The sequence below is a fragment of the Bufo gargarizans genome, chromosome 5 (assembly GCF_014858855.1).
Source record: "Bufo gargarizans isolate SCDJY-AF-19 chromosome 5, ASM1485885v1, whole genome shotgun sequence".
Lineage (NCBI taxonomy): Eukaryota > Metazoa > Chordata > Amphibia > Anura > Bufonidae > Bufo > Bufo gargarizans.
The window spans coordinates 3940231-4012319 of NC_058084.1; positions in this window are offsets into that span (position 1 = coordinate 3940231).

Consider the following 72089-nt stretch of genomic DNA (forward strand, 5'->3'; position numbering starts at 1 on the left):
GGATGACGCTGTTATGTGGGGGATCTGTGGAGGACACTGTTATGGGGGATCTGTGGAGGACACTGTTAGGGGGGGATCTGTGGAGGACACTGTTAGGGGGGGATCTGTGGAGGACACTGTTATGGAGGACCAGTGGATGATGCTGTTATGGGGTGGACCTGTGGATGGCACTGTTATAGGCAGGGGATGTGTGCTATGACACATAGGGCCATGAGGGGGGCCAGCATAGGACACACATATAGCATCTTATGCTGGTCCCCCTCATGGCCCTATGTGTCCCCTCATGTGTCCTAAACTGCGCACATAACTGGCTTTGTGTGTAAAGTATTTTACTACTGTCTGAACTCTGAAACAAGCTCTCTCCTATTGATAATATGGCCAGCCTCTGTACTCACTGTCACTATGAATGCACTGCAGCGAGCGGGCCGGTGTTCTGCCACTTTTCTATACCCGGACAAAAGTCTATACCCGACAGTGATGTAGCTGCACCGGAAGCCGCTCGCTGCAGTGCATTCATAGTGACAGTGAGTACAGAGGCTGGCCATATTATCAATAGGAGAGAGATTGTTTCAGAGTTCAGACAGTATCAAAAAAACTTCACACATAAAGACAGTTATGTGCCCCTTCATATATAATGTTCGGGTCTGCAAAATCGCATTTATCGATTATTCGCGATTCGATTATTGCGCACCAAAGAGCCGCATAGAAGTGTCTAAAGAGCCGCTTGTGGCTCGCGAGCCGCACTTTGCCGACCACTGGTCTAGGGCAGTGATGGATTTTGTCTGATATTCCCTTCTGGTCAAGGCCAAGGAAAGTACTTAGTTTTGACTTCCCAGTGGTCTAAGCCAGTCAATAGGTTGGTTTTATATTTCATGGTGGTCTAGGGCTGTGAAGTGGTTGGGATGCTTTTACACAAACCAAGGATCAGGACAAATATCAGAGTCAAACATTTGCACGAACGCTCATTCCTGATATTTGCCCAGTGTTCACACCCAAGAAAACGCTTGTTTGTTGGGTGATCTCATCTTTCATATGGCACCTACAATCATTGTTTGGGGTATAATAGGGGCGTGATTCCGACAAACAATGAATCTATACTGGGATGAATGATCGCCATAGTTATTGTTCATCCCTATACAGAGGCGATGATTTCTGCACGTAAATGTTGTTGTACTGTGGGTCAAAGATCAGGCAACAATACCCTGAGCATTGGCCCAAGAAGAAGGCCCCTTAGTTTTATCTTCTCTGGTGGTCTAGGATAGTGAAGGGGCTGGTTTTATATCCCCAGTAGTCTATGGCAGTGGTTAGTGGTTAGTTTTACCTTCTCTGGTGGTCTAGGATAGTGAAGGGGCTGGTTTTATATCCCCAGTAGTCTATGGCAGTGATTAGTGGTTAGTTTTACCTTCTCTGGTGGTCTAGGATAGTGAAGGGGCTGGTTTGATATCCCCAGTAGTCTATGGCTGTGGTTAGTTTTACCTTCTCTGGTGGTCTAGGATAGTAAAGGGGCTGGTTTGCTATCCCCAGTAGTCTATGGCTGTGGTTAGTTTTACCTTCCTGGTGGCCTAGGGCAGTGAAAGGGATGGTTTTACATTCCTTGGTGGTGGTGGTGAATGGTCACCCCTTACGCCAGCCTTCGTCTCCTTTAGTATCTCAGCTGGGCTGTGTCAGCGCATTCACCCTGTGTCCATCCAGATGTGGAGCGTGCACGGTCTGTCATACCCCAGTGACCCAGCCCTTAGCATCCTGTGTGAGCTGACTGCTTGGTACCGTGGGAGTTCTCTGTGTCCAGATTTCCATCTTGTCCCCATTCAGATGGATTTCTTGGCCGGGGTGTCTGCACAGGAGGAGCCGGCTGACAGGTTCTCTATGAAGCATGCATTTACAGAAGGTAAGTAAAGAAATTGCTGCTAATGAAAATATACAGCTGAGAGATCAGGAACTTGTCACTCATTTGACATGGGAAAGTGATTCTGCAGCGCGTCTTGAGTACGGAGCAGAGATTTCGGCATGGCAGGTTTAATACTTGAATCTGGGGAGGACAAACTTAAGAAGATAGTATTTCTCAAGACATGGAGGAGGGGGGCAAATATAACGGGAAATCTATAAGAAACCCTATCTAGGTTTATCTGCGGACCTACAGAAAAGCTTGCATTTCACCTTTAATTGTGCCAGATGACAAACTCGGCTTTGCTACATCTGTGTGTCTTAATAGAAAACGTCTGAACGTTGCAAGAAGAACTATTACTACTCCCACCGTGGCTTCTTACTGCTCAGAATAGAACACAAGTGTGAGGTGCAGATGTTTCGCTTTTGATCTTACTGTCCGATAACACGTGCTCTGAATAAGATTGCAGAATGGTAAAGGTATAGTGGAGAGACATGGTGCAAGCAGGGGAGTAGCCCCAGTGCTGGTACTGGTGGATGCCCCTAAAATCACTTGATGGTTGGCGTAACAAGCGGTATAGTCGGTGACCATAGACATACTATAAAGCAGAAAATGCAATGGGCTACTCACCATAAGTCACGTTTAATGGCCGCTGTGCTGAGTGAGCATGGGTTAATCCTGTACCATAGACAGCATCAATTATATGGTTTTCTGGGAATTTAATTGGTGAAATGGTTAAATTCTGATTGGTGTTGTTCCGACTCCGAGCTGTTTAAGGGGTGCTTTATGCTTGTGTCACCGCTATAATATGTCTTTCAAGTGTCCGGATACAGCATTCTTCGTGAACTGCAAAGTTCTTGCTCTTATGTAACGAGAACTCTGGTTAATTGAAATCTTGTAGGGTTGATTGTTACACCTTAATTAAAAGCTTTTTAATATATATGGTAGAAAAATTTGAACTATTTTTTTTCCGGTAAGAAATATATGCCCAATTACATATCCCCTGGCTGAGAACACTCTATAAACTGCTATTGGTACACTAATATAAGATTATGTGCATGCATAAACAGTAGACAAATTGCAGGTTTTTGGAAAGAAAAAGGAGCAATTGCACAGCCTGCGCCGTGAAATATATGCTGCTGGTGGTGCTGGGAATATACCTATAAAACATTTATGAACTGTGGAAGCTTTGTAACAGGTTATTGGGAAAAAAAAGCTGGCTTATGCACAATATAGAAAGAATACTGTCTCTTTATTATCTTTGTGCAGTGCAACGCATGAACAGCTCCAGCAGCTGCCCTGACTGTAAGACACAAGGTACACGAACTGCCCCTATCCTGTCCCTATCCTGTCCCTACTGATAAAACCTGACTTTCTACCTTCTAATTAAATCTACCTAAGTAAACATATCCCTACTGACATGTTCTTGGGTGACAAGAACCCCTGAACATTTTCACAAGCGAATAATCTCCAGCGTTCACAGAAAATACAAACAACAAAGAAAGCCAAAACTAATACTTTATTAAACAATTACCAACCAAAAACAACCGGAATAATCCTGGACAAACAGATAGGAAACAGTTGCAGATGTAGAACCACTGGGACAAGTGACCAGTTTGACTAAGGGCATTATTCCAGTGCTCCCCTGGTTTTCTCCCTTTAACCTCTATACAGGGATCTGGTCTTCGTCTCAGTGGAGCGACCGGACCGCTACCTCCTGGGATGGTCTCAGTACACTGGTGCATAGCACCAGCGGTCCAGGCAAGTAACAAAACTAGGAGCACAGGCAGGCAAACAGGAACCCCAAGAAACATGCAACTTAGGACACTGTTCAGACACAAGCAAAGGATCAGGGAAACATTAACCCTACGTGAACACAGAGAGCACACAAGTCACAGGACAAAGTTTGCACACTAGAAGACCGCCACCAGCAAGCACCACACAAGCAACCAGCATACAACGAACTGCAGCCAGCGCGCAAGAGCGCAGGACGCCAAGTGTCACAGCAAACCGCACTGTGATACAGACACAGGAAGTGCCCAAATTCACAGGACACAGTTCACACACTAGAAGGCTGCAGCCAACACGCAACGCCCAAGCAACCAACACACACCGGTAGCGGCAGCAGCCAGTACGCAACAGCGCATGCAGCCAGCCTCCACGGCAACAAGTGCCACAATGAACCACACTGTGACACCTACACTGTCCCTGAAACACCCTGCGATGGCTTGTGTCTGCAATTGGTGTCTGTCAGAGACATAGCAGACACGTCCTCCTATATGAGTAACTGAGCTCAGAATGGGGTCCCTGCTTCCCAGCTAGCGCAGAGCCTGATAGGCCGCCAATATCCTCCCTCCTGATTGGCTTTCAGGCCGCCTGCACAGCATTGTGGGTGAGCCTGGCGGCTAGGACTCCTCCCAGGGTCACAGGATCCTCCGTCTTCATGTTCCCTGCCCTGTATCCCTGGCTCCTGTGCTGAGTTTTATAAGTAGAATGGCAGCAGGCACCGTTTTGCTCCATTCATCCAGAGCTAATCGTCAAAACTTCTGATTTATTTAGATGACATTTTTTTCGGAAATTCGTGACAGATTGTATAGAAGGAGCCAGAAAGAGAGAGGTGGAGCAGGGAGGATCCAGCAGAGACTATGCATGTCTCTGTGACAAACCTCAAGATCTCTAGATGTGTCAGATTGCTCCATCTTGTCTACCTTTATGAGGTGGATACATATTTTCCATGAACATACATTACATTTTGTTCTTTACTTATCTTAAATCTCGTCTTGTCCTTTTAGATCCTCTAGGCACAGCGTGAAGCATCTCTCTAAATTGAATCCTGTTGACCTGCACACCAGAAGATATTTTGCTACAGATGAGCCATCAAGAAATAAGACGTCATCATCACTAGTGAGTCAGCAAAGCAAGCGTCAGAATTCATTGAGAGGAGAACTTATACAAAATGAAATGTGAAGGACACAACAAGGACGGCCTGACCTGAACTAGAACCTCCCATGTTCCTGTTTCTGAAGAGGTGGCCAAACTGGACTACAGCGACCATGCTGCTGGCAAGAGTAGAAAGATGGATTTTCATCTCAGTATCAGAACATTTTTGTGTTGGATAATTCCTTGGAAATCCATTGTATAGGAGAAAAATAGCATAGCCCCTATGAGTACATGACATGGGGACAACATAGATTGGGTAGGACTATGGTCCTGGTATAGATAAACAGGAGGCAAGACCTCATAGTTTATTTTCCACTAGCTCTAAACTGTTCCGGCAGAGGAACAGCCTGCCAGAGCTCATTGAATCCGGCTTAGCCGGATACTAGGTTTCTTTACTGGAGTCCATTGACTTTAATGGGACCCGACGAAGACCCGGCCTGTTTGCGGCATTAGGGCCAGGATTTGGCCAGACAAAAACTGGTGCGAAGAACTCCTGCAGGCTGTGCCTCTACCTCTTTAGTTGATCCATTGCTCCATTCTGGAGTTATGATACTTTTTCTTACTACGCAAATTAGGCGTTTGGTGCAATGAGGGTGTCACTATTGCTCTATCTACACCCAAGCTCGGCTCCTTTCTCCCCTCTCTTGCTGCTTTGCCACTGCCTGGCCCTGTCACTCAAAGTAGCCAGAGAGGTGCTGGCCACAGAAATGAATGGAGCTTGGGTGCAACAAAAACAATGGTGACGCCCTCATTGCACCCAAGGCCTAATTGCATATTGAGAAAAAGTATCATAACTCATAAATGGAGCCTTGGATCAACAAAATAAAAACTGCTTTTTACTCAGGCGAACCACAGCTCTGTGTTTATGCAAACAGCTGGATAGGGAGGTCACTGGTGACAGATTTCGTTCCGGTGTAGATCAGCAACTCAATTCTAAAATTCGGAAATTTGAAAACAAATTATCCAAAAAGTTGAAACAGAAACCCAAATCAAGTTGGCTGAGCAATTCTACTTAGGCTACTTTCACACTTGCGTTCAGAGCGTATCCGTCTGGTGTCTGCACAGACGGATCCGCACCTTTAATGCAGACGATGGGATCCGTTCAGAACGGATCCGTCTGCATTATAGTTTAGAAAAAATTCTAAGTGTGAAAGTAGCCGCAGACGGATCCGTCCAGACTTTACATTGAAAGTCAATTGGGAACGGATCCGTTTGAAATTGAGCCATATTGTGTCAACTTCAAACGGATCCGTCCCCATTGACTTACATTGTAAGTCTGGACGGATCCGTTTGCCTCCGCACGGCCAGGCGGACACCCGAACGCTGCAAGCAGCGTTCCGGTGTCCGCCTGCTGAGCGGAGCGGAGGCCAAACGCTGCCAGACTGAGGCATTCTGAGCGGATCCGCATCCACTCAGAATGCATTAGGGCAGTATGGATGCGTTCGGGGCCGCTTGTGAGAGCCTTCAAACGGAACTCACAAGCGGAGCCCCGAACGCTAGTGTGAAAGTAGCCTAAACTGGAACACAACTGAGTGTTTACAAATTGACTGATCTCTATTTTTAAAGCGTACCTCCAGTTATAAAACAACTTGCCATAAATGAATAGTACATGTGAATATAAGAAACTTTGTAATATATCTAGTTAAAAAATGCTTCTATCTGCTTTTATCAGGCTGCTTTTCTCTATCCTGCTTTTACCACTGATGTGTACGAAAAGAGCAGACTGCTGGGTGACAGACCCGCAAACTGCAGTTTCTTAGCTTTGCTAGCACTTTTGACTCCATTATATCTAGTAGGATAAGGTTCTACCTACTTTTCAGAGTGAGGTAACAAGTCGCTTACTAACTGGCAGTAGCCTTCTCATCCCTCCTCCTCTCTTCATAGACTTTTGTGTGTGAGACTGGGAATGGAGATGATAGCTATTAGAGGCTGAGTAAAGGTAAAGAGGAGGAAAGCAGCACAGGGAAGCATAATAATTTAGTAAGAAATATTACAAACTTTTTTATATTCACTTGTACTATGAAAACTTTTTTATAACTAAGGGTACACTTTTAGCAATCAGCCATCAAGGTGTCCTCAAACATTACCAGGACCACACTTAGGCTACTTTCACACTCGCGTTTTGGCTTTCCGTTTGTGATATCCGTTCAGGGCTCTCACACGCGGTCCAAAACGGATCAGTTTTGCCCTAATGCATTCTGAATGGATAAGGATCCGCTCAGAATGCATCAGTTTGCCTCCGTTCAGTTACCATTCCGCTCTGGAGGTGGACACCAAAACACTGCCTGCAGCGTTTTTTCTGTCCGCCATGTGGTGCGGACAGAAAAACACAATGTACGTCAATGGGGACGGATCCGTTTTCTCTGACACAATAGAAAATGGATCCGTCCCCCATTGACTTTCAATGGTGTTCATGACGGATCCGTCATGGCTATAGAAGACATAATACAACCGGATCCGTTCATGACGGATGCAGGCGGTTGTATTATTGTAACGGAATCGTTTTTGCAGATCCATGACGGATCCGCAAAAAACGCTAATGTGAAAGTAGCCTAAGACGAAGTCAACAACATGTATTAAGAAAAAACTGATAGTCTTAATCAAAATATGTGAGGTTTTAGAGATTTCGGTTGATAAAGGACCAGTTCATCAAAGAGCTTGTCTATCTGAAAGCCTAACCCCATAATATACAGTACAAGCACAAAGATGAAGTCCCTCCTCCTCTTTCCTTGAAGGGCTTGTCTGGGATCAGCAAATGTATTTATCCTGTAGACAAAGTTACAACAAGGCCCTTACTAATGTACTGTATATGAAACATCGCTGACCTGTGCTCCCTTTCGCAATCCTGGCGCCTTTTCCTATAGTGTGCAATCACGACCACTGCTGCTGAATTGCAGGGTGGTCGTAACCATGGAAACTAACAGTCTATATTGCAATAGAAAAAATGAATCAAGCCAGCAAAGGAGGCAATATGGACAATCACAGTACATTAGTAACTTTCTCTACATGATAAATGTAATTTGCTGAACTGAAACAACCCCTTTAATACCTACCTTTAATTTTACGCAAAATTACTAAATATTAATTTCCCACTATTATAGCTCCAGCATATTCTGTGCAATGTTTAACAAAGCCTCACAGCAATATTTTTTTGCACATACAATGCTGGCTCAACCCCAATATTTTAGCAATGTCTTTTGTTTCCATACATGTTAAACCCATTCATTTTAGGACCTTGACCTGGACTTGTGACCTCCACTCTGACCCCTCAGTTCAGTTCATGCTTTCCTGAGTAAACAAGAGTCTCTCCTGTGTGGGTGACTTCCTGTGAACTACAACATTACATCATCACCTAGCAAATCCCTCCTGGAAGCTCACAGACCCTTCCCATCCCCCATTAAGCCCCTCCTTTTTTATCTGTATATCCCATATGCATGTTATGCTGCTGAAGATATTTCTGCCCTATCTAAGAGACAATGGGCACAGTGATATGGTAGGTGAGTCCATACATTGGTTAGCTGACAAGTTATAAACCTCTCCTGTCTGCACTATCTGCAGATAGCATTCCCAGCTTCACACTGCTCTCCCTGCCTTCTGCTTGCAAGAACTGACAGGGAGAAACCTATCACAAGCAGGAAGCAGGAAAAACAGGGAGAAGTTGCATGATGTAGGACATCACATAGAAGTACACTAAGACTCTGTAGTCAGTTAGTAGATAGAAGACAGTGGTTTTATGTCACTGATCTATCTCTGATGCCCTTAGTGTGATGAAACATCTCCCATTTGCCTCTGCAAAGCCACAGGCATAATGGGAAATGTAGGCTGCATTAGGGGAACCTTATATGAGGAGAAAAAGGAGTCAAGATGGCAGACAAACCACTTCAACCAAAAGTGTTATGCAGAAGGGGAACATAAGATCCTCTACATTACTCTTTAATACTGTAAAAGTCTATACCACACCACATAAGCAAAAAAGTTATAATAATAAAAATACCGGAGTGCTTCTTTAAATCCATCATTCACATCAGTCTGTGTCCACTATGGGATGCAAAACCAAAAATATATCCCAAATCTATAGGAAACCAATTCATCCAAAAGGACATTTTTGGAACCTGGGAGGTTTAGAGGCCTCCATAGCCATGAGAAGATCTCACAGATTCCCTGTAGATATAGCCTTGGACTCAAGGTAAAAATTGTTTTTAACCTCCTTAAAGAGAAAGCATCAGCTATACTTTTTTTTTATGAATTAGGGAAGAAACAGATACATAGACCATAGGAAGCAGTAGTCTGGAGCTGACTTACTGACTTCTTCGGGCATGCTCTGTAACCTGTGAAAAAGGTCATTGTGCAGGAAAAAGGTAAGCTGTGACCTGACATTTTAGTCCTGCCGGTGAAGATAATGAGATGACTGCTGCGAAGTGATCTCCACAAAAACAGAATTTGCCAGCCTATTATAAGGATTGTTTTAATCCGAGGTGTAACTAGTAATGACTGGGCCCCACAGCAAATTTTTGAACAGGGCCCCCCCAACCCAGCAACTACGGTACTTTGCACCCTCCTCCTCGCGTGTAACCCCCACTCCTGTGGCTAGTCAAGGTTGCACTCTCAGACGAGGCGCGGCGGCCGCTCCGTCCGTTACCTACAGTTTCATTGTATACAATGTCAGTTTATAATACTGTTGAGGTGGCCCTGACAACAAAATCTTTTAGTCCTCCTCCTGGGTGGGCCCCTTCTGAGCTTGGGCCCAAAGCAGCCGCTTCCTCTGCTTCCCCTATAGCTACGCCCCTGGTTTTAGTATAGATAATGGCATGGAACATTAGAAAAAAGACGTGATTGTAAACAATAGGTCGTTCTCTGGTGATACATTCCATTTACTCACATGGCCAATTTTTGTCTTAAAGGGCTATTCCATTATACTATACTTGACTCCTATTAAAAGGATGAGGTCCAAAGTAAAAATCCTCAATATATAGTCACTAAGGGGCACATTTATTAGGACCAGTATTTTAGACGCCGGTCTTAATAAGCCCTATATCTGGCGGTGGATCCACCAGAGTTATAATGAGGCGCCGGCCTCTACATGACTTTGGCATATCCATCGCCGCTTCTAAATGTAAGACAGCTTCTTAGCTTTCTTACATTTAGAACTTTTTCTATGCCTAAAACAGATGCAGAAAATGCTAAATGAGATGGGTCCGCTGGCCTGTCACCTCCCCCCCCCATGCCCACTTTTGTAGACCTGGTGTGAGCGGGGGTGAAGTCAAAGATTGCGGCGGAAAGGGCCTGGCCGATAATTCTTTTATTTTTTTAATAAGAGTCATATGGCTTAGAAAAAAATAATACTCACCTTGGCAATCTCCCCTTAGCTCCCATTATGGCGCTTTCTGGGTCTCTAACTTTTTAGCCAATCATTGCCCGTAGTGGAGACCCTCCGCAGCCAATTTTTGGGTTGAGAAGTCACATTTCGAGAACTAGGAAGCAGAGACCGGTAGCAAGAGGCATCAGAATGGGAGCATCAGGTGAATATTACTTTATATTGTTTTTTTTAAGTCATTTTTCTGACTTTTAAAGTTATACTCACCTTACTGTTATTTTTTTATTATTATTTTTTTAAAGGAAAATGAATCCTTTTTGACACTTCAAAAAAAAATGTAATACAAAAATACTGACTGGAAAACCCCTTTAATGATGGCTGTTGAAAAGTGCATAGGTGGTCATTAAGGGATTAAATGTGTTATTTTATCAATTACAAAGACTTTTTTTTTTTAAATTCTCAAACGCCGAGAGTACATTTTAGTTCAAACATGTCAAGAGCAGTCGAGTGTGGCCGTTATCAAAATGGCACTGAACAAGTCCAATTTACACAAGTTTTAGGATCCCATTCTCCTAATCCCGAGGTCTAAGTCAGCAGTGGGAATAAAAGCAAAAACAAACGAAAAAGCAAACACATTAGTGCTGGAGTTCATTCATTAGATATTTGGCCGGTTTCAGCGTCTGGCATGGCATTGACACTAATGTTTGGACAGGTTTTAAGTGCTGCTCAGCACTGTTTCCGCAGCAATTCTTTGGTCAAACAGGCTGAAAAAAGACTCCGTCTGTTTACACGAGCGACAGAGAATAATAATAATAATAATATATTGTTTTTTAAATTGCATCACATATTTGAAGTTCCCATCCTGCTGCTTTATAACAGTTGCACAGACAAAGCCAAAAAGTTTGGCAAATGTTTACATGAAAATCAGGCTTTAAGTCAAGGCCAGGCTGGGTATTCACAACAGCTGTGAGTGACTGATACTAGCCTGTACTCTTATCAGGTTACCACGGTCACAAAGGAGGCAAATCCTCCAAATTGGGCCAATCTGTAAAAAAATTGGAAAAAAACAAAACTGTTATATACTTACATAACTACAATTTTGTTCTGGTCCCTGTTCACCACTCAACCTCCAAGTTGGTCCTGTGTAGACATTTTGGGGAGAATGTATCATTCCCTGCACTCTTGAATTCTGGATTCAAAAAGTCTAAAGAAATGTTGAGATGTCTTAGGCTTATTTGCTCAAAATTTTTGGGACATTTTGGTCCTGAAACGCTTGCCTTGATAGGTCCTGTGCTGCCGGAGGAGGACTATAATTAATGATGAGGAGCAGGTCATAAATTACCTACCTCCGGGCGTCGAAAGAAAATCTACGGCATAGATTTCACTTTTTATTTACCCCAGGTTCTAGCACAAATAATGAATTAGCCGGGCCGATAACCTCACCCTTCTCAATGCCCTCACCATTCTACCTTTTGTATACTTGGCCAGGGTGGCTTAAAATGTAAATTGCAACTAGAAAAGTCACGAAAGCATTGAAAAGTCAAAATCCACAGACTCTTGTAAGCCAAAAAGAGGTGTAAGGGGAATGATAAATTCTCTACTTTGTGTTTTTACTCTAAATCAGTTTTAAAAAGTGGATGGGAAAGTGTCATGATTAGCCCGTCTAGCTGATTTAAGCCAGATTTACCAACTAACATTTTTCAAAAAGGTGAACAATTGTTTCACTATTACTCCAGTTACTTAAGAGGTGGCGTAGAAAGTGGAGTAAAAGCTCAACACTCAAATGTTAAACTGGCCATACACATTCAACAGCTGTAGACGAAACTATCCCTCCTGACGTCCTCCCGACTGAACCCATACACGTACACAAAAGTATCGGCAAAAATAGACACTTCACCTGTTCACCTGACGACAGATGGGTCGGGAGCTCCCCATACACATTAGACCGTTCTCGGTGTCTCGGTGGGTTTAGTTGACAATACATTTGGTGGCCTTTTAAGCTTACAGATAGACCAAAATTTTGAACCATTGTGAGACATGACAAAGACAAAACTGACTTCAAAACCTCCCCTCATGACAACCCCCCCCCCCCCCGCACCCTCCACTTTGTCCCTAGTGAGGGTCAATAGTTATCATGGTATCGAATCATGTAAGACGGGTATAGTGTTACTTTATCCACCAGTGATTGGTCAATGTAGTCACTTGACATCACAGGACTGGAGAAGAAAGTTTAATGATTTGCAAATTGCAATAAAAATAAAATCCCTATTTTTTTAGATTGGGTCCATGTGGCAGTTTTTAAGCTTAAAGGGGTTGTCCAAATTATATTTATTGATGACCTATCCTCAGGATAGGTCATCAATATCAGATTGGCGGGGGTCCGACACCCGGCACCCCCTCCGATCAGCTGTTTGAAGAGAAGGCGTGCGCGGTGTCAGCGCTGCCTCCTCTTCACTGTTTACCTTCTAGCCGTTGCATCTGCAGTGGTGAGCAGGTGTAATTACACCCAAGCCGTCCCATTCATTTCAATAGGAAGGCTTGGGTGTAATTGCACCTGCTCACCACTGCAGATCTGATCGGAGGGGGTGCCGGGTGTCGGACCCCCGCCGATCTGATATTGATGACCTATCCTGAGGATAAGTCATCAATAAATATAACTTGGACAACCCCTTTAAGGGGTCATCCCATGTAAAAAAAATAAAAAAAAACAGACACCATATATGCAGTACCCCAGTCCTTAAGGCCTTATGCACACGACCGTATGCAAAAAATGGATCGCAAAAAATACAGATGACGTCCGTGTGCATTCCGTATTTTGGGGAACGGAACAGCTGGCCCCTAATAGAACAGTCCTTTCCTTGTCCGTAATGCGGACAATAATAAAACATGAACATATTTGCAAAAAACAAAATGGCTGCACACCGTTATATATACAAACAATAGAGCTATGAAATGGGGGTCATACTAGATAAAAGTGGTACAATACCGACTATAAATGAGTAATGGAAGCTGTTAGCGCACATACATGTCGGGCCCATCTACCAGGCGTCTAGGTGGCTTCCGCAGATGGGTCCCTAACACTAAATATACTGCCTCACTTTGGACTTACTTAAGCCTACAATATTCAGGGCAGTGTAGGAACCAGCTACAAACATACTCTGCTCAGAAGTCCCAGGTAGATGGGCGTGTTCAGTCTAAAAGAGGCGCTACCCTCAATATATTTTTTGTAATTATGCTTGCTTCATGGATATGCACCTGTGATTCTGAAGGTTCTAGTCTAAATTTTCTTGCAATATATTGAGGGTAGCGCCTCTTTTAGACTGAAGACGCCCATCTACCTGGGACTTCTGAGCAGAGTACGTTTGTAGCTGGTTCCTACACTGCCCTGAATATTGTAGGCTTAAGTAAGTCCAAAGTGAGGCAGTATATTTAGTGATAGGGACCCATCTGCGGAAGCCACCTTGACGCCTGGTAGATGGGCCCGACACGTAAGTGCGCTAAGAGCTTCCATTACTCATTTATAGTCGGTATTGTACCATTTGTCTCTCCTTTTGATTCGTTCCTCTAACACCATCAATCTTAAGGCTCATGGTACTTCATTACACCCATCACTGTTCCTCCATTAAAGCCCCCATTCACTGCCAGCAAGCAGATGTGTGGCAAAGGTAGGAGACCTCCTCTGGCAGCTGAACTAATCTGTGCTTAACCCCTTATAGGCTGCTTTAGTGCCATTATCCCTCTTTTTAACTTCACTACATGTCTTTGAAGCAGAAAGGATCACCTAACCATCTGCCCATCACCTCACATGTCATATAGTGCCGTGCACTAACATAGCTGTGCTTTTCTTGATCGTACGCAGTATAGGCAGTAGTGTTGATCAAGCACCAAAGTGCTCGGGTGCTCGAGCCGAACACATCGGGATGCTCGGGAGCTCTACAGAGCACCCGAGCACAATGGACGTCAATGGGAGAACCCGAGCATTAAACCAAGCACCCCTTGCTCTGAAGAGGGGAGGGTCCTAGTTCATAGGAAAAGGTCAGAAATTGATGGAAACACCACTGAAATGGTTCAGGAACAGCATGGGGAGGATGTCTGGATGCATCTTGGACTCCCAGGTCGCTGCTGGGAACGATGTTGTCCGAATAGTGCGCCAAGTAAAAGGGCTGCCAAAAATTACAAGGAACCGTATACACCCTGTATACACCCTGTATATTACATAAAAGAGGGCCCTAATACACAGCCTTGAAAAATTATCTAAAGATCTAAAACATTATGAGTGAGGGCCTGCTGCCGCTTTGGTGACTCTAGATAACCTGGGCCCGATCGCACATCTCCGTGACGGGAAGGATCCATTCGGATGTCTGCCCTATCAACTTTTGATGTTATCTTCAGCGCGAACCACTTGTTACGGGGATTTGATTCCAGAGAGGGAGCCTGAGAAATAGCTACGGCTACCACTTCCAAGCAAGGCAGCATGCGCGCAAATTACCTATTAGGTATAATTAGGTGAGGGCCTATAGGTGAGCTGACCCTGTAATACATTGTAGGTGAGGGCCTTCTGGTGAGCTGACCCTTTAAAAAATTATATGCGAGGGCTTTATATGCGATGAATAAGCATGTGTTGATATGATGGAGAAGGAGGAGGAGAAAAGGAAGATTCAACCATATACCCTTGTTTGTGGTGGAAGGGGTGCATGGGAATACAGTGTATTCAGTACATTATAAACAACACATTTAGAGTGCCTTTATGTTCATCAGCTTTCCTCTGGTGGAGTAGAGAAGTCAGGGGCAATCCAGGCCTTGTTCATTTTGATAAGAGTCAACCTGTCAGCATTTTCAGTTGACAGTCGGATGCGCTTATCAGTTATTCTGCCCCCAGCAGCACTAAATACCCGCTCAGACAAAACACTGGCGGCAGGGCAGGCCAGCACCTCCAAGGCGTAGAGCCCCAGTTTGTGCCACGTGTCCAGCTTGGACACCCAGTAGTTGCAAGGCACTGAGGGATCATTGAGGATGCTGACACGGTCTGCTATGTACTGCTTCACCATCTTCCAAAATGTTTCCCTCCTTGTGACACTTGTGGCATCAGGGTCAGGGTGCTGGCCGGGTGTCATGAAACTGTCCCAGGTCTTGGAGAGTGTTGCCCTGCCTCTGTTGGAACGGCTGTGTGCTCCCCTTATCTCCCCTCCTCAGTTGCCCAAGGAACTACGTATTCTGCAGCCAGCGTTGTCAGTAATCGGTGTTGTCTAAAATGCGTATAACACGCAGGTCGCTGGAAAGGCAGCATAACATAAAGTCAGCCATGTGTGCCAGAGTACCAACAGGCAAGACTTCGCTGTCATTATCAGGAGGATGACTCTCAATCTCCTCATCCTCTTCCTCCTCTTCTGCCCACCAACGCAGAACAGATGGAATTAAACTTCCATGGGTACTACCCTCTGTAGCGGAGGCAACCGTCTCCTGCTCCTCCTCTTCATTGTCCAATTCGCGCTGAGAAGACGAACTAAGTGTGGTCTGGCTATCACCCTGTGTCATGTCTTCCCCCATTTCCACCTCTTCCATATGCAAAAAGTCTTCCTTAATTGTTAGCAGTGAGCGTTTGAGTAGACACAGAAGTAGGATGGTTACGCTGACAATAGCGTTATCGCCGCTCACCATCTGTGGAACATTAAGTTCCAGCACGTGCTTACATCACACAACAGTCGGTGAGCTGGCAATTTCAAGCGCTATTGCAGTGTTGACAGACCGGCTGAAGCTGTGGATGACTTGCGGAAATGTGCACACACACGGCACACCTTCACCAGTAGCTCAGGCAAATTGGGGTAGGTTTTGAGAAACCGCTGAACCATTAAGTCTAAGATGTGGGCTAGGCATGGGATGTGTGTGAGCTTGCCGAGCTCCAAAGCCGCAACCAAAGTTATGGCCATTATCAGACACAACCATGCCTGGTTGTAGGTTGAGTGGCGAAAGCCACAGCTCAGTCTGGTCCTTTATACTGTGCCACAGCTCTGCGGCGGTGTGCTGTTTGTCCGCTAAGCATATCAGCTTCAGCACGGCCTGTTGCTAGAGTTGAGCGAACACCTGGATGTTCGGGTTCGAGAAGTTCGGCCGAACATCCCGGAAATGTTCGGGTTCGGGATCCGAACCCGATCCGAACTTCGTCCCGAACCCGAACCCCATTGAAGTCAATGGGGACCCGAACTTTTCGGCACTAAAAAGGCTGTAAAACAGCCCAGGAAAGAGCTAGAGGGCTGCAAAAGGCAGCAACATGTAGGTAAATCCCCTGCAAACAAATGTGGATAGGGAAATGAATTAAAATAAAAATTAAATAAATAAAAATTAACCAAAATCAATTGGAGAGAGGTTCCATAGCAGAGAATCTGGCTTCCCGTCACCCACCACTGGAACAGTCCATTCTCAGATATTTAGGCCCCGGCACCCAGGCAGAGGAGAGAGGTCCCGTAACAGAGAATCTGTCTTCATGTCAGCAGAGAATTAGTCTGCATGTCATAGCAGAGAATGAGGCTTCACGTCAGCCACCACTGCAACAGTCCATTGGCATATATTTAGGCCCAGCACCCAGGCAGAGGAGGGAGGTCCCGTAACAGAGAATCTGTCTTCATGTCAGCAGAGAATTAGTCTGCATGTCATAGCAGAGAATGAGGCTTCACGTCAGCCACCACTGCAACAGTCCATTGGCATATATTTAGGCCCAGCACACACACAGGCAGAGGAGAGAGGTCCCGTAACAGAGAATCTGGCTTCATGTCAGCAGAGAATCAGTCTGCATGTCATAGCAGAGAATGAGGCTTCACGTCAGCCACCACTGCAACAGTCCATTGGCATATATTTAGGCCCAGCACACACACAGGCAGAGGAGAGAGGTCCCGTAACAGAGAATCTGGCTTCATGTCAGCAGAGAATCAGTCTGCATGTCATAGCAGAGAATGAGGCTTCACGTCAGCCACCACTGCAACAGTCCATTGGCATATATTTAGGCCCAGCACCCAGGCAGAGGAGGGAGGTCCCGTAACAGAGAATCTGTCTTCATGTCAGCAGAGAATTAGTCTGCATGTCATAGCAGAGAATGAGGCTTCACGTCAGCCACCACTGCAACAGTCCATTGGCATATATTTAGGCCCAGCACACACACAGGCAGAGGAGAGAGGTCCCGTAACAGAGAATCTGGCTTCATGTCAGCAGAGAATCAGTCTGCATGTCATAGCAGAGAATGAGGCTTCACGTCAGCCACCACTGCAACAGTCCATTGGCATATATTTAGGCCCAGCACACACACAGGCAGAGGAGAGAGGTCCCGTAACAGAGAATCTGGCTTCATGTCAGCAGAGAATCAGTCTGCATGTCATAGCAGAGAATGAGGCTTCACGTCAGCCACCACTGCAACAGTCCATTGGCATATATTTAGGCCCAGCACCCAGGCAGAGGAGGGAGGTCCCGTAACAGAGAATCTGTCTTCATGTCAGCAGAGAATTAGTCTGCATGTCATAGCAGAGAATGAGGCTTCACGTCAGCCACCACTGCAACAGTCCATTGGCATATATTTAGGCCCAGCACCCAGGCAGAGGAGGGAGGTCCCGTAACAGAGAATCTGTCTTCATGTCAGCAGAGAATTAGTCTGCATGTCATAGCAGAGAATGAGGCTTCACGTCAGCCACCACTGGAACAGTCCATTCTCAGATATTTAGGCCCCGGCACCCAGGCAGAGGAGAGAGGTCCCGTAACAGAGAATCTGTCTTCATGTCAGCAGAGAATTAGTCTGCATGTCATAGCAGAGAATGAGGCTTCACGTCAGCCACCACTGCAACAGTCCATTGGCATATATTTAGGCCCAGCACCCAGGCAGAGGAGAGAGGTCCCGTAACAGACAATCTGGCTTCATGTCAGCAGAGAATCAGTCTGCATGTCATAGCAGAGAATCAGGCTTCACGTCACCCACCACTGCAACAGTCCATTGTCATAAATTTAGGCCCAGCACTAGTGTTGAGCGGCATGTCCCATATTCGAATTCGCGAAATTTTGTGAATATTCGAAAGAATATTCGTAAAATATTCGCGATTATTCAAATTCGTTATTATTTCGCATATGCGATAATTCGAATTATCGCATAATACATATGCTATGCAAAATTCACATGTGCGCTAATGAAATCGCCTTACGAAGATTCGCAACTCAATTCAATCACTAATGTATGAATGCAATGCCCTTTGCCTCTGTTCTGGGACAAGTGTAGATATTCGCATGTGCGCTAATAAAATCGCCTTACGAAGATTCGCACCTCAATCACTTTCTAGGGAATGTGAGACTTTTGGGAATCAATCGAGATACAGTGGGGGGTGATGACAGTAGTTGACAGAGTACAGATCAATGTAATCTGTAAGGTGGAAAGTAAAATAAAAAATACGAATATTCGTAAATCGAATTTTACGAAGTTCTACGTATTCGCGAATATGGTGCTATACTATATGAATGCACAGGCCTTTGCCTCTCTGTTCTGGGGACAAGTGTAGATATTTGCATTTGCGTTAATAAAATCGCCTTACGAAGATTCGCAGCTCAATTCAATCACTAATGTATGAATGCAAAGCCCTTTGCCTCTGTTCTGGGACAAGTGTAGATATTCGCATGTGCGCTAATAAAATCGCCTTACGAAGATTCGCAACTCAATTCACTAATGTATGAATGCAAAGCCCTTTGCCTCTGTTCTGGGACGTGCCGATATTCGCATGTGCGCTAATAAAATCGCCTTACGAAGATTCGCAGCTCAATTCAATCACTAATGTATGAATGCAAAGCCCTTTGCCTCTGTTCTGGGACAAGTGTAGATATTCGCATGTGCGCTAATAAAATCGCCTTACGAAGATTCGCAACTCAATTCACTAATGTATGAATGCAAAGCCCTTTGCCTCTGTTCTGGGACGTGCCGATATTCGCATGTGCGCTAATAAAATCGCCTTACGAAGATTCGCGCCTCAATCACTTTCTAGGCAATGTGAGTAAGATCTGAGCTGTTGGACCTTTGGGAAACAATCAATTATATGTGTACTGTAATTTTGTGGGGGGGGGGGGGGGAAACAAAAAACGAATATTCGTTTTTACGAATATATAGCACTATATTCGAAATATTCGCGAAATCGCGAAGTTGCGATATTCGCGAAAAAAATTTGCTTTTCGAATATTCGCGCTCAACACTACCCAGCACCCAGGCAGAGGAGAGAGGTCCCGTAACAGAGAATCTGGCTTCATGTCAGCAGAGAATCAGTCTTCATATCATAGCAGAGAATCAGGCTTCACGTCACCCACCACTGTAAGAGTCAATTTTCATAAATTTAGGCCCAGAACCCAGGCAGAGGAGAAAGGTCCCGTAACAGACAATCTGGCTTCATGTCAGCAGAGAATCAGTCTTCATATCATAGCAGAGAATCAGGCTTCACGTCACCCACCACTGCAACAGTCAATTGTCATAAATTTAGGCCCAGCACCCAGGCAGAGGAGAGAGCTCCCGTAACAGAGGATCTGGCTTCATGTCAGCAGAGAATCAGTCTGCATGTCATAGCAGAGAATGAGGCTTCACGTCACCCACCACTGCAACAGTCCATTGGCATATATTTAGGCCTAGCACACAGGCAGAGCAGAGAGGTCCCGTAACAGACAATCTGGCTTCATGTCAGCAGAGAATCAGTCTGCATGTCATAGCAGAGAATGAGGCTTCACGTCACCCACCACTGCAACAGTCCATTGGCATATATTTAGGCCTAGCACACAGGCAGAGCAGAGAGGTCCCGTAACAGACAATCTGGCTTCATGTCAGCAGAGAATCAGTCTGCATGTCATAGCAGAGAATGAGGCTTCACGTCACCCACCACTGCAACAGTCCATTGGCATATATTTAGGCCTAGCACACAGGCAGAGCAGAGAGGTCCCGTAACAGACAATCTGGCTTCATGTCAGCAGAGAATCAGTCTGCATGTCATAGCAGAGAATGAGGCTTCACGTCACCCACCACTGCAACAGTCCATTGGCATATATTTAGGCCTAGCACACAGGCAGAGCAGAGAGGTCCCGTAACAGACAATCTGGCTTCATGACAGCAGAGAATTAGTCTGCATGTCATAGCAGAGAATGAGGCTTCACGTCAGCCACCACTGCAACAGTCCATTGGCATATATTTAGGCCCAGCACCCAGGCAGAGGAGAGAGGTCCCGTAACAGACAATCTGGCTTCATGTCAGCAGAGAATTAGTCTGCATGTCATAGCAGAGAATCAGGCTTCACGTCAGCCACCACTGCAACAGTCCATTGTCATAAATTTAGGCCCAGCACCCAGGCAGAGGAGAGAGGTCCCGTAACAGACAATCTGGCTTCATGTCAGCAGAGAATTAGTCTGCATGTCATAGCAGAGAATGAGGCTTCACGTCAGCCACCACTGCAACAGTCCATTGGCATATATTTAGGCCTAGCACACAGGCAGAGCAGAGAGGTCCCGTAACAGACAATCTGGCTTCATGACAGCAGAGAATCAGTCTGCATGTCATAGCAGAGAATCAGGCTTCACGTCAGCCACCACTGCAACAGTCCATTGTCATAAATTTAGGCCCAGAACCCAGGCAGAGGAGAAAGGTCCCGTAACAGACAATCTGGCTTCATGTCAGCAGAGAATCAGTCTTCATATCATAGCAGAGAATCAGGCTTCACGTCACCCACCACTGCAACAGTCAATTTTCATAAATTTAGGCCCAGAACCCAGGCAGAGGAGAAAGGTCCCGTAACAGACAATCTGGCTTCATGTCAGCAGAGAATCAGTCTTCATATCATAGCAGAGAATCAGGCTTCACGTCACCCACCACTGCAACAGTCAATTGTCATAAATTTAGGCCCAGCACCCAGGCAGAGGAGAGAGCTCCCGTAACAGAGGATCTGGCTTCATGTCAGCAGAGAATCAGTCTGCATGTCATAGCAGAGAATGAGGCTTCACGTCACCCACCACTGCAACAGTCCATTGGCATATATTTAGGCCTAGCACACAGGCAGAGGAGAGGTTCATTCAACTTTGGGTAGCCTCGCAATATAATGGTAAAATGAAAATAAAAATAGGATTGAATGAGGAAGTGCCCTGGAGTCCAATAATATATGGTTATGGGGAGGTAGTTAATGTCTAATCTGGACAAGGGACGGACAGGTCCTGTGGGATCCATGCCTGGTTCATTTTTATGAACGTCAGCTTGTCCACATTGGCTGTAGACAGGCGGCTGCGTTTGTCTGTAATGACGCCCCCTGCCGTGCTGAATACACGTTCAGACAAAACGCTGGCTGCCGGGCAGGCCAGCACCTCCAAGGCATAAAAGGCTAGCTCTGGCCACGTGGACAATTTAGAGACCCAGAAGTTGAATGGGGCCGAACCATCAGTCAGTACGTGGAGGGGTGTGCACACGTACTGTTCCACCATGTTAGTGAAATGTTGCCTCCTGCTAACACGTTGCGTATCAGGTGGTGGTGCAGTTAGCTGTGGCGTGTTGACAAAAGTTTTCCACATCTCTGCCATGCTAACCCTGCCCTCAGAGGAGCTGGCCGTGACACAGCTGCCTTGGCGACCTCTTGCTCCTCCTCTGCCTTGGCCTTGGGCTTCCACTTGTTCCCCTGTGACATTTGGGAATGCTCTCAGTAGCGTGTCTACCAACGTGCGCTTGTACTCGCGCATCTTCCTATCACGCTCCAGTGCAGGAAGTAAGGTGGGCACATTGTCTTTGTAGCGTGGATCCAGCAGGGTGGCAACCCAGTAGTCCGCACAGGTTAAAATGTGGGCAACTCTGCTGTCGTTGCGCAGGCACTGCAGCATGTAGTCGCTCATGTGTGCCAGGCTGCCCAGGGATAAGGACAAGCTGTCCTCTGTGGGAGGCGTATCGTCATCGTCCTGCCTTTCCCCCCAGCCACGCACCAGTGATGGACCCGAGCTGCGTTGGGTGCCACCCCGCTGTGACCATGCTTCATCCTCATCCTCCTCCACCTCCTCCTCATCCTCGTCCTCCTCGTCCTCCAGTAGTGGGCCCTGGCTGGCCACATTTGTACCTGGCCTCTGCTGTTGCCAAAAACCTCCCTCTGAGTCACTTCGAAGAGACTGGCCTGAAAGTGCTAAAAATGACCCCTCTTCCTCCTCCTCCTCCTCCTCCTCCTGGGCCACCTCCTCTTCCATCATCGCCCTAAGTGTTTTCTCAAGGAGACATAGAAGTGGTATTGTAACGCTGATAACGGTGTCATCGCCACTGGCCATGTTGGTGGAGTACTCGAAACAGCGCAACAGGGCACACAGGTCTCGCATGGAGGCCCAGTCATTGGTGGTGAAGTGGTGCTGTTCTGTAGTGCGACTGACCCGTGCGTGCTGCAGCTGAAACTCCACTATGGCCTGCTGCTGCTCGCACAGTCTGTCCAGCATGTGCAAGGTGGAGTTCCACCTGGTGGGCACGTCGCATATGAGGCGGTGAGCGGGAAGGCCGAAGTTACGCTGTAGCGCAGACAGGCGAGCAGCAGCAGGATGTGAACGCCGGAAGCGCGAACAGACGGCCCGCACTTTATGCAGCAGCTCTGACATGTCGGGGTAGTTGTGAATGAACTTCTGCACCACCAAATTCAGCACATGCGCCAAGCAAGGGATGTGCGTCAAATTGGCTAGTCCCAGAGCTGCAACGAGATTTCGCCCATTATCACACACCACCAGGCCGGGCTTGAGGCTCACCGGCAGCAACCACTCGTCGGTCTGTTGTTCTATACCCCGCCACAACTCCTGTGCGGTGTGGGGCCTGTCCCCCAAACATATGAGTTTCAGAATGGCCTGCTGACGTTTACCCCGGGCTGTGCTGAAGTTGGTGGTGAAGGTGTGTGGCTGACTGGATGAGCAGGTGGAAGAAGAGGAGGAGGAAGCCGAGAAGGAGGAGGTGGCAACAGGAGGCAAAGAATGTTGCCCTGCGATCCTTGGCGGCGGAAGGACGTGCGCCAAACAGCTCTCCGCCTGGGGCCCAGCTGCCACTACATTTACCCAGTGTGCAGTTAGGGAGATATAGCGTCCCTGGCCGTGCTTACTGGTCCACGTATCTGTGGTTAGGTGGACCTTGCTACAGATGGCGTTGCGCAGTGCACACTTGATTTTATCGGATACTTGGTTGTGCAGGGAAGGCACGGCTCTCTTGGAGAAGTAGTGCCGGCTGGGAACAACATACTGTGGGACAGCAAGCGACATGAGCTGTTTGAAGCTGTCTGTGTCCACCAGCCTAAATGACAGCATTTCATAGGCCAGTAGTTTAGAAATGCTGGCATTCAGGGCCAGGGATCGAGGGTGGCTAGGTGGGAATTTACGCTTCTATCAAATGTTTGTGAGATGGAGAGCTGAACGCTGGCGTGTGACATGGTTGAGACGCTTGGTGACGGAGGTGGTGGTGGTGGTGTTGGTGGTACATCCCCTGTTTGCTGGGCGGCAGGTGCCAACGTTCCTCCAGAGGCGGAGGAAGAGGCCGAGGCGGCAGCAGCAGAATAGGCCGAGGCGGCAGCAGCAGAAGAGGTAGCAGGGGGAGCCTGAGTGACTTCCTTGGTTTTAAGGTGTTTACTCCACTGCAGTTCATGCTTTGCATGCAGGTGCCTGGTCATGCAGGTTGTGCTCAGGTTCAGAACGTTAATGCCTCGCTTCAGGCTCTGATGGCACAGCGTGCAAACCACTCGGGTCTTGTCGTCAGCACATTGTTTGAAGAAGTGCCATGCCAGGGAACTCCTTGAAGCTGCCTTTGGGGTGCTCGGTCCCAGATGGCGGCGGTCAGTAGCAGGCGGAGTCTCTTGGCGGCGGGTGTTCTGCTTTTGCCCACTGCTCCCTCTTTTGCTACGCTGTTGGCTCGGTCTCACCACTGCCTCTTCCTCCGAACTGTGAAAGTCAGTGGCACGACCTTCATTCCATGTGGGGTCTAGGACCTCATCGTCCCCTGCATCGTCTTCCACCCAGTCTTGATCCCTGACCTCCTGTTCAGTCTGCACACTGCAGAAAGACGCAGCAGTTGGCACCTGTGTTTCGTCATCATCAGAGACATGCTGAGGTGGTATTCCCATGTCCTCATCATCAGGAAACATAAGTGGTTGTGCGTCAGTGCATTCTATGTCTTTCACCGCTGGGGAAGGGCTAGGTGGATGCCCTTGGGAAACCCTGCCAGCGGAGTCTTCAAACAGCATAAGAGACTGCTGCATAACTTGAGGCTGAGACAGTTTCCCTGGTATGCATGGGGGTGATGTGACAGACTGATGGGGTTGGTTTTCAGGCGCCATCTGTGCGCTTTCTGCAGAAGACTGGGTGGGAGATAATGTGAACGTGCTGGATCCACTGTCGGCCACCCAATTGACTAATGCCTGTACCTGCTCAGGCCTTACCATCCTTAGAACGGCATTGGGCCCCACCATATATCGCTGTAAATTCTGGCGGCTACTGGGACCTGAGGTAGTTGGTACACTAGGACGAGTGGATGTGGCAGAACGGCCACGTCCTCTCCCAGCACCAGAGGGTCCACTAACACCACCACGACCATGTCCACGTCCGCGTCCCTTACTAGATGTTTTTCTCATTGTTATGGTTCACCACAACAACAAATATATTATTTGGCCCAATGTATTGTATTCAAATTCAGCGGGATATAAATTTGAGGCCTAGTATTTAGGCGCTGGGTGACCGGTATGGATTTAGTGACAGAATTAGACTTGGAAATGCACAGAAGCGTGTGTGTGTGAAGTTATTCTGAATGACCCAATGTGCACCTTGAATATTATATACCCTTTTAGGGATAGATTTCAAATAGCTCTGATATAGCAGAAACCACTAAATTATGAAATTGCTAAATTGGGAATTGTACTTCAACCCAGAACAAAAAATGTGCTTTGACGGACACTAAATATCTTGCCCAGCAACAACAGTACAGCGGTGGGTAACGAGAGATTTAGAGGGAATTAAATTTGAGGCCTAGTATTTAGGCGCTGGGTCACCGGTATGGATTTAGTGACAGAATTAGACTTGGAAATACACAGTAGCGGGTGTGTGTGAAGTTATTCTGAATGACCCTATGTGCACCTTCAATATTATATACCCTTTTAGGGATAGATTTCAAATAGCTCTGATATAGCAGAAACCACTAAATTATGAAATTGCTAAATTGGGAATTGTACTTCAACCCAGAACAAAAAATGTGCTTTGACGGACACTAAATATCTTGCCCAGCAACAACAGTACAGCGGTGGGTAACGAGAGATTTAGAGGGAATTAAATTTGAGGCCTAGTATTTAGGCGCTGGGTCACCGGTATGGATTTAGTGACAGAATTAGACTTGGAAATACACAGTAGCGGGTGTGTGTGAAGTTACTCTGAATGACCCTATGTGCACCTTCAATATTATATACCCTTTTTGGGATAGATTTCAAAGAGCTCTGATATAGCAGGAACCACTAAATTATGAAATTGCTAAATTGGGAATTGTATTTCAACCCAGAACAAGAAATGTGCTTGAACGGACACTAAATAACTCGCCCAGCTACAGCACTAGGGACAGATTTAGCTGGATATAAATTTGAGGCCTAGTATTTAGGCGCTGGGTGACAGGTATGGGTTTAGTGACAGAATTAGACTTGGAAATACACAGTAGCGGGTGTGTGTGAAGTTATTCTGAATGACCCTATGTGCACCTTCAATATTATATACCCTTTTAGGGATAGATTTCAAATAGCTCTGATATAGCAGAAACCACTAAATTATGAAATTGCTAAATTGGGAATTGTACTTCAACCCAGAACAAAAAATGTGCTTTGACGGACACTAAATATCTTGCCCAGCAACAACAGTACAGCGGTGGGTAACGAGAGATTTAGAGGGAATTAAATTTGAGGCCTAGTATTTAGGCGCTGGGTCACCGGTATGGATTTAGTGACAGAATTAGACTTGGAAATACACAGTAGCGGGTGTGTGTGAAGTTATTCTGAATGACCCTATGTGCACCTTCAATATTATATACCCTTTTTGGGATAGATTTCAAATAGCTCTGATATAGCAGGAACCACTAAATTATGAAATTGCTAAATTGGGAATTGTACTTCAACCCAGAACAAAAAATGTGCTTTGACGGGCACTAAATAACTTTCCCAGCTACAACAGGACAACGGTAACGAGAGATTTAGAGGGATTTAAATTTGAGGCCTAGTATTTAGGCGCTGGGTGACAGGTATGGGTTTAGTGACAGAATTAGACTTGGAAATACACAGTAGCGGGTGTGTGTGAAGTTATTCTGAATGACCCTATGTGCACCTTCAATATTATATACCCTTTTTGGGATAGATTTCAAATAGCTCTGATATAGCAGAAACCACTAAATTATGAAATTGCTAAATTGGGAATTGTACTTCAACCCAGAACAAAAAATGTGCTTTGACGGACACTAAATATCTTGCCCAGCAACAACAGTACAGCGGTGGGTAACGAGAGATTTAGAGGGAATTAAATTTGAGGCCTAGTATTTAGGCGCTGGGTCACCGGTATGGATTTAGTGACAGAATTAGACTTGGAAATACACAGTAGCGGGTGTGTGTGAAGTTACTCTGAATGACCCTATGTGCACCTTCAATATTATATACCCTTTTTGGGATAGATTTCAAAGAGCTCTGATATAGCAGGAACCACTAAATTATGAAATTGCTAAATTGGGAATTGTATTTCAACCCAGAACAAGAAATGTGCTTGAACGGACACTAAATAACTCGCCCAGCTACAGCACTAGGGACAGATTTAGCTGGATATAAATTTGAGGCCTAGTATTTAGGCGCTGGGTGACAGGTATGGGTTTAGTGACAGAATTAGACTTGGAAATACACAGTAGCGGGTGTGTGTGAAGTTATTCTGAATGACCCTATGTGCACCTTCAATATTATATACCCTTTTAGGGATAGATTTCAAATAGCTCTGATATAGCAGAAACCACTAAATTATGAAATTGCTAAATTGGGAATTGTACTTCAACCCAGAACAAAAAATGTGCTTTGACGGACACTAAATATCTTGCCCAGCAACAACAGTACAGCGGTGGGTAACGAGAGATTTAGAGGGAATTAAATTTGAGGCCTAGTATTTAGGCGCTGGGTCACCGGTATGGATTTAGTGACAGAATTAGACTTGGAAATACACAGTAGCGGGTGTGTGTGAAGTTATTCTGAATGACCCTATGTGCACCTTCAATATTATATACCCTTTTTGGGATAGATTTCAAATAGCTCTGATATAGCAGGAACCACTAAATTATGAAATTGCTAAATTGGGAATTGTACTTCAACCCAGAACAAAAAATGTGCTTTGACGGGCACTAAATAACTTTCCCAGCTACAACAGGACAACGGTAACGAGAGATTTAGAGGGATTTAAATTTGAGGCCTAGTATTTAGGCGCTGGGTGACAGGTATGGGTTTAGTGACAGAATTAGACTTGGAAATACACAGTAGCGGGTGTGTGTGAAGTTATTCTGAATGACCCTATGTGCACCTTCAATATTATATACCCTTTTTGGGATAGATTTCAAATAGCTCTGATATAGCAGAAACCACTAAATTATGAAATTGCTAAATTGGGAATTGTACTTCAACCCAGAACAAAAAATGTGCTTTGACGGACACTAAATATCTTGCCCAGCAACAACAGTACAGCGGTGGGTAACGAGAGATTTAGAGGGAATTAAATTTGAGGCCTAGTATTTAGGCGCTGGGTCACCGGTATGGATTTAGTGACAGAATTAGACTTGGAAATACACAGTAGCGGGTGTGTGTGAAGTTACTCTGAATGACCCTATGTGCACCTTCAATATTATATACCCTTTTTGGGATAGATTTCAAAGAGCTCTGATATAGCAGGAACCACTAAATTATGAAATTGCTAAATTGGGAATTGTATTTCAACCCAGAACAAGAAATGTGCTTGAACGGACACTAAATAACTCGCCCAGCTACAGCACTAGGGACAGATTTAGCTGGATATAAATTTGAGGCCTAGTATTTAGGCGCTGGGTGACCGGTATGGATTTAGTGACAGAATTAGACTGGGATATGGCCAAAAAATGAACAGACTATTGCTGGTTAAATGCACTTGGTGTGACAGCTTCACCCTGATGTAGGCTTTAGCCAAAAAACAACCACACCATTGAGGGTTAAATGCACTTGGTCGCAGCTTGTGCTGGCGCACCACAAGACACAAAATGGCCGCCGATCACCCCAGAAAAATGAGACTGACAAACGGTCTGTGCAGCCTAAAAACAGTGAGCAATTGAGGATCAGCAGCTCAATGATCCACAGCTGCAGATCGATCAGTTAATCAAGTCCTTTGGAGGAGTTAATCTGCCTAATCTCGCCCTACTGTCGCAGCCGCAACCTCTCCCTACGCTAATCAGAGCAGAGTGACGGGCGGCGCTATGTGACTCCAGCTTAAATAGAGGCTGGGTCACATGGTGCTCTGGCCAATCACAGCCATGCCAATAGTAGGCATGGCTGTGATGGCCTCTTGGGGCAAGTAGTATGACGCTTGTTGATTGGCTGCTTTGCAGCCTTTCAAAAAGCGCCAAGAAAGCGTCACAAAAGCGCGAAGAAAGCGACGAACACCGAACCCGAACCCGGACTTTTACGAAAATGTCCGGGTTCGGGTCCGTGTCACGGACACCCCAAAATTCGGTACGAACCCGAACTATACAGTTCGGGTTCGCTCATCCCTACCTGTTGCTGCTTCCCCACTGCAGTGCTTCACTGCTTCCAGCTACCGACTGATGACTAACTGGTGCTGCACGTGGATAATTCGGAGGTGGAAGTGGAGGAGGAGAAGCGGGGGTTGGAGACACTTACAAATGTGCTGGTGGAAACCTTGATCGATGTAGGGCCCGCAATCCGTCGGTAGCACCTGTACCATGCCAGGGTACGATTCGCTCCCGGCCCCCACAACATTCACCCTGTGTGCCGTCAGGGAAATGTAGTGTCCTTGGCCGAATGCACTTGTCCGTGTGTCCATGGTTAAGTGGACCTTCCCAGTAACTGCGTTGGTCAGGGCACGTGTGATGTTACGGGACACATGCTGGTGTAAGGCGGGGATGGCACACCTTTAAAAATAGTGGCGGCTGGGGACTGCGTGATGCGGGACGGCCGCCAACATCAGGCTGCGAAAAGCCTCAGTGTCCACAAGCCTAAATGGCAACATTTCCAGGGCCAGCAATTTGGAAAGCTGCGCATTTAGTGCTATGGCCTGTGGGTGGGTATTTGCGCTTGCGTTCAAATCCCTGGGGTAAGGACATTTGGACGCTGTGCTGGGACACGGAAGTAGTCGCTGATGGTGCTTGCGAAGGTCCAGGTGCAGGGCGGGAGGCGAGAGGATTGTCCAGCACATAACACCGACGAAGAGGAGGCAGTGTTGTGAACCGCAGACAGATTGTGGACCCAGGCGTTCGGCCCACCTATTACGGTGCTTTGGTGCCATGTGGCGGATCATGCTGGTGGTGGTGAGGTTGCTAGTGTTCACGCCCCTGCTCATTTTGGTGTGGCACAGGTTGCAAATGACAATTATTTTATTGTCCACAATTTCATCAAAAAAGCGCCAGACTGCGGAACACCTACCCCTTGGCAAGGGAGATTGCCATAAGTGGGTGCTCCGGGGAACAGTTGCTGGCCTGTTTGGTGTGGCCCACCTACTCCCTTTTGCCACCCCACTGCCTCTTTGGAAGAGATAACTGTCAGTTGGGCGGTTGTTCGCCCAACAGCAAATGAAGGTATGTGTCCATCTTAAGACTACAAAGGCTCATGTACATGGCAATATTACAGCTCTGCACAAGGCCAGGGTTGTGTGCAGCCAAAACACGATATTAGGGGTGAGCAAATCGAAGTCCACAAAGTGCACTTCGAACCAAATTTCAGGATAAGGGTCCATTCACACGTCCGTTTTTTCTTTCCTGATCTGTTCCGTTTTTTGCAGAACAGATCGGGACCAGATCTGGACCCATTCATTTTTAATGGGTCCTGAAAAAAAAAAAAAAAAAAAAATCGGACAGCACAATGTGTGCTGTCCGTTTCCGTTGTTCCGTATGTCCGAAAAAATATAAAACATGTCCTATTCTTTTCCGCAAAAATCGGATCCCGGTACAATACAAAGTCAATGGATCCGCAAAAAACGGAAGACATTCGTATGTCATTACGTATGTCATCTGTTTTATGCGGATTCCGTTCCTGGAAATTAAATCCTGCAAACAGAAACTTTTTTTTTTTTTAAGAAATCCAAACAACTTTATTTGCTTATTGAAATTTATACATGTTTTCCGTTTTTTGCGGATCCGCAAAAAACGGATGACATACGGAAACATTTTCAGGAACAACGGATCCGCAAAAAACTGACCGAAATTCGGGATATAGAAAAATACTGACGTGTGAATGTAGCCTAAAAATGTGATTCGCCGCAAAACCAAATTTCCTCGTGTTTCGCAGTAGCATATCGATTTAACCTGAAATAGTGTAAATAAACCCTAAAAAATAATACTTACCTGCTCCATTTGCTTGAAGATCTCGACCGAAATCCTGTTCGTGATTACGTCATCTCGGGTCGCTTGAGATTTCATGCAAGATCTTCAAACAAGAAGGCGGCGGGATCAGGTATTTATTTATTCTTAAATTTTACACTCTTTTATTTATATCAGATGCCGCGATCATGTGTGAACGCGGCATCTGTGGGGTACAATGACGGGGGTTGGCGCTCCCTCTTTGCACCCCCCTCTTACAAAGAAATGTGTTTCGTCACAAAGATGATTTTTTATTTTTTATTTTTGGCGAAGCAGCCGATTTGAATTTTTAAATACTTTGCTCGTCTCTACACGATATCATAGAAGCCAAAGGGGCCATAGTTTATCACTGTATGCAGCTGTGTCATGAAGAGGCAGATAATATGGAATCCCAAAAGGTGATGAGAGCAGCTGCTCCTCTCTCTGGACTGCTGCGCATGCTCACTACACTCAACCATAGAATACAATGGTAAATCACCAGAATTACCAATCAAAGAACGGGCAGCCAGGCTTTGGTTGACTTGAGACTCTGTATTACCTCTGTCGTTTATTTTTTTTTAGAGAAAGTCACCTATGGATAATTTGTATCATTTTGCCAATTTGTAAAAATGACAAGTCCTATTTACGGAATCCAAACTCGAGCTGTTATTTATTAATCTGCTCCAGAAAACTGGTCGATAACTTCTCTTTTTGGAGCCAAATCAGATACTGGTTGTTGTGTTGTCCCTTCTTTGATCAGGAGACAGGATCAGTCCATGTGTCCTGTTCCCACACACAAGATCAGCTGTTCTACAATAAGCAGAGCGTCAGCGTCCTTAATGGAAAGTCGAGACGGAAGATTTCACACTTCACCGTCGGCTGCTCATTAATGACATTGTTTCGTAAAATAAACAAATCCTGGGATTTCCCTGAAGTTTCATCGAGCTGAATACAGTGTAACTAAGTCTCCAAGTTCTACCGTCCATAAAAAAACCAGAGAACCAAAGAAATCTGAGATTCAGCAAGAGTAAGAGTCTAATGTCTATCACATTAGATAGATTAATAGACATGGGGGGGTCATTTATCATTTGCGGTTGTTTTGGTGTCAGTTTTAAGTCTGGCTTTCCTTTCTGTGTCTGCAACAAATTTATGAACTGGTGCACCTTAATAATATATGTGCAACACGCCAGACCTGCAGGGTATAGCGAAGTGAGGTCACGGTTATGGGCAATCGAGGGTTGCTCACTGTATTGGAGAACCCTGGGCAGGCATGTGGCAGTGAAGGAGAGGTAGACACGGTTCCTCTGGGGCACACTCTGTATGTAGGGACCAGGCCTGATGGTGGATGAGGTGCCCTGGATGTTACGGGTATTTTGAGTGCCTGGGGCAAGGTCCCTTTAAGGTTCGTGACGCCAGTGCCTGTGACGGTGGCACACCGGTTGGTAGTTGGAATAAGTGAGGTACACAGGTGGTATAGTGAACCAAACGTTGCTTTACTTAACAGTCCAACTTTATACATCAAGGGAGTAGTGCAGTTCTTTATATCAAGTACTTTACAAGCAGGCTTCAATACAAATACTGGCAGGTATAATTCGGTGCAAGATACTCAGAGGGTAAATCCACAATACACTCAGAATCAGGTTGTACCTTTCCTCAGAAATAGTGTACACTGTTCTTTTAGAACTCCTGTCTGGTTTCAATCCCAAGGCCCGGATGCCTGAATGCTGGCTTAAATCCTTGGTAAATATATATCTTCCTCCCGTATTAATCCTTGCTTTGCTTTATAGTCCCTCTGCCCATCAGTGTTACTTATCTTGGCTGTAAATATCCTTACTTGACTTGAGAATGACTGCAGGTTTCTCCCAGGAGGTCCTACTACTGGGGTATCTCAACTGAGCTATCCTTAGCCTCAGGAGCTTCAGGCTGACGAGGTAACTCCTCTAGTCCCCTGGAATACACTCGGTCTCCAAGCAGGCTGTACTCCATCCAGCCTCCTGGTGCAGCTAGAAACCAGGACTGTCCAGCTGCATGTCAGGAGGAGGCCCTCAGCATATCCTGGGCTGGTGCCTTCTCACTTCTGTCTCCACAGACTCCTGACTATGACCACCACTCTCTGTCTGGGCCTGGACATTTATACTAGGGGCTCCCTATCTCCCTCTAGTGTCTGGGATGTCTAAATTACACCCCACTAGGCCTGCAAAGCATATGAGAGGGGAAATCATACATGTAAAAACACATTGAAAATGCATTAAAGTGCACAGTAAAATGTAACATCACTGTCCCTTGTGAGTAGAAGTACACGCTACCCAATTGACCCTTGTGTAGTGCCCACGCCTACCTAGTGGGACACTACATATGTGGAGTGAGTGCAATGTGGATTACACCTTTATGTGCTAATGTAGACAGGGGGGTTGCCTGGCGTAGGTCGCAACTGTTATGCAACTTTTGCAAAAGTCGCACATACTGTAGTAAATGTGTCAAAACCCAGATCTAATTTCACTTTCAGCTCTTAAACATAAACCACTGAAATGTGGCGATGAAAACCAGATATTGCAAAACTGACCAAATGTCGCAGTTGCCATGACTTGTGACTTTTGTAAACCACAACTGATGTATCTGATTTGATAAATTACCCCCATAGCGTAGATAGATAAAGTGGATTTATTCGGCCCAAATATCAGGCCGATTATCGGGAAAAAACATACCTATGCTTCACCTCCACTTAACAAGCAGATGATTGTCAGGGAGGAACGCTTCCTCCTGACAATCAGCTTCTCCTCGTCCTGTGAAAATGCGCAGATAGATAGAATGAGATAGATAGATAGAACAATGGAAGATAGGGAATTTGATATACTCCTTCCCCTAACGACACCAGTTGCATACAGAATTCCAGTGAGGAAGATGCAATGGATATTCCTTTAGATGATTTATTGAATGTACAAACTACAAATTGGCGTGGTATTAAAAAGTAGGAAGTGCTCAACCCCATATGCAGTGGTGCATCTATACTGGGGGGGCAGATCCTGCACTTGTGGCCCGTTGCTAATGGCAATCCCCAGCAAAAATCCATACAATGGAGGATGCCTGCAGCGGACCACAATGGACATCCTACACAGGATAGCAATTGTGTGGATGTGATAAGCAGTCAAAATAACATAACAAAAACAAAGACAGGTGCACTATGCGGTCTTACTAACCCTCATACTGGTGTAAAATGGAGAATTAGCCAACATATCCTGGTTGGAGGACATGTCTGAGCCCGAGCACCGCGCCAAGGTTTCTCAAGTAGCTCGGGAACCTAACGCTAAACCTACCTGAGCCGTATGGGCAATACCAGGAGCCAGTGGGCGAATTACAGGTGCGCAAGGTCCGACACAATTGCTATCCTGTGTAGGATGTCCATTGTGGTACTTGTGGTCCGCTGCAGGCATCCTCCATTGTATGCATTTTTGCTGGTGATTGCCATTAGCAACGGGCCACAAGTGCAGGATCTGCCCCCCCAGTATAGATGCCCCACTGCATATGGGTTTGAGCACTTCCTGCTTTTTAATACCACACCAATTTGTAGTTTGCATTTTGAATTTTTGGAGGTGTAGAAACTCCTAGTCTGAATGTGCCTTTATTTCCATCCACAGGCAGCATTCTGGTGCACATGTGAGGCCCGGGCTATATCAGCCAGTCTTGGGTGGGGCTCAGAGCTCTCTGCCTCCTCCCATTGTATGCATGGTCACATGCTGGAGGTTACTGGGGGATTGCTTTGAGTCGGACCTTGCGCACCTGTAATTCGCCCACTGGCTGCTGGTATTGCCCATACGGCCCAGGTAGGTTTAGCGTTAGGTTCCCGAGCTACTTGAGAAACCTTGGTGCGGTGCTCGGACTCAGACATGTCCTCCAAGCAGGATATGTTGCTAATTCTCAATTTTACACCAGTACGAGGGTTAGTAAGACCGCAGAATGCACCTGTCGTTGTTTTTGTTATGTGATTTATTGAATGTACTCTGAGAAATGATGATAGAGGCCAAAGGAAAATCCTATCTCCAGCTCTGTAATGCATGTCTGACAAACAGGAAAAGACTGCAGGACACAGGATGTGAGCTCATAGAAGAGGAGGAGTTACAAGATGAATGACATAATAAATTACAACCATAGATAACTTACATAAAGCCAAATATAACAATGGCCACTAGATGTCAGAAAAGAACGCTAAGGCTACATGCACATGAAAAACGGATGTGTGATGTACATCACACGTCCGTTTTAAGACCAATGGTAGTCTGTGGGGTTATTCACATGGCAGTTTTTTTGACTGTCAGTGAAAAACGGACATAAAAAAATAGAACATGTTCTATCTTGTCTGTTTTTCACTGACAGACTGCCCCCATACAATTGAATAGGTCCATTTTTAACGTCCGTTTCTCAGAAAGGCATGTAGCCTAAGTATAGTGGATAACAGATATAACGCGGAATACAATTAAAGGGCATCTGTCAGCAGATTTGTACCTATGACACTGGCCGCACCTGAAGGCATCTGTGTTTAATTTACAGGGCAAGGCAGTGAAAACAGCCTAATGCCTATCGCTGTTAAAGTTGCAGAGAGAGCAGAGCCTCTAAAAGAATTCTAGTTTATAAGCTATAGCAGGAGATAGATCGATATGTCAACCTCTCCTTCACATGAGAATAACAACGGACAAAAACTGAATAGTTATTTCTACATACAGATCTCATAAAAAAAACAGCATCAGCATGTAAAACATCTGCAGCAATAAATCCAGGATAGCACCATAGTTTCTAGTCTGAGTGGAGTCACCCTTTAAGGGGAACTTTATATTTGTCATAGCGAGTGTTCACTATTAGTCTACATCAAGACAAACAAACTGTAAAAATCATCAGCTACAAGTATGAGCGGACAAAAGGAAATACAGACTCAGAATGGAGGTGAGTCACACAGTAGAAAGTGGCCTGGGCGACTGACCTTGGCTTGAAGTTGTGCCAGTCTGCTGTGCTAAAGCCTATTTACTCCACAATTTACATGGCAGAAGAATCGTTTTTGCTGTCTCCAAGTAGCTGAGCGGAAGATCTTCTGGCAGGCCTCGGGGTATAAGTCATGCTTGGCCATGTACTGGTAAATACACAGGAAATGTATGACATTCTGGCCGGCCTCGGGGCTGGAGTAGATTTCAGTTTCTGGTGCACAGTCCTCGTGACATTAGCCAAAGCATTAATACATTTGGCGGATCTTACACCAGCACAAGATCTGATCAAGACTGGTGACTACATGGCTGTCGGAGTCAATCAGCCCCCTGTGTGTTCAGCCACGGTAGTGCGTCGGAGCCTGCAGTAAGAGGTCTATCTATGGATTTCTGAAACGTTTGGAGTGTTTGCTAACGAGAGGCAATTAGATCAATTAACATCGGCATATATTGTATTGGCGTGTTATTCCATATTAAATCAGCATTAAAAGTTTTTTTCCAGGACGTAGATATTGATGTTTGATCTTCATGATAGGTCATCAATAAGACCACTGGGGGCAGGGGGTGCACCTAGCCTTTCTGCCACCCGAGCTGAAAATTTACATGGCACCCAAGCCTCCTCCCACCGTGCCAAAGTCTCAATCTAACCCCTTCTCTCCAGCCCTACAGCCAAAACATACAGGATAATACAGCACCACATCCCTCTTACATCCAGGCATGTAGACGTTCTCTTTCCTCATCTTCTCCATTTGGACCAGACCACCTTGACGGCTTCTTTCAGTGGAGTCTTGTCTCTGCAGAGTTTACCACACAGACATCTTAGATTCCTCACTTTTCTATCATCCTCTTACTCCTGGTGCCCCAATGTTGTTCTCCTGCTGCTACCCCCAATACTGTGCCCACTGTGTTCCCCAATGCCTCCAAAAAATATACCACAGAAATATTAGCACTATACAGCTAGCCCCCATAGTAATAGCGCTCCCAGACTACCCTCAAAAGTAATAGTGCCCCCTACAGTACCACCAAATCGATAATGCTCCCCAAGAACGTCCCCATTAGTAGCAATGCCTTCCATAATAGTTTGATCATTTTGGGACGTGGCCAATACTAATGATCTTTTTTTTTGCTTTTTTTTTAATATGGGGAAGGGAGGTGAATTTTTTTATTTATTTTTTATTTAAAAAAAAACTTTTTAAACTTTTTTTTAGCACTTTTTAAAGTCCCTCTAGGGGACTTAGACATGCGATCATCTAATCACTTCTCCCATAGACTGCAATGATTTAACATTGCAGCCTATGGGAGATTCACTACGTTCCTGCTACAGGCAGGGCTTCATGGGAACATAGCTTTGGTAGGCCTCGAATCCTTCAGAAGGCCTGAGACTGCCACAGAAAACTAAGGGCTTCCTTGATCTAGGTGCGGGAGAGCCTTTCAGTCCCCGGGAGTGAATCGGAGGGGTTATATGTCCGGACATTGCCTCCGGGTGTCTTCTCTGTAGCGGTTACAGTGCCTGCTGAAATTCTGAGCGGGTGCTATATGTACGGCGGAGGTCCTGAAAGGGGTTAAAACATTTTAAAATGGGTTCACCCTGCTTTAGAAAGCTCCGGAGAGAGCTAAAAAGCAGGGTGAAGACACAGCTGAACTAAAACAGGCAAAAATCTTTCCGCCAGGGCTGCAGGCCAAAGAACCTGGACTGGAGTCTGAAGGCAGTAGAGATGGTGAGGGCAGGCAGCAGAATAAGGTAACGTGGTGCGTCAAACACTCTCATAGCCCACTCAAGGCTACTGCAGGAAGAGTTTGGCGACAGCCTCCACAATGGCTGACAGGCACGTCCACCTCCTGACACTCCCGGCTGGATCATGTGATGACCGCATCCTGGGAGGGTCATGTCGTGGCTGCTTCCCTGCTGCTGCTCCTCAAAGGTTCTGCGCCCCCTGCTGGCGACACCTGCTCCATCTTGTCACTGACTGTGTCAATGCAATAGATTCTGAGGCAGCTTAGTCAGGATGTGCCGCCCTTCAAAAGAGAAACGCTGGCGGCATGTCCTGAGCTGGTTCCACTGTAACATAGGCACAACACCTAGAACACTGTACTCTGTGCACTGTCACTGTGTAATGGTACTGCCACCTGCGCAGCGCTGCCGCCCACCACTTTCTTTTAGATGCCGCTGACTGAGGCAACTGCCTCACATTGTCTCATTGATGGGGCGCCCCTGAATGGGAGTCCAATATCCTGCCTCCCCACCCATCAGCTGTTCTATCAAGATCTCATATCTATCTATCTTATATCTATTATCTATCTATTATCTCCTATCTATCTAATATCTATATATCTATCTATCTATCTATCTATCTATCTATCAATCTATCTATCAATCTTCTATCTAGCTATCTATCTATCTATCTATCTACTACATATCTATTTATCTACCTTAATAATCCAGGATAGTGTACAATTTTTATTCCATTTATTTTTTAAGAAATCATTTTATTATTTTAGGGTACTTTTACACCTGCAGTGTGAAGATCCAGCAGTTCTGTCGCCGGAACTGCCTACCGGATCCGGAAACCCGTGTGCAAACGGATAGCATTTGTAGACAGATCCAGATGCGGATCCATCTGACAAATGCATTGAAACACCGGATCCGTCTCTCCGGTGTCATCCGTAAAAACAGATCCGGTATTTTTAAAGGTCTGCACATGCACAGACCAGAAAGCTGGATCCGTTTTGCTGGAACACCTGGTGTCGGATCCGGCATTCCGATAAGTGTTCTGGAATTTTGGACGCTGCTGCGGTATTTTCTCCGGCCAAATACCGTAAGAGGGACTGAACTGAAGACATCCTGATGCATCCTGAACGGATTGCTCTCCATTCAGAATGCACAGGGATAAAACTGATCAGTTCTTTTCCGGTATTGAGCCCCTAGGACGGAACTCAGCGCCGGAAACGAAAAACGCTAGTGTGAAAGTACCCTACATTAGTCAACAATCAGTTATGACCTAAAATATGTTGTAAATGACATTTATGGAAGGTTTTCCCCTCCCCCACACATTTTCGATGATGACAGTGATGTGTAGCCTGCACTGGGCAGCTGTGAAGGTGGCTCTAATCTCTACATTATGGACTCTTTGGGTATTTATTTTAACATATGTGATAAATGCCACGCTTCACACTTCTCTCTTGTCCTGTGTCTGACAGTAACCCTAAGTTCACACCTGAGCATTTTACAGCGCGTTCAAACGCGCTGTAAAACGCACTGTAAAACGCTCAACACGTGAAAACCAATGCTTCCCTATGGCCCTGGTTCACACTTGAGCGTTTTACAGCGCGTTTGAACGCGCTGTAAAACGCCCGACGCATAAACAAGTTCTTGAGCTTTTTTTGGGGCGTTTGTCGCGCGTTTTGGCCATAGACTCATTGGACAACACTGCAGTCAATCACACAAATGCGCGTCAAACGCGCGTTTACTATTGCAAAAAACGCGCACAAAAACGTGCGACAAATAGGTGCGTAAAACGCGCGTCTCAGAAACACTCAGGTGTGAACCCAGGGTAAGTGTTCAAATAGAGCTTTATTATAGTGAAAGGCAAGACCTGGAGAAATGAAAGCCGACCTCAGAGGCAGCGTCTTTGTGGTTACCACAAAAAGGAAAAAAACTGAATGACAAAACTCACAGAAAGTTTTATATAGCCGCCAATTTACCAGAAGTGCAGCTTTACATTTCCACTATGACTATAAAAAAGTACCAAAAGGTATCACAAAGTACAACCGACAAAAAAAGCATTAACCACATCTTACCATGAAAACTACACCCATTATCAGCTCTAAACGAAATCATTTCTGTGATCCAATGACACAAATCCAGCTGTTAGTATTATAGTAGTTATATTCTTGTACATGGGGCAGTATTATAGTAGTTATATTCTTGTACATAGGAGCAGTATTATAGTAGTTATATTCTTGTACATGGGGCAGTATTATAGTAGTTATATTCTTGTACATAAGAGCAGTATTATAGTAGTTATATTCTTGTACATAGGGGGCAGTATTATAGTAGTTATATTCGTGTATATAGGGAGCAGTATTATAGTAGTTATATTCTTGTACATAGGAGGCAGTATTATAGTAGTTATATTCTTGTACATAGGAGGCAGTATTATAGTAGTTATATTCTTGTACATAGGAGCAGTATTATAGTAGTTATATTCTTGTACATAGGAGGCTGTATTATAGTAGTTATATTCTTATACATAGGAGCAGTATTATAGTAGTTATATTCTTGTACATAGGAGCAGTATTATAGTAGTTATATTCTTGTACATAGGAGGCAGTATTATAGTAGTTATATTCTTGTACATAGGAGCAGTATTATAGTAGTTATATTCTTGTACATAGGGGCAGTATTATAGTAGTTATATTCTTGTACATAGGAGCAGTATTATAGTGGTTATATTCTTGTACATAGGAGGCAGTATTATAGTAGTTATATTCTTGTACATAGGAGGCAGTATTATAGTAGTTATATTCTTGTACATAGGAGGCAGTATTATAGTAGTTATATTCTTGTACATAGGAGCAGTATTATAGTAGTTATATTCTTGTACATAGGAGGCAGTATTATAGTAGTTATATTCTTGTACATAGGAGCAGTATTATAGTAGTTATATTCTTGTACATAGGGGCAGTATTATAGTAGTTATATTCTTGTACATAGGAGCAGTATTATAGTAGTTATATTCTTGTACATAGGAGGCAGTATTATAGTAGTTATATTCTTGTACATAGGAGCAGTATTATAGTAGTTATATTCTTGTACATAGGAGGCAGTATTATAGTAGTTATATTCTTGTACATAGGAGGCAGTATTATAGTAGTTATATTCTTGTACATAGGAGGCAGTATTATAGTAGTTATATTCTTGTACATAGGGGCAGTATTATAGTAGTTATATTCTTGTACATAGGAGCAGTATTATAGTGGTTATATTCTTGTACATAGGAGGCAGTATTATAGTAGTTATATTCTTGTACATAGGAGCAGTGTTATAGTAGTTATATTCTTTGTCAAATTTCTTTTTATTTGGAAATAGGCAAAGAGAAAGCATCACAGCCGTGAAGCAACTATTCTGCCATGCAAGGCAGGACAATACACACAATCGACTTATACAATGAAATGGGGTACAAGCATAAGTACGAGGTATACAAGAGGTCATAACATCAATAGATAGACAGATATTCGGTGTTGACTAGCTGCAGAGACTTTTACGCTCTGTCCTCTACTAGTGTGTTGTCCTGCGCGTACCATGTATCTACGTCCTGCATAGATAGGCAATATGCACCTATTCAACAGACAATTTGACGTCGTTTAACAGGAAAAATCCCGGAAATGAACAGGAAGAAAGGGTAAACCTGGAAGCAAGGGAATAGACGGGCAATAGTCCGTCAACTTGGGGCATAAGGGGGGGGTTGGGGTGATGAGATCTCCGTGGAGAGACCCTCCTGCACACACGTATTCTATATGCTTCCTATCGGCTCCGAACATATACACTCTATCATACCTAGCACACTCTGCAATAGTAAGTAGAAGTTTAGGCTACTGACTAAGTTGCTATTCCCGCATCCTATGGGTCAGTGAGTCCGTCCCCTGTCTCCTATAGGTCTGCCATGGAGTCCAGATTTTTAGATATTTGTCATGGCGTCTGACCTCCCAGCCAGCTCCTCCAGTCTGCATATCTGGTCCACCTTTGCTTCCCAATGTGGCAATGTAGGTGGTTCCTTGCGAAGCCATTTCTGTGGGATTAAAAGTCTCGCAGCCTGGATTAAGTGCGTAGGTAAATTAGATTTGGATGGAGACAGGCCAGAGGTGGGTAGCCAGAGAAGTACCAATTCCGGGGATAACTGAATATGTCTATTCATAATTTTATCTATCACCGCAGATACTCCCTCCCAGTACTCCCGTATTTTCGGACAAGACCAAAATATATGCGTTTGTGATCCGCTCCCCTCCCCGCACCTCCAGCACAGGTCAGAGTTGCTGAGGCCTTTAGTGAATAATTGTTTTGGGGTGTGATACCACTGAGTCAATAACTTGTATGAGTGCTCCTGTACTCTCACGCACCTGGAGAACCCATGCGAGTGCGCATGTATACGTAGGATATCTGTTTCCGAAAGTTCTAAGTTTAGTTCCGCAGCCCACGTTCTTAGATAGTGGGGAATCCCTACCGGGTTTTGTGTGTTGAGCGCCAAATACAGTTTAGAGATTAGTTTTTTAGGAGGTGACTCCGAGTGCATCAGCTTCTCAAACCATGTGGTTTCTGATTTGCTTTGTCTGTCTCTTAGTAGGGGCTTACTAACCGAATTAAATTCAATGGCGTCCAAAAAGTTACAGGATGACAAGACATTATTCATGGGGTGTTGATCGCAAAGAGCACCTGACGCCCCGTCTAGGAATTCTGTTACTGTATAAGGGCGCATTTTGCTCCATGCTGGTGATACAATATCTGCCTTAGGTCTAGTTAGGTACGGGGCAAGGTCGGCTGGCATCAATGATGACGGGGCAGGTAGTAAACTTTTGTCTTTGTTCAGTTGTCTAATTACAGCAGCTGTGCCTTTGAGCAGCACATGAGAGTGCAGTGACGAGGAATTCAGGTCCCACAGACCTGCTCTCTGCTTCTTATCCAGCTGTGCAATTTCCAGTTCCCTACTTAAAATGTTGGACCACGGGGCGTGAAGTTGTAACCACCTCTTCAGGTGTATGGCATTATAGTATACGTGAGCATCGGGCAGAGCCATGCCCCCCTGTGTCCTCCTCAATATCAGCGTGCGATGCGCCAGTCTCGCTCCCCTCCCCCTCCAAAGGAACGTGCTAAAGAGTCGCCTGATTTGCGTAAAGAAGGAAGAGGGGAGAAAATAGTAGTTATAATCTTGTACATAGGAGGCAGTATTATAGTAGTTATATTCTTGTACATAGGAGCAGTATTATAGTAGTTATATTCTTGTACATAGGAGGCAGTATTATAGTAGTTATATTCTTGTACACAGGAGGCAGTATTAAAGTAGTTATTTGCTTGTATATAGGAGCAGTATTATAGTAGTTATATTCTTGTACATAGGAGCAGTATTATAGTAGTTATATTCTTGTACATAGGAGGCAGTATTATAGTAGTTATATTCTTGTACATAGGAGCAGTATTATAGTAGTTATGTTCTTGTACATAGGAGCAGTATTATAGTAGTTATATTCTTGCACATAGGAGCAGTATTATAGTAGTTATATTCTTGTACATAGGAGCAGTATTATAGTAGTTATATTCTTGTACATACAAGGCAGTATTATAGTAGTTATATTCTTGTACATAGGAGGCAGTATTATAGTAGTTATATTCTTGTACATAGGAGCAGTATTATAGTAGTTATATTCTTGTACATAGAAGGCAGTATTATAGTAGTTATATTCTTGTACATAGAAGGAAGTATTATAGTAGTTATATTCTTGTACATAGGAGCAGTACTATAGTAGTTATATTCTTGTACACAGGAGGCAGTATTATAGTAGTTATATACTTGTACATAGGAGGCAGTATTATAGTAGTTATATTCTTGTACATAGGAGGCAGTATTATAGTAGTTATATTCTTATCAATTGTCTTTTTATTGAGAAAGGTCAAGATCAAAAATACAAAGATGACATTCCATACACATTAGTATAAAGATAGGCATTGTATAACAACATATCTGGGGGAAGGCACATCCTGTTACATTTTAAAGCCTGTGTTACAGATGTTAACATATCGTAAAACCTCTTTTCGCACATAAATATAGCGTAAACAAGGCACCTATCAGGTGCACAGGTAATACACATATTGCAGTGTTGTACTACCACCCTTGGTTAAGTTTTTATAAGGTGCAAGTACTACTTGTGTATGATCTGTAAGGACCTCTGACATTTTGAGGCAACTGGCCTCACGAACATAACACACGAAACCGTAATAACGACAAACAATAGATCTCTAGTTAGTCACGGAGATAAAGCCTTCTGTGATAGATAGTCAGATGTGCAATGTAATAAGGTATGACCGGGTCAGTAGACCTTTATGAGATTGTTAACAGTGTTGACTCCCTAAATTGCAACCATGGCCTCCACATCTTAGTGTGCTTCTCATGAGTCCTGGACTCCCAGCTGGCTAACTCTTCCAGGCGTTGGATGAGGTCAACCTTGTGTATCCAATGAGAAATGGTAGGGGGTTCTGTACTGAGCCATCTCTGAGGAATTAGCAGCCTTGCTGCTTGAATTAGTTGAGTGGCAAGGCAGCCTCTAGATGGGGTAAGCGCCTTAGTAGGCAGCCACAAAAGGACCAACTCAGGTGTTAATGTGATATCGGTATGGAGAATCGATTTCAGGGCAGTAGAGATACCATCCCAAAATGGTCTTATCCCTGAGCAATACCATAAAATGTGGGAGAGGCTACCCTCTTCTAAGTTGCACCTCCAGCAACGATCAGTAGGGCACAGCCCCTTTGAGAACATTTGTTTGGGTGTCATGTACCACTGGGTTAGAACCTTATAGGAGTGCTCTTGCACCTTGACGCACCTGGAGAAGCCATGAGAGTGTGCGTACATTCGAAGGATATCTGTTTCAGAGAAGGATCTGTTCAACTCTGATTCCCATGTATTCAGGAACTGAGGGCGAGCATTGGGTCCTGGTGTGTTCAGTGCTATATACAGTAATGAGATCAATCTCTTATGCGTTGACCTAGAGGAAACAATTTTCTCGAACCAAGTTTGGTCCAGAACATGAACTTTTTTATCCACTAAGGCCTTCCCTACCGACCCAAAATCTGCTAAGTCCAGAAAATTGCGCAACTTCATGACAGCCTTGAGAGTGTGTTCCTCTGGCAGGTTGCCTAAGGCATTCTCCATAGTAGTTATATTCTTGTACATAGGAGCAGTATTATAGTAGTTATATTCTTGTACATAGGAGCAGTATTATAGTAGTTATATTCTTGTACATAGGAGCAGTATTATAGTAGTTATATTCTTGTACATAGGAGCAGTACTATAGTAGTTATATACTTGTACATAGGAGGCAGTATTATAGTAGTTATATTCTTGTACATAGGAGGCAGTATTATAGTAGTTATATTCTTGTACATAGGAGCAGTATTATAGTAGTTATATTCTTGTATATAGGAGCAGTATTATAGTAGTTATATTCTTGTACATAGGAGGCAGTATTATAGTAGTTATATTCTTGTACATAGAAGGCAGTATTATAGTAGTTATATTCTTGTACATAGGAGCAGTATTATAGTAGTTATATTCTTGTACATAGAAGGCAGTATTATAGTAGTTATATTCTTGTACATAGGAGCAGTATTATAGTAGTTATATTCTTGTACATAGAAGGCAGTATTATAGTAGTTATATTCTTGTACATAGAAGGCAGTATTATAGTAGTTATATTCTTGTACATAGGAGCAGTATTATAGTAGTTATATTCTTGTACATAGGAGCAGTATTATAGTAGTTATATTCTTGTACATAGGAGCAGTATTATAGTAGTTATATTCTTGTACATAGGAGCAGTATTATAGTAGTTATATTCTTGTACATAGAAGGCAGTATTATAGTAGTTATATTCTTGTACATAGGAGCAGTATTATAGTAGTTATATTCTTGTACATAGAAGGCAGTATTATAGTAGTTATATTCTTGTACATTGGAGGCAGTATTATAGTAGTTATATTCCTGTACATAGGAACAGTATTATAGTAGTTATATTCTTGTACATAGGAGGCAGTATTATAGTAGTTACATTCTTGTACATAGGGGCAGTATTATAGTAGTTATATTCTTGTACATAGGACGCGGTATTATAGTTGTTATATTCTTGTACATAGGACGCGGTATGAACGTTATTCTTGCACAGAAGCAGTATTATAGTAGTTATATTCTTGTACATAGTAGCAGTAATATAGTAGTTATATTCTTATACGTAGGAGCAGTAATATAGTAGTTCTATTCTTGTCCATAGGAGGCAGTATTATAGTAGTTATATTCTTGTACATAGGACGCGGTATTATAGTTGTTATATTCTTGCACAGAGAAGCAGTATTATAGTAGTTATATTCTTGTACATAGTAGCAGTAATATAGTAGTTATATTCTTATACGTAGGAGCAGTAATATAGTAGTTCTATTCTTGTCCATAGGAGAGGATAGACGTGTGGTGCTGAGCTCCCTGCAGGGAGGGGTCATGGCTTCTGACCCAGGTGGAGGGGAGGGGAGCTGGGCTGATGACCCTGGGAAAGCCCAGAGCTTGGAGTGCGGCCTGCAGCATGGAGATCTTGGAAGCGATGATCTGGAAATGGTGGCTGGTGAGTCTACTGAAACTTGTAGTGCTTCTGGATTAAGTACAACTGTGACAAAGAAAAGTTTATTTAAACTGGAAAGGCGCATTTCTAAGTTAAGAGATGAGATAAAGACAGAGGCTGATCCCAAGAAGAAGCCTATGAAGTATGAATGCCTGGATGACTGCACACGTGAACTGGATATATTAAAAGATAAATTAGATAAAGGTAAAAACACAATACCTAAAGTGGAAAGCTGGGCAATGGAGAAAAAGAGGGAGGCCAGAGCCCAGAATGTGAAGATAAAAGAAATCATAGAAATAAAAAGTAAAGATTACAGTGATGTGCATAATATGGTGAAGCAAGGAAGCCCTCAGAGATGTGTGGGTGCAGCGCCTGGAGGGTCACTGCTTTCAGGGTCACTATGTATGGGGTCTGAGCAGTCAGTCTCTGAAAATGCTGGGAATACTATGGAGCAAAGTGAGCCATCCAACAAGGAGTTAATTGCAGTGGACTCAGCTTGTAACTCTGGTGAAGTGAATGAGAGCAGCAACCCTGTGTGTGAGCAGGAGAGTGCTTCATGTATGGACATTGTGGGTGAGACCCCGCTCAGTGCTGTGGAGGAGACCCCGCTCAGTGCTGTGGAGGAGACCCCGCTCGGTGCTGTGGAGGAGGCCCCGATCGGTGCTGTGGAGGAGCCCCCGCTCAGTGCTGTGGAGGAGACCCCGCTCGGTGCTGTGGAGGAGGCCCCGCTCGGTGCTGTGGAGGAGACCCCGCTCGGTGCTGTGGAGGAGACCCCGCTCGGTGCTGTGGAGGAGACCCCGCTCGGTGCTGTGGAGGAGACCCCGCTCGGTGCTGTGGAGGAGACCCCGCTCAGTGCTGTGGAGGAGACCCCGCTCAGTGCTGTGGAGGAGACCCCGCTCAGTGCTGTGGAGGAGACCCCGCTCAGTGCTGTGGAGGAGACCCCGCTCTGTGCTGTGGAGGAGACCCCGCTCAGTGCTGTGATTGAGACCCCGCTCAGTGCTGTGATTGAGACCCCGCTCAGTGCTGTGGGGAGACCCCGCTCAGTGCTGTGGGGGAGACCCCGCTCAGTGCTGTGGGGGAGACCCCGCTCAGTGCTGTGGGGAGACCCCGCTCAGTGCTGTGGGGGAGACCCCGCTCAGTGCTGTGGGGAGACCCCGCTCAGTGCTGTGGGGAGACCCGCTCAGTGCTGTGGGGGAGACCCCGCTCAGTGCTGTGGGGGAGACCCCGCTCAGTGCTGTGGGGGAGACCCCGCTCAGTGCTGTGGGGGAGACCCCGCTCAGTGCTGTGGAGGAGACCCCGCTCAGTGCTGTGGGGGAGACCCCGCTCAGTGCTGTGATTGAGCCCCCGCTCAGTGCTTTGATTGAGCCCCCGCTCAGTGCTTTGATTGAGCCCCCGCTCAGTGCTGTGATTGAGCCCCCGCTCAGTGCTGTGATTGAGCCCCCGCTCAGTGCTGTTATTGAGCCCCCGCTCAGTGCTGTTATTGAGCCCCCGCTCAGTGCTGTTATTGAGCCCCCGCTCAGTGCTGTTATTGAGCCCCCGCTCAGTGCTGTTATTGAGCCCCCGCTCAGTGCTGTTATTGAGACCCCGCTCGATCGGCTCTCAGAGGAGACAACTGCACAGATTGGAGCAGACATGGAGGTCAGTATACAGGACCCTCAGCCGTCCACAATGTCAGCTGCACAGCGGTCTGGAGCAGACACAGGTGGATCTGCAGGACAATCTGGAGTCAGTAAGCCTGTAGAGGAGAGGCCCAGCACTGATCCTCCTGCAGACCGTCCACAATTCAGGAGACTGTTCTCCAATGTTACAAGGCCGGCAAACCCGCCACCTCAGAGGAGGAATGCGGTACAGATTAAGTATACGGGTCCAGAAGAAAACCTCCCCTCTAGACTGTACATAGGGAAAGTTCTTCTGAAGGACTTCATGAAATTTAAGGCATCTGAGGTATACGCCCTGATCCATATCCCCTCCAGCAGGATCTTTGACATCAGCTTTAAGCTTCAGTATGATCTGGACTTATTCTGGAATATATACAATGACACAAAAGAACAGTCAATCTGGGAGCATCTACAGGTGATCCAGTTGTCCAAGCCTCAGGTAGTGAGGGCTACCATCTTGTTCCAGTCTGAGGTGGTGGCGCTGGCAGATCTGGAGCACTGGCTGAGCAGACAGTGTCTGTTGAAGAGTCATCCTGTAAAAATCTATGATGAGGAAGACATCTGGAATGGCGGATACACTGTGATGATACAACTAGCGCAGAACAATGGTGTGACCAGACATCTGCCGCACTCCTTCTACCTGGGCTCAGAGAGAGGGATATGCTACTACCCCGGTCAGCCGCGGCTGTGTCACAGATGTGGGGGCAGGCACCTCGCCATCAACTGCTCCCGTATTAAGTGCTCATTTTGTGGACAGTTTGGTCATTCAAAGGACGACTGTACAGGTCCGGTCATCTGTAACCTGTGTTTAGGATCTGGTCATACGTTCCGGGACTGTCCTCATGCAGATCATAATAAAGGCAGTGATGAGATCTTCTCAGAGGCCATGGAGGAAAGTCAGGAGGATGTCACTGCAAGAGCAGATACAACCCCAGAAACTGGTAGTCGTCCTGCTGAAGTAATGCAAAGTACTAGTGACCCTGCTGTAGAGAGTGGAGACCCTCCTGATGCACTACAAGTACCGGCAGAGTTGGAGACTGATAGCCAAACTACTCCATTACAAGTAACAACATCTGCTGAACCACAAATACCAGCTATTGAAAAGGCTTTGATATCCAGAAATCCTGCTGTGGAAACTAAAGTACCATCTGTAGCACTACAAGTACCAGCCACTGAAGAGAATTCTCATCTGCAGAGTAAAGTGACCAGTAAACCAGTTGCCAAACCACCTAAAGAACTGCCCTCTACGTCTACAAAGCCTGATGGTCCAGCTGCAGGGCTGAGGAAGCTCAGGAGGTCCTCTGTGGATGAAGAGGGGTTCCAGACTGTAAAAAGAAAGAACACCACTACAGCAAAGAAAACCCCGGATCCGCCAGTGCTGGCCATAACCTCCGGGCAGTATGGTGCGTTAGGGGAAGAAGAGTCAGAAGAAAAGATTGAAATGGTCTATGTTTCTTCACATAACCCTGATGGTGACCCTCTGGAAGATGAACCTGGCCCTTCAGTGTCCACCAAAAGATGGGGTTCTAAAGGTCACAGCAGTGGAAGGAGAAAAAAGAATAAGAAAAACTAAGTGACCTGGATGAGGCTGAGAATCAGCTCTATAAATGTGAACAGTGTAAGGACTAAGAACAGGCGGCAGGCGATCTACCAGCGTCTGTCTCAGGAGAGATCTGACATCTTCTTCTTACAGGAGACTTATTTGAAGAGTAATGCTCATGTGTTTGCAGCCAAGAGAGACTGGAGACATGGAGCATCTTTCTGGTCCTTTGGGCTGGAGAGAAATGATGGTGTGGCGATTCTCTTCAATAAGATGGAAGTTGAGGTGGAGAGAGTCCTGGAGATCTGTCCGGGCCGCTGTCTGATGCTGGACTTTATACTGGACACTGTGTATTATAGAGTGATTAATGTCTATGCTCCTCAGACTAGAAAGGAGAGGAGGGAATTGTTCCAGCAGATGAAGCCATATTGTTTTACATCCAGGGTGTTTATAATGTGCGGGGATTTTAATAGTGTCTCCTGTAATGTGGACCGTTCCAGTAGTCATAAGCAATTGAGATATGATGAGAACTTTCTTAACAATATTGTCCAGCAGGCTCATTTAGTGGATCCCTATGGTATGCGTGGCTCCAATAGAGCCTACACTTACCATAAGGCCGGTAACGCCAGTAGAATAGACCGGGTGTATATAAAACGTGAAGTGAGGAGCTCTGACTACAGGACGAGTCCCATAGAGTTCTCTGACCATTGTATGGTGAGTGTCACGTTGGATCTGGCCGGGGCCGTGGTCTGTGGTAGGGGCTACTGGAAGGTGAATGGCTCGGTGCTGCAAGATCCAGGGTTTAGAGAGGCCTTTACCACCTTCTATAATGACCGGAGGACCACCCAGTGTATGTGTGATGACACAGCGGAGTGGTGGGAGTGTATGAAGGGTGATATCAAGCAGTTTCTGATACGTGCTGCGAGGAGGCATAGTAATGTGGAGTATATGAGGTATTCTGCACTGAGGCTGCAGCTAAGCAGGTTATATGGTAAGATCAATAGTGGTGAGAAGATAGATGGTAAATACGTCAGCCAGATAAAGCAGGAGATGCGAGAGCTGCAGTATGACCGCCTCAAGTCTCTCAAAGTAGAGGGGCAGTTTGATAATTGGGGGGTTCACAACCCAGACCCCTATATTGCCTGTAAGAACAGGGTAATAAGAAGCTTATGACCAGCCTGTTAGATGAGCATGGGGTGGAGCAGTCAGATCAGAGTAAACTCCACAAGATTATTGGAGATTATTACAAAAATCTGTTTAAAGGCCATCAGATAAGTGGTGACAGCATCAGAACTTACCTGAAAGGCGTCAAACTCCCTAAACTAGACCATGCACAAGCAGATGGCTTGGCCGAGCCCATAACTGAGGAGGAGGTGAAGAGGAGCATTGACTCCTTAAAAACCAAGAAGAGCCTGGGCCTGGATGGTCTGACCAGTCAGTTCTATAAGGAGTTCAGAGATATATTAGCACCAGACCTGGTGCAGGTCTATAATGATTGCCTCTCTGCCAGGAAACTTCTACAGTCACAGTATAAATCTGTTCTGGTTCTCCTGGCAAAGAAAGGAAATCTAAAAGACTTAAAAAACTGGCGTCCATTGTCCTTACTGAACACTGATTATAAAGTCTTGGCCAAGATCTTGTATCACAGGCTGAGTGCGGTGGCAGATGACCTGATCATCTCCAACCAGACGTGTGGTGTGAAAGGCCGGACTATAGAGGACTCATTGCTGCTGGTGAGGGAAGCAGTGACATACATCAGGCAGCACAGTGGAGGAGCATATGTGGTTGGGTTAGACCAGAGCAAGGCCTTTGACAGAGTCCATCATGACTACCTGTACCAGGTGTTGTTGGAGTATGGCCTTCCTGCACGCTTCGTACAATGGCTGCAGGTTCTCTATAAGGAGGCGGTAAGCCAGCCTCTGATTAATGGTCATTTGGTAGAACCCTTTAGGATCATGTCTGGTGTAAGGCAGGGCTGCCCTCTAAGCCCATTATTGTACGTCTTCAGTCTGGATCCTTTTTTTAAGAAAGTTGCAGGATAATAGAAATCTCTTGGGGTTAGAATGTCACCTACAGAGTAAAAGAGTGGACATAAAGTTCTGTGCTTATGCGGACGATGTGACTGTTCTGGTCTCGTCTAGTGAGGACTGTGTGGCCCTACAACAGGAGATAGCAGCTTTCTCTCGAGTGTCGAATTCTGCTGTGAATATGGATAAGAGCGAGGCGTTGTGGCTGGGGGGTGACCATGGGGTCTTCTCAGTGCCCTTTAGAACAGTGCAGGACAAGATAAAGATTTTGGGGGTTCATTTTGGAACTGTAGATGATGGGAAGGTGAACTGGGAGGAGAAGCTGGCGGTGTGTGAGCAGAAGGTGCAGTGCTGGAGGCACTGGAAGCTGACTTATCAGGAGAAGATCCGCCTGCTAAAAAGCTTCCTTCTCCCGATATTCCTCTATGTCAGTGTAGTGTTCCCAGTGCCCGATAAGTTACTTACCAGACTGACCAATATCTTCTTCCACTTCTTGTGGGGTAATAGGGTGAATATAGTCAGGAGGAACATTGTCTATCTCCCCCAGAAGGAGGGCGGCCTGTCCATGCCCTGCCCAGAGCTCTTCTTTAACCTAATGTTTCTGATGAGGAATTTCTCATTTTGTAAGAGTTCAGAGCTGAAGCTGTGGAGTCGTCTGTTTAAGAACCAGATCCAGCAGTTTGTGTCTGTGTGGTCGGTAGGTGACCCCATTAAGAGGATCTCGGGGCGCATTAAGAATAACGTTTCCTGGTACGCGGTACAAGCAATTAGCAAGATTATTAAATGGAAAATCTTATATGGTGAAGTAAAGCAGCTCAGTAGGAAAGAGATGTATAAGAACCTGCTGTCGTCTCAGTTTAATGCCCATATTCAGCTGAGGAACGCCCCGAACCTGGATGTAAAACAGGCTGTGAAAATCCTGGAGGACCCCAGAGTCCCCGCTCACATGAAGGATGTGTCATGGCTGGCATTTCATGGTAAAATGTATGTCAGGGACAATCTAAAGTGTAGAAATGTGCCAGATAGGTCCTGCCCTAGAGAGCAATGCCATCAGGTACTGGAGACCATGGAGCATCTTCTGCTGGATTGTCCGTTCAGTGTCCAGGTATGGGAGGCCGTGTCACGGTCCCTTCAGTTACCACATCTAGTGGGACAGCCGTATAATCGGCTCTTGTATGGAGACTTCTCCCCAGATCTCAGACAATACAGCAGAAGTTCCCTGTATGTAGTGAATGTGGTGACCATGTACCATCTGTGGTGTGCGCGGTGCTGCCTGGTCATCAACAGAGAGCTCCTGACCTGTGATAAAATCTCATATAATATCCTGGAAAGTCTGAAGATGATATATAAGAAAGACCTGAAAAATAACCGCAATAACGTGTACTGGAGGAACATCCATGTGTCAGCAATTGTATAATGTGTTGTGATGTGTATTATGAAAGTGATATCCCTTTATATTTATTCTTTTCTATGATTTTATAGTAAGTGTATTGTAATATTTTGTTGCCTGTTTTTAAATAAAAAGATCATTATAGTTGTTATATTCTTGTACATAGGAGGCAGTATTATAGTAGTTATATTCTTGTACATAGGAGCAGTACTATAGTAGTTATATACTTGTACATAGGAGGCAGTATTATAGTAGTTATATTCTTGTACATAGGAGCAGTACTATAGTAGTTATATACTTGTACATAGGAGGCAGTATTATAGTAGTTATATTCTTGCACATAGGAGGCAGTATTATAGTAGTTATATTCTTGTACATAGGAGCAGTATTATAGTAGTTATATTCTTGTACATAGGAGCAGTATTATAGTAGTTATATTCTTGTACATAGAAGGCAGTATTATAGTAGTTATATTCTTGTACATAGAAGGCAGTATTATAGTAGTTATATTCTTGTACATAGAAGGCAGTATTATAGTAGTTATATTCTTGTACATAGGAGCAGTATTATAGTAGTTATATTCTTGTACATAGAAGGCAGTATTATAGTAGTTATATTCTTGTACATAGGAGCAGTATTATAGTAGTTATATTCTTGTACAATGGAGCAGTATTATAGTAGTTATATTCTTGTACATAGAAGGCAGTATTATAGTAGTTATATTCTTGTACATAGGAGGCAGTATTATAGTAGTTATATTCCTGTACATAGGAACAGTATTATAGTAGTTATATTCTTGTACATAGGAGGCAGTATTATAGTAGTTATATTCCTGTACATAGGAACAGTATTATAGCAGTTATATTCTTGTACATAGGGGCAGTATTATAGTAGGTATATTCTTGCACATAGGAGCAGTATTATAGTAGTTATATTCTTGTACATAGGAGGCAGTATTATAGTAGTTATATTACTGTACATAGGAACAGTATTATAGTAGTTATATTATTGTACATAGGAGCAGTATTATAGTAGTTATATTCTTGTACATAGGAGCAGTATTATAGTAGTTATATTCTTGTACATAGGAGCAGTATTATAGTAGTTATATTCTTGTACATAGAAGGCAGTATTATAGTAGTTATATTCTTGTACATAGAAGGCAGTATTATAGTAGTTATATTCTTGTACATAGAAGGCAGTATTATAGTAGTTATATTCTTGTACATAGGAGCAGTATTATAGTAGTTATATTCTTGTACATAGAAGGCAGTATTATAGTAGTTATATTCTTGTACATAGGAGCAGTATTATAGTAGTTATATTCTTGTACAATGGAGCAGTATTATAGTAGTTATATTCTTGTACATAGAAGGCAGTATTATAGTAGTTATATTCTTGTACATAGGAGGCAGTATTATAGTAGTTATATTCCTGTACATAGGAACAGTATTATAGTAGTTATATTCTTGTACATAGGAGGCAGTATTATAGTAGTTATATTCCTGTACATAGGAACAGTATTATAGCAGTTATATTCTTGTACATAGGGGCAGTATTATAGTAGGTATATTCTTGCACATAGGAGCAGTATTATAGTAGTTATATTCTTGTACATAGGAGGCAGTATTATAGTAGTTATATTACTGTACATAGGAACAGTATTATAGTAGTTATATTATTGTACATAGGATCAGTATTATAGTAGTTATATTATTGTACATAGGATCAGTATTATAGTAGTTATATTCTTGTACATAGGGGCAGTATTATAGTAGTTATATTATTGTACATAGGGGCAGTATTATAGTAGTTATATTCTTGTACATAGGAGGCGGTATTATAGTAGTTATATTCTTGCACAGAGGAGCAGTATTATAGTAGTTATATTCTTGTACATAGGAGGCGGTATTATAGTAGTTATATTCTTGCACATAGTAGCAGTATTATAGTAGTTATATTCTTGCACGTAGGAGGCAGTATTATAGTAGTTATATTCTTGTACGTCGCTGATAGTATTATAGTAATTTTGTTCTTATATATAGGGGCAGTGATGCAATATCATTAGTATGGCAGGATGCAATACTTCTTTTTTCCTGTACTATACATTTTATCTCTCATGTTTCTTTGGTTATCCTCAGTTTAGATTACCCCTTTTCACATACTCTACGCCGTAGGGATTTAAAATAACATAAAAGCACCTGTTTGGTAGCCTATGTGTTAAAATATTCATACCATTTCATTTACCAGACACCTAAAGTCTTTGCAGTAGTTTTATGAGAAGCCGCATGTATCACTTTTCTCCAGACGTTGACTGCAGACTTGTCATGTAAAGCCATGATCACAGCAGCAGGATTTTTTCGGACCTTCGTTTCCACATTCAGTATTAGTACATTACACTTTCCCTATCCCAAAAATGATGGATGACAAGTAGCAGCCACATCCAAAACAGAGAGAAGGTCATCAATTCTAACATGTCTTCATTTTGCATTTTATCCTGTGTGATCTTTCTGTTCTCACACAGTAGTAACCACAAAGCTCTTTCTCTTGTAGGTCGTTTCTTCTTAACTATCACTACATGGCCGACACCACAAAGACCAGAATGTTTCTAAACTTCCTATGACAAATTTGACATTAAGCTTAATTGTTACCGAAAATTCATCATCCCTCCGACATTTCTCATTATGAATAATTTACCCTACTTTCTAGGTGTTAAACCATAGCCATAGCGTACAGTGCTTAAAGAGCACCTGTCAGCAGGATCAGCCCTAGTAAGTCAGTCATACTGCCTGGTAGGGTTGATCCTGTTTAATAAAATGAAATCTGTCTTGTAAAAATTGGTTGTAGAATTTTTTATTATTTTATTGTTTATGCAAATGAGGGCTTTAGTGCAACCAGGGGTGGGGCCTAGCCCCATGGTGCACCCTTTACTCGGTCTTTCTAGTCTAGGACACCTCTCTCTGTGCATAAAGAATAAATATAATTTTTATCAATTTTCACAAATATCATTTAAGCCAGCAGGATCAACCCTACCAGGCAGTATATGGTTTAATAGGGTGGATCCTGCTGATAGTTTTTATTTAAATACAGACATTGTGTGGACCCAAATGGCAGTTACATATGTTACAGAAGATTACCACACACCTATACACTGCCAAACCAGTATACAATACCAGTGCCAAAGCAAAAACCACCATACAGTTCCCAAATACTGCTGCCATTTAGTGATCAGGTTAACCTTAATACGTTAATAAAGGGGTAATATGATAATTAGAAGGTATCCCCTGTCCAATAGATTGGCAGAGGTCTGAATGCTGGGTCCCCCACCAAACACGAGAGAGTGAGTCCCCCATTTAAATGGAGTGATGGTCAGGCATGGTCACCACATCTGCATTCAAACTTTGTGGGACTATGGGATAGTCGAGCCTGTACTTGGATCCCCACTTATTGGTGGTGGAATATCCCTTTAAGTAATTTAAAGCGCTTTAGTATGTCTAATATTAAGAATTGTGGCGGTCGCAAGACTTGAGCGCCAGGCAACCTGTGGCAGACCCTAGCAGTAGGGTGTCTATGTCACAGCCCTGATAGCACTCACCATAAGGCTGGTCTAATTGGACAACCTGCTTTCTTAAAGGAGCCCCCTACTATAGAGCTGAAGTTTATAGCATGTTCATGTGCAGTGTTACATGGAATACATGGCAGTGCTGAGAAGTGGAGGCTAAACCAAACTTCTAACTTTTTGACTAGATGCAGTAATCACTAGGGGGAGCTTGTGGGCTCTTTAAGCTCCATCTAGTGGTTGCATCATGCAGCCAAAATTTTATCATGTAGCCCTCCGTCTATGCAGCGGTTTTAGAGCCGTATAGCAGAATAACAAGGTTCCTAGATATATTGGAAAATGTATTGGCTGAGAATGATATGCTTAAAGGCTATGTACACCTTTGGAGGCAATTTTGGGTTTATGATTGCATTTTACTCATTTTTCGCTAAAAATCATATTTTCAATTGGCCTTAATTGAAAAAAATATTGAGCCATTCTGTCACAAAGGATTAACTGTTTGTCTAGCTGTGTGACTGGTACTTTCACTTTCACTTTGTGCCAGTCATCTAATAAACCTTATCTCTAAACTACTGAGAGGTCATATCTAGTGTTGGGCGAGAATGCTAATTTTTCACAGTAATTTTTTATTAGTCGCTGGTGACTGCGACATTACTGGCGCTATACCTCCTTTCATAAGGGACGAGGAAGTGGGCGTGCTGATGATGGTGCACGCAGAGGCCGTGGCCCTGGGCTCAATAAAACTGTGCCTGCTGCCAGAGCAGAGGAAACACACTCATCCACGATACCTAGCTTCATGTCCCAGTTTGTAGGACACCACTCTCGAAGTCAGACCAGTGCAACCAGGTGGTCGGTTGGATTTCAGCAGATAATGCTTCCAGTCGGTTAAGCACCACCCTGTCTTCCACAAAGTCCAGTCTCAGTAGCCAAGAGTCTGGTCAACAGAATCCTCACCCTGATCCTCCTTCCTCCCACCATGGAGAGTCTTGGCAAACAAGTGATCCCACACTCGGATATTCCGAGGAGCTCTTTCCATTGTCATTCCTTGATATGGGCCTCTCGACAAGCCCGCTTGAAGAGGGACATGAGGAGATATTGTGCCTTGATTCCCAAACTCTTGAGCATCCACAGTCACAAGAAGATGACGGTGGGGAACGGCAATTAGTGTTTCATAAGGTGGATGATGATAATGAGACACAGTTGCCAATAAGTCAACCGCAATTAGTGTCTCAAGAGGTTCATGATGAGGATGAGACAGTTGTCAATAACTGAGGTTGTTGGTCAACAAGTCAGGAGGATAACCAGAGTGAGGAAGTGGAAGAGGAGGTGGTGGACGAGGAAGTCACTGACCCAACCTGGGAAGGTGGCAATCTGAGCGAGGACAGCAGTACAGAGGAGGAGGGAACCTAAGCACTGAAACAGGCTGGAAGAGGCAGTGGGGTCGCAAAAGGGAGAAGGCAGGCCACACCAAACAGGCCCGCAACTGTACCCCAGAGCACCCTCTTGCAGCAATCTCCCTTGCCACGGGGTAGGTGTTCCGCAGTCTGGCACTTTTTTGATAAAAGTGCGGACGATAAAAGAATTGTCATTTGCAACCTGTGCTGTACCAAAATGAGCAGGGGCATGAACACTAGCAACCTCACCACCACAAGCATGAGCTTGTGGACACTGAGGCATTCTGCAGCTTGATGGCAGTGGGGTTACTCTGTCTTCAGTCACCAATATTTTTCACGGTGTGCAGTCCCAGCCTTACACCAGCATGTGTCCCATAACATCACCTGTGCCCTGACCAATGCAGTTATTGGGATGGACAAGTGCTTTTGGCCAGGGACGCTACATTTCCCTGACGGCACACTGGGTGAATGTTGTGGTGGCCGGGAGAGAGTCGTACCCTGGGATGGCACAGGTGCTACCGACGCCAAGGATTGCGGGCCCTACTTCTATCAGGGTTTCTTCCACGAACTACGTTAGTGGCTGCAACCCCCTCCCCTCTCCTCCTCTGCCTCCTCCTCCACTTCCCCCTATGAATTATCATCTTGCAGCACCAGTCATTCATCAGTCAGTAGCTGGAAGTAGTGTAGTACTGCAGTGGGGAAGCGGCAATAGGCCGTGCTGAAGGTGATATGCTTAGGGGACAAACAGCACACTGCCACAGAGCTGTGTCAGGGGATAAGAGACCAGACTGAGCTGTGGCTCTTGCCACTAAACCTACAACCAGGTATGGTTATGTCTAAAAATGTCCGTAACTTGGTGGTGGCTTTGGAGCTCGGCAAGCTCAGACACATCCCATGCCTAGCCCACGTCTTAAACTTAGTGGTTGAGCGGTTTCTCAAAACCTACCCCAATTTGCCTGAGCTACTGGTGAAGGTGCGCTGCTTGTGTGCACATTTCCGCAAGTCATCGACAGCTTCAGCCAGTCTGTTAACGCTGCAGCAGCGCTTAAAATTGCCAGCTCACCGGCTGTTTGATGTGGCACACGCTGGAACTCGACGTTCCACATGTTGGCCAGGCTTTGTGAGCAGCAGAGGGCAGTAGTTGAATACCAGCTGCAACACGGTTGTCGCTTTTTCAGTCAGCTTCCGCTATTCACAAGTGAGGAGTGGGCATAGATGTCTGACCTCTGTGAGGTTTTAAGAAACTTTGAGGAATCAACACAGATGGTGAGCGGCGATAACGCTATTATCAGCGTAACCATCCCACTTCTGTGTCTACTGAAACGCTCGCTGCTCACAATTAAGGACGATGCTTTGCCTGTAGAAGAGGTGGAAATGAGGGAAGACATTACACAGGGTGCTAGCCAGACCACCCTCTGTTCGTCTTCTCAGCGCAAATTGGACGATGAAGAGGAGGAGGTGCAGAAGACGGTTGTCTCAGCTACAGAGGGTAGTACCCATGAAAGTTTATTTCCATCTGTTCAGCGTGGGTGGGCAGAAGAAGAGGAAGAGGATGAGGAGATTGAGAGTGATCCTCCTGATAACGACACCAAAGTCTTGCCTAAACATAGAAACATCGAAACATAGAATGTGTCGGCAGATAAGAACCATTTGGCCCATCTAGTCTGCCCAATATACTGAATACTATGGATAGCCCCTGGCCCTATCTTATATGAAGGATGGCCTTATGCCTATCCCATGCATGCTTAAACTCCTCCACTGTATTTGCAGCTACCACTTCTGCAGGAAGGCTATTCCATGCGTCCACTACTCTCTCAGTAAAGTAGTACTTCCTGATATTACTTTTAAACCTTTGCCCCTCTAATTTAAAACTATGTCCTCTTGTAGCAGTTTTTCTTCTTTTAAATATTCTCTCCTCTTTTACCTTGTTGATTCCCTTTATATATTTAAAAGTTTCTATCATATCCCCTCTGTCTCGTCTTTCTTCCAAGCTATACATGTTAAGGTCCTTTAATCTTTCCTGGTAAGTTTTATCCTGCAATCCATGTACCAGTTTAGTAGCTCTTCTCTGAACTCTCTCCAAAGTATCAATATCCTTCTGGAGATATGGTCTCCAGTACTGAGCACAATACTCCAAATGAGGTCTCACTAGTGCTCTGTAGAGCGGCATGAGCGCCTCCCTCTGTCTACTAGTAATGCCTCTCCCTATACACCCAAGCATTCTGCTAGCATTTCCTGCTGCTCTATGACATTGTCTGTCAGTCTTCTGAAATAATGATCCCTAAATCCCTTTCCTCAGATACTGAGGTTAGGACTTTATCACTGATTTTATATTCTGCTCTTGGGCTTTTACGTCCCAGGTGCATTATCTTGCACTTATCAACATTAGATTTTAGTTGCCAGATTTTTGACCATTCCTCTAGTTTTCCTAAATCCTTTTTCATTTGGTGTATCCCTCTAGGAACATAAACCCTGTTACAAATCTTTGTGTAACAGTCCTACGGGCTCACCTGAGTCAGAGGACAGCTGGCTGGATGTAGGAGTGGAGCCCAGTGGCAAGGACCGCAGGCAGGTAGTAGGTGCAGGAAGTCTGGCAGAGGCGTAGTCGGTAGGCAGGAAGTGGGTCAGGGCAGGCGGCAGTAAGCGTGGTCAGACAATCCGGATGGCAACGGTGGTAGCAGTTCAGTAGGTAGGGACAAAGCAGAAGAGTAGTCGGTAGTCAATTCCTGGTCAGCAGTGGATTTCCAGTAGTAGCAAGAGCAGCAGATGAGGAGAAGCTTGATCAAGGCTCAGGAGCTCAATAATCAGCAAACTGGAGTGCAAGGGGCTGGACTTATATAGGGAAGTACCAGGTGTGGGGAATCAAGGGTGATGAGCAAGGCTTGGCAAGACTGAGGTTAACTAATAGGCTTCAGGGAGGAATGTCCAGAGAGGACGGTAGCCTAGTAAGCAGGGCTACAGCCTGGGATGTGGCTGGTCACAGGTTCGAATCCCGACACTTTGTGTCATCAGAAAAAAGACACACCTTACCATCAAGGCCTTCTGCAATTTCTCTGATAAAGATATTAAACAATATAGGTCCCAGAACAGATCCCTGAGGTACCCCACTGGTAACAAGACCTTGGTCTGAATATACTCCATTGACTACAACCCTCTGTTGCCTGTCCCTCAGCCACTGCCTAATCCATTCAACAATATGGGAGTCCAAGCCCAAAGACTGCAATTTATTGATAAGCCTTCTATGTGGGACAATATCAAAAGCCGTACTAAAGTCAATATAAGCGATGTCTACTGCACCTCCGCCATCTATTATTTTAGTCACCCAGTCAAAAAAATCTATAAGATTAGTTTGACATGATCTTCTGGGACGACTCCTGTTGCCAGTGATTGGTTAAATAAAATTGTTAATGGTTTTGCTAGTTCACCGCGGAGCTCTTTTAATAGCTTTGGGTGTATCCTATCAGGCCCCTGTGACTTATTTGTATTAATTTTAGACAGCTGACTTAGAACCTCTTCCTCTGTAAAGACATGCATCAAAAGATTCATTAGTCTTCTTTCCTAATTGAGGTCCTTTTCCTTCATTTTCCTTTGTAAAAACTGAACAGAAGTATTCATTGAGGCAGTTAGCTGGTTCTTTATCTTCTTCCATATACCTTCCTTCTTTTGTTTTTAATTTGGTAATTCCTTGTTTTTGTTTCCTTTTTTCATTTATGTATCTGAAGAATGTCTGAAGAATGTCTTATCACCTTTTTCCCCTGACTGAGCTAATTTCTCTTCTGCCTGTGCTTTAGAAGCTCTTATAACTTGTTTGGCATCTCTCTGCCTAATCTTATAAATTTGCCTATTGGTACTCTGGCACACATGGCTGACTTCATGTTAGGCTGCCTTTCCAGCAACCCGCACGTTATACGCATTTTAGACAACACGGATTACTGGTTGTTCACCCTTCTCGACCCCCGCTACAAAGAGAACTTCTCATCTCTCATTCCTCTGGTGGAGAGGATGAGCAAAATGGTGCAATACCAGAAGATCCTTGTTGAAAAATTGCTCCAAAAATTTCCATCTGACAACGCTGGCGGCAGAGTCCGTAGTTCCTTGGCCAACTGAGGAGGGGAGACAAGGGGAACACACAGCAGTTCCAACAGAGGCAGAGCAACACTCTCCAAAGCCTGGGACAGTTTCATGACACCCCGCCAGCACCCTCACCCTGATGCACGGCCTAGTGTCACAAGGAGTGAAACTTTTTGGAAGATGGTGAAGAAGTACATAGCAGACCGTGTCAGCATCCTCAATGATCCCTCAGTGCCATACAACTACTGGGTGTCCAAGCTGGACACGTGGCACAAACTGGCGCTCTACGCCTTGGAGGTGCTGGCCTGCCCTGCCGCCAGCATTTTGTCTGAGCGTGTATTTAGTGCTGCTGGTGGCATTATAAGGGCTCTTTCACATCTGCGTTCTTTTCTTCCGGCATAGAGTTCCGTCATCGGGGCTCTATGCCGGAAGAATACTGATCAGGATTATCCTAATGCATTCTGAATGGACAGTCCGTCCTTCAGGATGCATCAGGATGTCTTCCTTTCCGGAACGGAGCGTTTTTTGGCCGCAACAAATAGCGCAGCATGCTGCACTTTTTGCTCCGGCCAAAAATCCGGAACACTTGCCGCAAGGCCGCATCCGGAATGAATGCCCATTGAAAGGCATTGATCCGGATCCGGCCTTAAGCTAAACGTCGTTTCGGCGCATTGCCGGATGCGACGTTTAGCTTTTTCTCAATGGTTACCATGGCTGCCGGGACGCTAAAGTCCTGGCAGCCATGGTAAAGTGTAGTGGGGAGCGGGGGAGCAGCATACTTACCATCCGTGTGGCTCCCGGGGCGCTCCAGAGTGACGTCAGGGCGCCCCAAGCGCATGGATGACGTGATCGCATGGATCACATGATCCATGCGCATGGGGCACTCTGACGTCACTCTGGAGCGCCCCGGGAGCCGCACGGACTGTAAGTATACTGCTCCCCCACTCCCCACTACTACTATGGCAACCAGGACTTTAATAGCGTCCTGGCTGCCATAGTAACACAGAACGCATTTTGAAGACGGATCCGTCTTCAAATGCTTTCAGTACACTTGCGTTTTTCCGGATCCGGTGTGTAATTCCGGCAAGTGGAGTACACGCCGGATCCGGACAACGCAAGTGTGAAAGAGGCCTAACAGATAAGTGTATCCGCCTGTCAACTGCAAATCCTGACAGGTTGACTCTTATAAAAATGAACAAGTCCTGGATTGACCATGATTTCTTGACTCCACCAGAGGAGAAGCCTGCAGGGCTTCTCATATAATTTTTTTAGACGGTCAGCTCACCAGCAGGCCCTCAACTACAAACCTTTACAGGGTCAGCTCACCTGTAGGCCCTCACCTACAATCTTTTAGAGGGTCAGCTCACCAGCAGGCCCTCACCTACAATCTTTTAGAGGGTCAGCTCACCAGCAGGCCCTCACCTAATTATACCTAATAGGTAATTTGTGCACATGCTGAGCACCCGAGCATCCCGATGTGTTTGGCCTGAGCACCCGAGCACTATGGTGCTCGATCAACACTAACTGCCAGTCCACGAGAGCTAGTGAAGGCAGCAGCATTTTGGACTCCCAGAACTCACAAGCCAAGTTTAATGAATTAGCTAGATGCAAACTGCATATTAGGGAGGAGGAATGCAGATTTTAGCATGAAACTTAGAGCACGACAATTCCCTGCTCCTGAGAACGATGGCACAGTGGCAGTGCCTGTATATTCGGAGTGCCATGATGTGAATAATACACAAAGCGCTAACGACGCCTGAGTCCGCTTCTCCTGTGTTCGGCATATATTATCCCTTATCTGCTTCTAGGAACGATTGCAGTGACCTTCAGTGGCATTTCTAGGCAGATACATTATCAGGATTTTATATCGATCCCCGGAAGGGTTTTCTCTACGAAAAACAAAGTGCAAATGCAAAATGTATGCAAATTCTTGGTGCAGCTGTTTTATGCATAGGTCACATAGGATTGTTCCCAGGGAGGTGCTATATATTATATACTGACAGTGGATGAGACTAGCACACTTAGCAAAATTGGGTCCTTTCCTGTATGTAGAATAAACGATGCAGAGCATTATATTGTGTTGCAGATTGTTAAAGTATATCTTATCGGGTGGATTTTGCCTATTTACTGTACTATTTACTATATACCATGAAAAATTTAAGGAATTCAGTGTTTATGTGTGACTAATCAAATGACCATCATTTTACAGCTTATATAAAAGCAAATTATGAAATTGGGTCACTTTGTAAGTACATTGCATGCTTATCCTGTATTATACTCCAGAGCTTCACTCACTATTCTGCTGGTGCAGTCACTGTGCACATACATTACATTACTTATCCTGTACTGATCCTGAGTTACATCCTGTATTATACTCCAGAGCTGCACTCACTATTCTGCTGGTGCAGTCACTGTGTACATACATTACATTGCTTATCCTGTACTGATCCTGAGTTACATCCTGTATTATACTCCAGAGCTGCACTCACTATTCTGCTGGTGGTGTCACTGTGTACATACATTACATTACTTATCCTGTACTGATCCTGAGTTACATCCGGTATTATACTCCAGAGCTGCACTCACAATTCTGCTGGTGCAGTCACTGTGTACATACATTACTTATCCTGTACTGATCCTGAGTTACATCCTATAGTATACTCCAGAGCTGCACTCACTATTCTGCTGGTGCAGTCACTGTGTACATACATTACATTACTTATCCTGTACTGATCCTGAGTTACATCCTGTATTATACTCCAGAGCTGCACTCACTATTCTGCTGGTGGAGTCGCTGTGTACATATATTACATTATTTATCCTGTACTGATCCTGAGTTACATCCTGTATTATACTCCAGAGCTGCACTCACTATTCTGCTGGTGGAGTCACTATGTACATACATTACATTATTTATCCTGTACTGATCCTGAGTTACATCCTGTATTATACTCCAGAGCTGCACTCACTATTCTGCTGGTGGAGTCGCTGTGTACATACATTACATTATTTATCCTGTACTGATCCTGAGTTACATCCTGTATTATACTCCAGAGCTGCACTCACTATTCTGCTGGTGGAGTCACTATGTACATACATTACATTATTTATCCTGTACTGATCCTGAGTTACATCCTGTATTATACTCCAAAGCTCCAGGATCTTAGTTCATTGTATCTGACCTCGGGTTCAGCACTGCAGGGGTTACACCCTTTCTCCCCTGCTCTATATTCTGCTGTCCAGCTCCTGACTGAGTAGCTCATCAACTCTTCTATAAACACCTGCTTGTCTCTCTCACTCTTTGCCTGATCAACACAGGTCCTGCCAGGTTCTGCTCATCTCCTTTACCTTGCTATCTGATCTATAATTCGTCTACCTGTCGGTATAGTGACAGTTGCCTTCCTGGGCCTTGACCTCAGCCTGTTTTCTGACTCCGGGTTAGGCTTCTTTCAGACTTGTGGCATAGTTCCAACAAAGAACAGCCTGCCGGAGCTCTCTCAGTCCAGCATTGCTGAATGTTACCACAAGATTTGGCTTCTACCCATCCAATGTTACTCTGTACGTTCCTCTGGTACTATGCCCTGGTGTCCCTGATCCCTGTGGGAGAGCAGGCTACCACTTCTGGGTAGTTGGCACAGTGGATCCACATTCACATTGTGACAATGGTTAGGTGATTACAATTAGACATGAGCGAAGTTCTTAAAAATTGTTTTCGGCCGCTTCGACGAATTTCACAAAGAAATTCGGTTTGTGCTAAATTACTTTGTCACTAAGCACATTCTTTTGTAAGTAGCGGGTGCAATGACAGGGAACGGCAATTGTGCCGCCCCCGTCATTGTACCCCTCAGATGCCGCATTCATCGCTGATCGTGGCATCTGAGATCAATATTAAAACATTTTAGGGGTTGCTCATAAACAAATAAAAATAAATGAAATCATACTTACCTCATCCATTTGAGCATGAAGAAGCCGCCGCCAACATCTTGCTTGAAGATCCAGGGTGAAATCTCTTGCGGCACGTGATGACATCATCACGTCGGCCGGTGTGGTGATGTCATCCGTCACTTTGCACAATATTTCACACTGATCTTCAGGCAAGATGGCTGCGGTGGCCTCTTCGCTCTCAAATAGATGAGGTAAGTATGATTTTTTTTTTTTATTATTATTACCGCCATTTCAGGTAAAATCGATTCGTTACCGTGAAGCACGATGAAATTCGGCTTGGTGGCAAATCGAATTTTCCCAGAAATTTAGATTGCAGTGTACTTTGTGATCATTTCAGCCTGGGTGTAGTGTACTTTAATAGGATGACTGAAGAAGTGCAGAAAATCCCTGCCCCCCATGACTACTACTACTACACACTGAGAACCTCCAGGTATGATTTCTATGAGACGCTCGCCTTATTACGCTCTCGTACTGGGATAAGCTGCCAACATTGCCATTAGTTTAGTGCTCTTTTAACTTCGACATAAAATCCATCTGTTATTCCTGACTCTTGCGAATAATTTAACGCCAATTACGAAACAATAACTTGTAAATAGGCATACGGTAAAAGTCTGCGACTACAGGCAAAAACATAACACCGCCAATTATCAGAAGACATACAGATGCGGGTGAGACGGATCATCATGAACATACACATAATCCTGTGCTCAATTATTAAACAAGGTCAATCTTTATGACAAAAGGAAACTTTTTAGCATGTATTATTAATGGAGATGGAGGGAATGGCCCTGTCTGAGTAATAGGCGGAGAGATCATACTGCTACCATAGCTGTCTGTACAAGGGTCAGAGATGGCGGTCTACACCCTTCAAGTGGACCCATTGTGTCTGTACAGTAGTGAATTTCTCTGTCGCTGAAGATCTCGGAACTGCTATTACTATACCATAGAATGAATCGAAGAAAGTCCATGCGGCCAACAATGGGGATTAGCTTTGGGGGTCCGCAAGGTTTAGACTCCAGAGAGTAACCTGTCAGCGGAGCATGTCGCGTTTTACCTACTTGGATCACTAGGATTTACTATTTTATTTTACAACTAACGACTTCAAAATTAAAGCAGTGTATGGCAGTATTATTACGACATTGAATGACTTCTTATATATGTTTTTTTGGGGGGTATTGAATGAGATTACTATAAAATAAGTGTTATGAAGGCATTATATGGCAGTATTATTAGGAGAGGTATTATTTAGGCATTCTACAGCCATATTATTTGGTCACAGTATTAATGGTAAATTGCCTAGGGCACATGATTCCTAGGGGTCCCCAAGTTCTGAACTGCCAGTTGCAGCTTGAGAGTGGAGCTTGTAACCTTTCACTGCCCAGGACCACCAGGGATTTAATCATTTACTTCATTCACTTTACTGCAACAATTTAAGCATGTTGTATGTTGTATGGCGGCATTATTTGGACACTAAATGGCATTGCATAAATAGTTTTATTTGGACACTGAATGGCATTACTATATGAGAAATATATGGCAGTGTTATGTTGGCACTATATGGTAGTGTTATTTGGATACTATATGAGGGAATTATTTAAACATCATATGGCGCACACAGCAGTGTAATACCTAAACCAGGAAAGGACCCCACTATATCATCTAACTATAGGCCAATCAATTAACATTGACATTAAACTATATTCTAAGATTCTTGCAGATAGGTTGGCTCCTATAATCCCAAAGGTAATACACATGAACCAGGTGGGCTTCGTATGCGGAAAAGGAGGCACGAGACAACACAATTAAAACCCTGATTCTCACTAATATAGCGAAATCTGATGCTTCTCCTTTATGCCTGTGTCACGATGGGGAGTGGGGGAAACCCCCCACCGTACAATGTAAAGGGATAAAGGATAGCTGCTAGGCCAAGAAGCCAGGAAAAGGGAAGCAGGTCACCTCCTATAGCGTCCCTAATCTTCTCCCTAACTCCTCATTGTATAAGCGGACCTGGATGGTAGGACGGCTCATACCCTGGAAACCTGAGGCCCTGAGTCGCCCTGAGAATCCCTCAGATAGGAGCAGGGGGGAGACGTCCTGTTCATCCAGGACACAGAAGAACAGGAGTCTCAAAAGGCCTAGTAGCAGGGAAACCAGCCCCCTTCCGGAGGTACACAACACGGGAACAAGTCTAGCAAGCATGCTGGACTACAAACACCAAGGGACCAGACATGTAACAACCACTAGACAAGACAACAACCACCCATACATAAACATCACTAAACATATGCAAGGGTAGTGAATCGAGGACAGAGGGATGACAACGGAGAGACATCGCAGGAGACATCGATGTCCCACTAGGTGGCCCTCAAGTACCGGGCAGACAGAACACCCTGGACTGGAGCAGAACTCCAGCACCAATGAAGGCTGGAGTACAACTGACTCCAGCCAGGGAGCCACAGGTAATAAAACCCAAGTGACCACACCCAGCCAGGAAGTTAACCCTTCCAGCATCAAACAGAGATGGAACCAGGAGAAGGGGAGCAAAGAACACAGATGCAGACAACCATGTGTTGCCCCTGGCAACCGGCATGTATGGCAAAGGTGTCACAGCGTACAACACTGAGGCCATGACAGCCTGCTGTGGGTAGATGCTGAGAAGGCCATTGACCGGGTCCTCTGGGCTTTCCTGGATTCTACTCTACGACAAATCGGATTAGGACCTAAGTTTTTAGATAAAATTAGCACCCTATATTCTAACCCCACAGCCAAAGTGAGGATAAATGGGCTTTTATCCCCTTCTATACCGATCAGAAACGGAACCAGACAGGGATGCCCATTATCCCCATTGTTGTATGTCCTAGTGATGGAACACTTGGCCAACGCTCTCCGCCTTAATTCATCAATACATGGCTTCACATTCAGGGGGTCCCAATATAAAGCAGCATTATACGCAGATGATCTCTTGTTATACGTTACTCAGACCCACATATCCCTTCCCTCGATACTTAATGAATTTGAAAGATTTGGCCACTTAAGCAACTTCAAGGTTAATTTCACAAAATCTGAAATCCTCAACATTTCTATCCCCCAGAGTGAGTTTGCCAGACTCCTCACCTCATTCCTGTTTAGACATCAATCATCTTTGCTTAAATATTTGGGAATACATATTCCAGTAACTATGGATCATCATTTTAATCTGAACTACCTTCCCTTATTGGAACGAACGCTGAAGGATCTCGCTACTTTTAACAAAAAAGGCTTGTCATGGTTCGGTCCAATAAACGTCCTCAAAATGGACATCTTACCAAAATTCTTGTACATCTTCCAAACCATTCCACTAACACCACCCTCATCCTTCTTTCTAAAATTAGGAACAGCAATCACCCGATTTGTTTGGGGACACCTTAGCCCTCGGATAGAATTCTCCACTTTAATCAGACCTAAGTCTCAAGGGGGGGGGGTAGACCTTCCTGATCTCAAGTTATATCACACAGCGGCATCCCTCACGGCAGTATAATGGGGAAATAAAACAATGGGTAGGGTTAGAACAATCCCTTTATCCTCTTCCTCTTAAATACACCCCTTGGATTGTTCCTGAAGCTCGTCCACAACTGATTAAGAAGAACGCCTTATTACGACAAACTCTTAAATTTGGGGTTCCCTGACTCAGAGAGGCATTTGCGCCAGAAGACTCAGCCCACTTACTCTGATCTTTCACAACCCGGCCTTCCCCGCCAGCACGGGCAGAGATTCTTTCCCTGGTATGCGGGCTATAGACGATCCACACTTTCACCACCTTCTGTTAGGGAACCCTTTGCCTTCTTTAGCCGCGATAGCCGGGAAATTTCCTAACGCGCGAATCTCATGGCTGGAATATGAACAACTGAAGTCATACAGTATATTTCCTCTGGAGGAGAGCAGTGCGCTTTTGAGACATCTCTGATGGAGACTGAAAATTGCTTACTCTGTCCTCTCCGCCGACACACTTGATCTCTCAGCTATACCGCAATCTATTGGCAGATTCTTATAGAGACACTCCAGGCTTTGTCTCGGGATGGGAACAAGAATTAGGAACTGACATTGAACGTACTGACCAGCAAAAAGCCTTCATATTCTCTCAAAAGCTTTCTATGGCATGTTCTGCACAGGAAAAGAACTACAAGATTATGTCACGCCGGTACAGGTATCCAGTTAGACCACATAGGATCTTTCCTGCGGTCTCTGAGTTTTGCTGGAGATGCGGCAAAGAGAAAGTATTCCACAGCATCATATAGAAAACTGTTCACAACTCCCCTCAGGTAGCGCTCCTCTCCATCTTACCGGGCTCCATCGCATCTCTGCTGATTTACAGATACCTTTATTGTGGCTTGCATTTAACGATGTTATACTACATGGAAAACTCAATAAAATCGTTTAAACATAAACATCATATGGTGGTAGTTGGTCAGCATTTCAAGGGGTTGACACCATTCATTCTTTTTGAGACTGCTGGAGTACAGTGCAGCATTGTCGGTACTTCCTTCGGAAATGAATGGGATGACTGTGACCATGTGCAACCTCTGCTCCATTCATTCTGGGGACAGGAGACTCCCATTCTCATGATCAGTGGGACCCTCACCTATCAGATGTTTGTTCCCTATTGATAACCATTTATTTTGATACAACCCCTTTAAGCATTAACCTCTTCACTTTCCTATCAACCCCATTCACAATTAAGGCAATGTATAGCGGTAGTATCTATACAATAAATGGCATTACGATCAGTAGTATTTGGGAACAGTTTGGAGGTATTATTTAGGACTTATATGACAGTTTTATTTTGTCACTGCTTGGCAGCACTATGTGTGCATTGTATGGAAGTATTAGTATGTATTAACCACTTAAGGACCACAGGTTTATACCCCCCTAGTGACCAGGCCCCTTTTTACAAATCAGCACTTCACAACTTTAACGGTTTATTGCTCGGTCATGCAACTTGGAACCCAAATGAATTTTACCTCCTTTTCTTCTCACAAATACAGCTTTATTTTGGTGGTATTTGAAGCAGCTCTGACTTTCTGAGCACCTGTCATGTTTCTTCAGGTGCTAAAATTGCCAGGATAGTATAATAACCCCCCAAATAACCCCATTTTAGAAAGAAGACACCCCAAAGTATTCGCGGAGGGGCATGGTGAGTTCATGTATGATTTTTTTTTTTTTCACAAGTTAGCAGAAAATGACACTTTCTGAGGAAAAAAATAAATAAATAAAGTTTCCATTTCTGCTAACTTCTGGCAAAAAATAAATAAATCTCCCACGGACTCACTAGGCCCCTCAGTGAATACCTTGGGGTGTCTACTTTCCGAAATGGGGTCATTTGTGGGGTGTGTTTACTGTTCTGGCATTTTGGGCAGGGCTAAATTGTGAGCAACCCTGTAAAGCCTAAAGGTACTCGTTGGACTTGCGGCCCCTTTACGCATCTTAGCTGCAAAAAGGTGTCACACATGTGGTATCGCCGTACTCAGGAGAAGTAGGGCAATGTGTTTTGGGGTTTATTTTTACATATACCCATGTAAAAAGTTGTCACTTACAGGGATATTTCTCACACACAGGATGGGTATATGTAAAAATACACCCCAAAACACATTGCCCTACTTTTCCTGAGTACGGCGATACCAGATGTGTGACACTTTTTTGCAGCCTAGGTGGGCAAAGGGGCACATATTCCAAAGAGCACCTTTAGGATTTCACAGGGCATTTTTAGACATTTGGATTCCAAACTACTTCTCACGCTTTAGGGCCCCTAAAATGCCAGGGCAGTATAAATACCCCACATGTGACCCCATTTTGGAAAGAAGACACCCCAAGGTATTCTGTGAGGGGCATGGCAAGTTCATAGAAGGTTTTTTTTTTTTTTTTGCGGAAAATGATTTTTTTTTTCTTACAAAGCCTCATATTCCACTAACTTGTGACAAAAATTTTTACATGAACTCGCCATACCCCTCACGGAATACCTTGGGGTGTCTTCTTTCCAAAATGGGGTCACATGTGGGGTATTTATACTGCCCTGGCATTTTAGGGGCCCTAAAGCGTGAGAAGTAGTTTGGAATCCAAATGTCTAAAAATGCCCTCCTAAAAGGTACTCATTGGAAGTTGGGCCCCTTTGCGCACCTAGGCTGCAAAAAAGTGTCACACATGTGGTATCGCCGTACTCAGAAGAAGTAGGGCAATGTGTTTTGGGGTGTATTTTTACATATACCCATGCTGGGTGAGAGAAATATCTCTGTAAATGACAACTTTTTACATTTTTTATACAAAGTTGTCAATTTACAGAGATATTTCTCTCACCCATGCTGGGTATATGTAAAAAGACACCCCAAAACACATTCCCCAACTTCTCCTGAGTACGGCGATACCAGATGTGTCACACTTTTTTGCAGCCAAGATGCGCAAAGGGGCCCAAATTCCAATGAG